This window comes from Lepidothrix coronata, unplaced genomic scaffold, assembly GCF_001604755.1.
Source record: "Lepidothrix coronata isolate B3197 unplaced genomic scaffold, Lepidothrix_coronata-1.0 Scaffold84, whole genome shotgun sequence".
Lineage (NCBI taxonomy): Eukaryota > Metazoa > Chordata > Aves > Passeriformes > Pipridae > Lepidothrix > Lepidothrix coronata.
The window spans coordinates 3,447,390-3,519,478 of NW_016690264.1; the positions used below are offsets into that span (position 1 = coordinate 3,447,390).

Here is a 72,089-nt window from a genome sequence, read left to right on the forward strand (position 1 = left end):
GTGTCAGCTCAATGGCAGAAAGGAATGTGGCTTTTCCTTAGCCATGTGCTATAAACATTTGCCTTATGTGCCTGCTGCAGTTCACCTCCTTGGCCAGCCTGTGCTTTCTTTGGCTTTCCAGTTACTTAAATGAGTGTGGTTTGGGGACCTTGTGCTGCCCCACGCCGGTTAATGTCATGGTGAATTACACTGTGCGCTACCAGTGACAGCTCTGAGAGCCATCCTGGAGGTGCTGTTTGTCAGATGCTGTGGTGATGTGTCTGAGGAAGGGGCTGGCACTTGACAGAACAGTTACCTCCATCTCTACCTCCAGTACAAATACTTTGGAGCTGCAGAGCTCTCCGCAGCAGACTGTGGCAGTGCCAGCTCCTGCCTGCTTCTGGGGATGTCTTTGCTACTGGAGTAAACACTTCTTCATAGCATTCCTTGTAAGGAATTCAGCTTTTTAGGGAAAAGACCCATTTTTTAGGTTCTTTGAATGATGAGTGCATTTCTTTGGTTATATCACACTGTTGCCTGCCTGCCTGCCTTCCATCCTTCCTTTCCTTTTTTTTTCCCCTTCCCCCCATCCCGGCCTTTTATCTTCACTCTAGCTAAAGAAGTTTAGTGAGAAATTCGTATCAACTGCATAATAATACTTACAAGCTGAGAGCATTAGAAAGCTCCTTCCCCTCTACTCACCCCAGTACTTTCACGAACCCCTGCACCCACAGTGCAGTGCTGCCTCTGAGCTATGGAAGAAGTGATCCAACCTTGACGTGCACAGTGTCAGCTTCTCCCCGCTCAGTCTCTGGGTGCAGCAGCCATTATGGTTTACTGGACACCATTATATGCAAAGCAACTTGAAGTGCTCCAGCTTTCCCTAGACTTGCAGTTTCGAGAGCAATCTTGAAAGTTCCTATGCAGTTTTGTTTGATCTTGGAGAGAGATGAATGCTGTTCGTACGGGTTTTCTTCCCCTAACGAATGGTTCATTGATCCATGCTGGAAACAGTCAGCCTTGTTGACTACAGGGAGCAGAGTACAGATGGGGAGCTGTGTTTCCTTTCCTCTGTAAGCTGAATGGCATTGATTGCCTTAGAACCAATACATTTTCATTAGGCTCATTTTATTTCTCAGATTTATTTCTCAGATTTTCATAGTTCACAGTGTTTATGAAAGGGAGAAATTAATGGCCCTTGTTAAATAGCGCAGAGAAGAACTGGGAAAGCTTCCCAGGGCTTTGGTCTGATCCTTACTTTCCTGAATCATATCCTTGGGCTTTTGCATGGCTTGTTGTAGCAAAGGCTGGTGTTGCTCATAGAGCCTGAGGGGCTGCTGCGCTCCCTCACTGTGTCATCCCCTGCTCCTGTGTGGGCTGGGGTGGGGAAGGTCTTCAGGGGACAGAAATACATGAATTGTCCCCTTCCAGGCACAGTTCAGACACTAACGATAAACATCCTGGGGGCACAAGGACGTGTGTGCTGTTGCCACAAAGTGGTCTTGGAGGGGATGCCAAGGCAGTGCTGCCCTTCCCTGCTCTGATGCCACACTCTGCAGTGCACGAGGCTGCCAGGCTTGAGATTAAAGGGTGCCAGTGCTCCCAGCTAGAGTGGAGGGGCTGCCTGGGTCCTGGCCTGTCATGTGTGGGGCACTGTACTGTCCTAAGGGGCAGGAGACTCTAAAGTTGCAGAGAGAGCAGGGGCTGGCCAGGGTCTGTCTATGGGGCTCTCTGAGAGCCTGACTTTGGTAAGGGTCTTGTGAGGATTGAAAGTTGGGGAAAACAAAACAAATCCAACAAGGTAATGCCAGTGTCCATGAGCAGGAGGCCCTGCCTGGCTGCTGCACACTGTGCTCAGGTGTGGCTGCTGCAGGGTGAGTGAGTCCTCAGTCCTCAGTCCTACCCCATGGCAACCCCTGCCTGCCTCAGTTTCTTTCCTGTTGCATTTCACTCACCATCTGTCAGCAGCAGTGTCCTCAGCAGCCCTTCACCATCCCACCTCTTGCACTCGGCAGCCCCAGAGGGAATCCAGCACCTCCTACGGCACCCAGGGAATGTGGCTGCTGCCATGGAGGGGTGCGATGTCAGTGAGCACTGCTTAGATCTTCCCCCTCTGCCCTCCAGCTTTGCAACCGAGCAGAGGCTTAAAACCAGAAAACAAAACAAAGCTGTCAGAAAACCTGGTATTTGTGTTGTTTCCCTGAAGGCAGAGTGCCATAGCAGGCAGCTGGGCAGCAGCAGTCGCTTTAGAGATCTGGATAGATGCTGTTTCTCTTGGAGGGGTCTGGATTTTATTATGTACTTCTTATTCTGCAGGTTTGCTAGTCTAGATATATTTACTACATGGTTTCTTGGCTAATTATTTCTAGCGTGGCACTGATTGAGCTGTTAATAAAGTGTGAAGGTGCCTCGCAGGCACTTTTTGAGTCTTAAAGAAATGATCTACATCTAAATTGCAAATAGTAAAATTTCCTTACCCACCAATATTAAGGTGATAGCATCTCCACTATTGTAAAATTAATCAAACTTCTCTTACTGACAGAAACGTTAATTTAAATTTTTCGTCACAATTACAGAGAGAGTTATTGCAGCCTCTGACTTGTAATTAATTTCTCTTTCTTTTCATCACTGTGTTACAGCCCTTTGTAATAGTGATAAATGGAGTATCTACCTGACCTTTTTTTTTATATATATAATATAAATTGCTTTTAGGTTTAAATAAAAATACTTCTGGTTAATCAGTGCTTTTCCATAAACAGGAGGATAGGAGAGAATGATTTGGGGTTGTTTCACATAAGCATCACTGCAGTTAAGATGATATGCAGCAAGGGACAAGAGGCAGGAGTAGCAGGGACCAAATACAATGCTAGACACTGTCCCTGTGTTGTGTGCTGTCCCAGTGCAACCACACGTGCAGGAAATGGACAATTAGGAGAGATTTGCTGCTGCCAAGGAAGGCTTTAAAATAGGATTGACAGAGAATAGTGGTGCATCAAGCCACTGGCACGAGCAAGAACTGGGAGAGGTTGAGGCATAATTGTCACAAGGAGAAAATTAATGGGACAGTCAGTCAAATGTTTAAGGTATGTCAGCACAAGGAATAAAAGGGAGGAACTTCATATCTCATTTGTAATCAATGTTATAATTTAAATGCCATAGCAGAGGCTTGGTAGAAAATGGCTGTGGCTGCAGTGCTGATAGAAGAGTGTACAGCTTGTTCAGGGAGGACTTGCCTATGGGGGAGAGGCCAATGCTCAGACTGAGGTCATGGTATGTCTACTGCGGGGATCCTGGATCCTGCTGTGGGTTGTTGGGAACAGGCAGTCTGTCAGAAACAGTCGGCTATGGATCACCAAAGAAATGGGGGTGAATGAGGCTTCTGCTGAGCATCTGACAGATTAGATCCGATCCCTGGTTGTGCAAGGTAGGATTTGGAAAGAAAGACACAGCAGGACATGATATACCATGCAGCTTCACAGCTGGCTGGGCAAGAACAGATTTGAAGAAACAGGGATATGGTGGCAGAATGGGAAAAGATGAAAAGCGATGCAGGTGACGGTTGTGAAAGGAAAGGTCACGATTCAAACCATGCTTTAGGATTGACATAAAAGGTCAATGGGACAGCAAGAAAGACCAGTAGTGCTGGGCCCCTGAGCTTGCCCAGAGCTGTGGGGAGAAAACATCTCCCCTTTGCTCTCTGAAGCAGCAGCAAACACTATAGATTTCCAAATTTCTGCAGCTTTTAGACCACTGGCGCAACCTGGATGTTCCCAGCTCTTGGAGCATTTTGAGAAGAGACCAGAGCAGTTTTCAGGGCCTATTAGCAGTTACCTTCAAGAATATGAGGAAGTCTGGGGAGGTTCTAGAAAAGATGCAGGTAGAACGTGCCTCTGAAAGAGAGGGAAAAGAAGAACTGGGCAAGCCTGGACTGGTCTGTTTGAATTCACTGTGGGGCAAATGATCCAGTGGTCTGTCCATATGCACTTGGAGCATCTCAGGTGATAAAGAACAGCCAGCACAATTGTCAGGGACACATCATGTCAGCTTCACCTAGTTTCCCTCTATGATAGCATGACAGGGCAGAAGGAGGGGTGTCAGACAGCTTGACTGGGGTACAGCTTTTTGTGACATCTTGTGTCTGTCGCCGGAGCAGTTGAAGGAAATGGATTCTCTAAGACAGGTTGTGAGTGACTGGCAAATTGTATGTGCAGGGAGAGGTTATCAGTGTTTTGCTGTAAAACTGGAGAGGGCTTTAGGTGAGGTACCTTATGGTGCCTATCAGAGGTCTGGAACTATTCACTTGTGACTTTGCCAGCGGAATTAAGAGTCTACAGGCAGGGCCTGGAGGTGACACCAACTTGAGAAAGGTGGCATCACCTTGGAGATCAGCATTAGAATTCAGTGGAACTGTGGAAAATTGGAGAAATTATTAGAAAGCAGTTCAGTAAAAAATAAAATTAAACATATATATATATATATATGTCTATACATATACCACACCTGGCTTTAAGTTTTCAGTAGCAGAGGCAGAAGCTGAAAATATTGGACTAAGAAGGGCAGGAAAGGATGTGAAGGCTTATCAGGGATCAGAAACTGAATGGGTGAACAACTGCATGTTCTTGTAGAAAAGCCAAACCAGATAACCCAAGGTGTTGTATGGGCGAGGGGCAGGTGCCTGTTGCTTGCCCACACTGGCAGAGCAGAGGTTTGAGCAGAGTGTCTTGTTTGGGGGGTGCTGTGGGGAAGATGAGGAGCTGGAGGGATCTGAAGGACAGCTGTAGGAGCTTCACAGGGTGGGTGGGCATTTCCATGTGGAAAGGCTGGGGGAGATGGACTTTTTAATTTGAGGTAGTGGGAATCAGAGTGGGATGAGGTGGAAGCTTGGAAACTCTTCAATTTATTGCAGCAAGAGAGAAAGTAAGTGAACTATTCCCAAATCCTGGTGCGCCTTGGAAAAGGGAGGTCGAATGTTCAAATGGTTTTGTTAGAGGCTTATCCAGGGATATGGTAAACTGTTTTAGTAAAATCACTTGGGTATCATATGTCACAAGTGGCTGTGTGTCCAGCAGTTGATAACATTAATCCCTAATTACAGGCTATCTTATCTGAATTACTTTATGACATTCAGTGATCTGTGTTACAGGAGAGAATAGAATAAATTATGAGAATACTGCCTCAGGCTGTACAATCTCACAGATCAGTAAATATCAAATTCTGTGTATAGCTTTGATAAGCATCCACTTTTTTTGATGCTTGTTTCCTTCTGGGTTAAGTTTCCCACCTGCAAAATTTGTGTGTCTGTGTTGTGGTCTTTGGGTTTCAACCAGACAAGTCTCCTGTTGGAGGCATTTGGACACCAACCAATTTGCCAGGCAAACTACATTTTTCACTCAAATGTAGTTAATGACCCAAACAAAATGAAATGCTTGTTACAGGTTGATTTAAACAATGTGGTCTAATGACAATGTTCTCTCCTTTCTGCCCACTCTCAATTACAATTCCACTTTATTTCAACTAGGCAAAAAGGAAACGAGCTTTTTAAACAAGGCTCAGAAACGTGTCTGTTGGCTGGAGGGAAGAGGAGGGGGACCCATTTAGCTGGAGATTTTTACTTTGAAATTTCCTGACAAAAATTAATTAGAAGAATCATGTAATTACAATAAATGTATCTCATTGGTCCCCAGTGGCTTGTTTCTAAACACTGAAGGATTATTTAGGCATTCGTGACAGCAACAAAAAGTAACAAATAAATGTAATGGGTTCTTTTTATATACAATAAAAATGACATAGAGTAGCTGCATGTTTTACTAATTTTGCTACAGGATCTTAAAGAGGTGGATATGGTTGTGCAATTTTAATTTTTGCTGTGGATGCAGAGGCTAGGACTGTGCTTGCAAGGGTGAGATGTTGACTGGTGTTCCTGCTTGTGTTCCACCAGATACCTGGGAAGAGAAATACCCCAGTACCCAGAAATGTGGCTATCTCCACTTGCTGTGTTGCCCAAATTGCATGTTCCTCCCATGAAATGGGAGATGTAAATATTCCTGAAAGCCAGAGAAAGGCTGGTAAATAACTTGAGGGGGTGTATGGAGCAGCCAGTGCCAGCTGAGGACAAAGTTCCATTGCCTGTGGTGGGACCACCCACCAAGAAGAGGTGGGTGCTTCTTTCACTGCCTGGTGTTCTGCACTGGCACAACTGCTCTGTTCCTCTGCTGTCTTTAAAGTGGCTTTCTGAGCATGCATTTGGGGTGCCTTAGGTTCTGCCATGGCACAGGTTTCTGCTCCCTCAAATCCAGTTAATGCCAAGACCTCTACCGGATCCTCCAGAGGAGGAATTGCAGATTGGAGGAAATGCTGTAAAAGCTGCTGTATATCCTTCCCCTTCCCACCAGTAGTGCAGCCAGGGCAGCATTTTGGGTGATGTAAGGCAGTGGTGTGTGTACAGCTGCCCCCCTGTCTTCCCTGGCCAGGCCCAGCTGGACTTGCCTCCACTGTGCCGAGAGCAGGACTGGAAAACCACAGTGGTGTGAAGGCAGAGAGGTTTCACTGCAACTGAAGCTGAGCTCAGTGGTGGTTGTGGAACATGGTGGCTTGATTTTCATCATGCCTGTGATGAACTCTGTTCCTGTGTCAAAAGGGTAAACCCTTCCTGGGGCACTTCTACCCCAAAGCTCAGTGAGGCAGGAGTAGTGCACATGTGGAGTTGGAGAAGGATTGGGATTGATCCACCTCCTCTGCTTCTCTCTGCTTGTTATAGGGCTTGCACCTGCACAAACCTGAGAATTGTGATGTGATTTCATCTCCTAAATGCCTCAAGTTCAGGTCTTTTCTTATTTCTGTTTCATTGTGTCTCCAGGGTAAGTGAAGCTTGAAGGGAGAATCTTGTTAATAATCATACAAATTGGTTAAACCAGTTATAAACATTTACATAAGGTGGACATGTGCCATCTTACTATGCTTACCAGTCCCCCTTCCCCTTCTAAATTATGTTGCTTACAGGGCAGAGGTCTCTCTAGCATGGAGTGAAGCTGGCTTACGTGTTTGATATGGCATGCTAGTTTTTTTTAATTATTATTATTTTGCCTAACTGTCCTGTTATACTGAACATAGCATAGTCAGATAAGTATGCAACTTAATTTTGGCTTGGATTCATCAAGTTGAGCTAGGTGGAAAGACTCATGATCTGAACATGCCTCTTTTTTTTTTGTTTTCTATAGAAAAGGAACCTATATAGCAAAGCTGGCCTGGCTTTGGGATGTTGGTAAGGTGAGCTGAATCCCACTCTGTGTTTGGATCTTAAAGGTTGTACGTAAGAGCCATTGGTGGAGACATATGAACACAGTAAATCTTTTTACCGCATGTACCAACCATAAAGAGAAGTGATCTTCAAATGACATCATCAACACAAAGGGCACTAGGAGAAGTTCCAATTTATGACACAATAAATCAGCAAGTAGTCTAGTAATGGACATTGAGCCTAGACAGTTTTGCAAAGTGAGTTCCCATATAAAATGGTATTGTGCATTGAAATGTGGGCTCCAAACCTGCTTAGCTAGTACCACTTAAGCTGCTTTAGTGAGACCATTTTGGATTTCCACAGTCGACCAATCTTCCCAAATTGCTCAGTGTCTAATGTAATCCCAGATGTATTTACCATACTTCATTGTATTTATAGAGGTGACTAGGCCATGAAGACATGGCTTATTTCCAGGGACAAGAAGTCCAGGTTCTTCAGTGCATTTCCTTCCCCTGAAGGCAATGCTGTGGTGCTCTCGGAGTTTGCGGTTGCACACATTTGTCTTTGCTCAGTGACGATGGTTGATCATTAGCAATATGTATTTCGGTATTTATGGTTACAGGCATATTGACCTTAATGCTCCATGCAGCAGTGATGGGATCACAGCCAGCCACCACGGGGGGAGGTGCACAGCTTTTCTGAGCAAAGAAAATGCCTCCAAGGCATGGCAGCTGTGAAGGGCAGTATGTAAAAGGAGTAAGTCCTTGGTTCAAGTATGATAAACTGGCTACTACAGCCTTGTTCCTTTTCCTTTCACTGGTTCTTGTCCTCATTTAGCACACAGGCACTGTTAAACCACATGCTTCTCTGGAGCTTTTCTGTAGAGCTGCCCTGCAGTAAAGGGATTACACTAATCGGTACCAGTGTGAGGATGTGGCCCACAGACATGTTTACTGGTGATGCTGCCAGAATTTGTGCTTCAGAGATGTTCTTCTCCAGCACAGTAGTGTCCAACTGTATGTAGTTTTGTCACTTCACTGCCAGTGTATGTACATTTGCAATGCATGTTGCTTTATTCTCAGAAGTGCCTAAAGTTAGGTTAGGTTTGCAAGACAAATGTATGATGTCCTGAAGCATAATTTATGTTTTGCTATAGGTTTAGTGTGATTTCTGGCAGCAGAAGGGTCTGATCAAAGCCAGGCAAAAGGCGTGTTTTTCTGTTGAGCAACATGACAGTCTTGTGACATAATGAATTACACACAGCTGGTTTTTCTCTGGCTTAGGAATTTTGTTTCATTATTACCGTAGCTGTGCAATTTCTTAATATTCTTGAATCTGGACTCTGCTTACAGGCATATCAGATTGTTTATATGCTAGAGTGAAATATGATATGGAGAAGAGCATAGAATGTGCTTTATTTGTGGGTAACTGCTTATGTAATGGTGTACAAAGACTCAGGAGCTGGTACTTAGCTGCAATGTCTCTTCTGCTTCCTCATTCATCACCAAGCTAATGTGTAGGGATCGTTTGTAAGCCTTCTCTCCTACACTGCTTCTCTTCTCCACCTCACCTTCCTAAGCTAGCAGCCTTTTAGACAGTTGACAGTGGTAATTAAATAAAATAGACTTCAAGGGGATGGCTGACATGCCTTGTGTTCAGCTCTGTAGTGTTAACAGGGCTGGGCCTTCGGGCTTGGAACTACGAACTCCTAGAGAATTTGTGGGACGTACTGCACCCCCATTGATTTCAGAAGAAATTGAGAAGGCATTTAGTATAGGAAAGGGCTGTGGGGACTGCTTCTCCTGGCCTGCACTGGGATGAAATGGAGGCTCTTGGGAGGGAAATCTCAGAGGACAGGAGCACCTGTACTTACTCCCCAAATGGGACACGGGAGTTAGGGGTATACAGGGGACAGATTTAAGATCTTACTCTATGCCTCAAGTTAAGGCCTCAGATATCAGTTTTTTACATGTGAGGCTGGGTTACTCATAAGTAGAATATTAGGCTTATGGAAAAAAGTCTGAGCGGAAAGTGTCACTTACCTATGGTGAAATTAGTATGTATGATTATGTATGGGTATGTATGATTATGTATATGTATGTGTTATGAAATACCTTGTCAGAAAGTGTAAGTTGGTCTGTTTTGTTAGTGTGTTAGTACTGATCACTTCTGACTCTCCACCTTCTTAATGAAGAGTGTGAGGAGCAATGACTTAACTCTTTGGGTTCTTCCACTGGTCAGTCACATTCCCTAATTGTATGTCTAATTGTATGAAATGCCAATTCCTAATTGCCAATTTTCTAAGTGTTCTTTTATTGATGCAATTGCATCTTGCTTTACCTTAAGATTTTACTGCATCTTCACGAAGAGTGATGAGAAACTCCCTTTTGTTAGTGCTTCTGTCCACCTCCTATAAGTGATGTATATCTTAATATATTAAAATACAGTGCAGTTTATTGCCAAATCCAATGTGCCTACAGATTTCCATTTAGGTAATCGGGTATGCCCAGCTTGGCTGCTTATAGGTGGAGCACTTGACTGTTCTTCTGCTATGAGCTCAGTCTGGGTTAGATTTCTCTGGAGAGCAGCTTTATGATTTAATAGCTGGTCTGCAGTTCCGTGAATTGCATCCAGGGAATTGTTCAAGATGGATGATAACACAAATGGGTTACTTGGGCTAACTCAAGCCATTCCCTTGAGCATACTAGGTCAATTTTCTAATGGATCAAAGTGGGTGTGTTTTGGAAAACTGCTGGCACACACGTACGTACACTCCCGTGCTGTATCATGTAGATTAAGACAATTCCAAATTCTGTTCTATTTAAGTCTGTTCATATTTCATACCTATTTGAGACTTTTGAAACTGAATGAAGTGTTGGAGATTGTGCTAAACAAAGTGACCTGGGACTGGTGAGTGAGTGGTCTAAATGTTCCCTTCCTATCTCTTCGATGTTGTGAAATTTAAATGCTGGGGATACCGGTGAAGCAGTTCTTAGGTTGAATTTGAAACCTTTGCTGCCCTCCAGCCTGGTTCATAACAAGCAATGAAAATGCATGCAGTCAGATATCTGGATATTTACCCTAATCTCTTCTTCTTTAGGATCCTTTTCCTCCACTTGATGAATCAAAGTTGGGGAAGAGCCATAGCGTGAATCCATAGTTTGCTATTAAATGAGGCTAAAGTAAAACTTCTCCTTATTGAATACTTTGGCAATTATTTCATGCCTACTAAGTGCATCTTGCTTGTGTAAGTTCAGATGTGTCCCTGAAACCTGTAGACACTGACATCTAGAGATGGAGCAGAGTCAAAACCTACGGAGGGACGTTAGTTTTACATGTTCATCCATTTAAGTGCACAAGAATCTGGTGGGTGTTGTGTGCCTAAATCTCTGTAGGTGAAAGGAAAGGGAGGCATTACCTGGAAAGGCATTAGCTGGAGCTTGCTCTTTGTGTATTAAGGCAGTGGTTCTGAAGTCAGTTCATCTGACAGTCCTCATCATCTGCTCTTCAGTAACCGGACATGTTATGCCTGATGTTCTGCTGGTACTCAGCAAAACAGCAGACCTGGCACATTGATCTGTTGTCATTGATATTGTACAATTGTGCAAGGAGTGTGTGGTTTCCTTGAAAGATACCAAGAGAGATTTTATCAGGATGCAGACTGTTGATGTAATGAAACTTTCCTGTGGTAGACACTCAGCGATTGCCTTTCCTGCGCAGTCAGTAGACATGACTGGATTTTATTGCATGGGAATAAAGTTGCTTTCCTTTTTTGTATCGTGTAATAGGAAAGCTGGAAGGGATAGACTCCACTTGGAACTTTATTTCTGATTAATTACAATGTAGGAGAAGGAGATGTAAAAAGTTGTTATTATGGCAACTCAGTTAAACCTAAATTCATAATTTTAATTTTTGTTTTGGCTTTTGGTACTGCATTTTCTCAATTTTTTTTTTTGCGAGGTTTTTTTTTAATATGAAAAACTTGTCAAATTAATGTGAGGGTTTTTGTTAGCAGTACTGGGATTTTTTTGTCAGGTGACACAGGGGCTTATTAATGAGTGTGATAAAAAGTTAAAGTTGCTTATGTTTGTCGCCAAATTCTGCAGTTTTACGTGTAAAGTTGTTTGTGAGAATAAGTGTGGGTCTTTAGCCAAGTATGCTGCTCTTCTGTCCAGGTTTGGATTGTCATGCAGACCCTTCACTTACCACTTGACATCAAAGACAGGATAAGCCATAAAAAGATACCCAGTCTCTGGCTATTTTGGTGTAAAGGGATGATACCTCTCAAAGTCTATTCCTCCTCAAGAAGCCAAGTATCAAAGGAGGTTGATAAAGTTGCTGGTGAACGCTTCCTAGTCTTTTGGTGTAATCATTGAGATGGGGGCAATAGAAAGGGGCACTTATGTTTCAAGTGAAGTCTGGGGATGGAAGAGTGTCCTGGGTTGATTTCTGTGTGACTTCAGGAGTGTTGAGTGGAGCTGGCTTATGTGTTTGATATGGCATGCTACTTTTTTTTTACTTATTATTATTTTGCATAACTAGTTTAGTTGACAGCCTACTGGTTTTGCTCCTTTGATCTCTGCTCACTTTGACTGTATTTTCAATAACTACTTAGTATAAAAATAAAATGTGCAGGCCACATCAAATAAACTAATTAAAGATTAGAATGAAAAAGTGTCAAAATCCGAGACCTCGCTGAGGCAGATTAGTCACTGCATACGAGACACGATCTAATAACTAATGGGTTGCTGTAGTAACGGGGGAATCGATACCCCTCGGCTGGTTGGGGAGCTGACAGTAATTTCTGCTGGGTCATAGATTCTGGAAAATGAAGTGCCTCCTACTACAGCACAAGTAATCTCTGTGGGCTTTTTGACAACAGAGCATCTTACAAAGTTTATATCAAAGAAAATATTAATCTCTCAAGTTTTCTTGTTTACCTCTGCAGGGGTTATCTGATACTGTAACAGCCACAGACAATTAAGTTTAGTCTCCTATGTGGACTCTTGATGGGTTAGCTCTGGAAAGAAGTCTTTGGTTTTGGTTCCTAACTGATGGGTTTGTAGGATGTGGCAGTACCAGGATGTCCAGTCTGCTGTGCCAAATCACCTCCTCTTACTTGAGGAACTCCTACTGAAGTCAAGAGGAGTTCAGCTTGAGTAGAGAGGAGGAGATACACTTGGGTACTTAAAAGAAAAAGGTTATTTGTAACTGAGCTGTAAATCCAGGCTTGCTGTACGCTGTGTGTGTTTGTGCCTCAGTACCCAGAATTTCCAAGAGAATCATTATCCTTCCTTGATTTCTCTGAACTGATTGCAAACTGTCTGGGATGGGATCACTCTTACCTGTCTGAGCAGCACCTAGAGCAGTGTCAGCTGTGTACCCTGACTGCTGATGGGTGGCAGAATGGGACTTGACTGTAGACTGGAACAGGCACCACAGCTCTTCATCCAGGACTGGGAACTACAACTACCCCATGCAGAAATTTGAGAAGGAAAGCAGCAAATGGAGGGGACTGCAGCACTTATTTCCCAGCTGCAGGCAGGGAGAGGAGAGCCCTGTGAAGCATAAGGAGTTAATGTTAGCAAAAGAGCTATGGGGAGGATAATAAGGACTTCTTCCAAACATTTCAGAGGTATGGTAGTGCTGGAGAGAAAGTAGGCCACTCCCTAATGAGGGGAGTGGTGGTGTTAATTGCATCTGGAAATTGCCTGAGATACTGAGCTCCTGAAATTCATCTTCAGAAAACCATCAGGAAAATAAGTTCAGGCAATTAGGAAATGGGGGGAGAAACCGTGTAAAAATAGCCTGGATAATTAAGAGCAGATAAGGGACCATCTAAGAACTGGCAAACAGTGCAAAGAGAGACTCGTGCTTTTGCTGAGCTCTGCTATGCCGATCTCCCAGGCCACTTGCTGGAACAGAGGATGCAAAAGGGCAGGTCCTCAGCCCACAGCTGCCTCTGCTGATGGCTCAGCTGTGTGAGGGCTGCTGGGTGGCAAGAGCATGTCTCATTCCTTGCACCACGCTCAGGGCAGTGTGGCTGACACCCACTGTGCTGCAAAATCCCTGGGAGATTGGGTAGGGCTGTTGGTGCAAGAGGGGGATTGACATGGAGCAATTACAGCCACAGACCTGTGAGAGTGGCAACCAGCCACAGGGTCAGTGGGGAGCAAATGCGGCTCTGAATCTTTTAGATGGGCTGTGTTGCTGAGAGGCACAGCTGTTTTCTACTCACAGCAGCGTCGTGCTGCGGTATTGGCTGTGACAGTGCATGTGTCCTGCTTGGCACAGGGAAGGAATGGGGAGCTACTCCCTCTGCAGCTTCTCCCCCATTTTATGGGATGGGTGTGTGGCAGGGAAAAGCCCAGTGCTAACTCTGGTGTTCAGCAACAGCTCTGCAGCTGCTGCTGGCATTTGTGGTGGTTAGTACATAATGTTGGTGAATAATAATACCTGACCTAGTAGAACAAGAACTCTTTTATCAAACACATTTAAAGAAAAATGACAGTCTGTGTAGCATGTAATGGAATGGATGATAAATCACAAAATGGGGAAAAACAATTGTTACTCCTGCTGGTATGAGTTCCTGTTCAGAAGGTCCATAAGTTATGTTTTTTGATGACATAAATTTAATGAAATTCTCTGGAAATGCTGACCAGAAGTCAATATACAACTCAGTCCCAAGAAGTTTCCTAATATCTTTGTTTGTTTTAGGTAATAGATCTGTTCATGTGTGTCCCTCCTATTAAGTGCTGTGATAGGATGCTATAATGAAATTACAATATGGAATGGTAGCTCAACTAAAACAGCATTATCAGAAATGTCACCCCCTAACAAATTAGCAGTTGTGATATTTGCCCTCTGGTTACAAAACCTAGTTCCTTTTGTCTTTTGCTATAACTTATAATAACAAAGCCTGTGATATAAATGTCTGCAGGGTATGTTTCCAGTAGTGAAGTGTGAAACATGTTTCAGTGGGGATATGGGGGAAAAAACACACTTTTTTTAAAATTCAAGACAAAAGATTTTTTGCCTTGGGCATTTCAGCTGCAGCTGATGTCAATATAGGGGAGATGGAACTGTTTTTCTAATATGTTTTCTTTTTTTTTTTCTTTTTTTAAAAAAAGGTTACCCACATATCTGGTTATGTAATCCACAATCTTTAAAGTGGACAAACAAAACAAAAAAATCCCTCCCAGAAAAGTAGTAACTAATTTCTCTGGAGATTGGTTTATGATGGAGAGATTGCAGATTTCAAATGAGTGAGGTGCAGTTTGTATTTACAATTTTAGAGCCTGGGGATCAAGCAGGAAAATGGAATGAGGTTTGGAGTTTTTTGTTTTTTTGTTTATAAGCTGAGAATAGATATTCACAGGTGTTATTCCAAAGCCAGTGCAAAGACCTCCATTGGGTCTTATGTTTTTCATTTAACAGGGCATAGGAAGAATTACAATTTTAAAAATAAATTTAGAAAAAAAACAGCCCTCAAAGCCATGACTAATCCCAGCCCTGCATGTGTTGGAGCAGGTCTAGGGGGACCTCCTGTCTCTGGCTCATCTGGGGAGGCAGATTGCTGAAAAGCTGTCCCAAAACTGCTGCCAGTGACGGCAGGACATGCAGTGTCTCGCTGGAAGGCCCACCTGGCTCTCCTGCCCTTGCTGGGCTGCTTTGTGCAGGTGGGAGAAGATCTTGATGGAAACCTCTCCTCCTTGTCCTTTGCCAGTGACAGTGGTCCCCAGAAGCGGTCAGTAAAGGGTCACAAGCCAGCCTGGGTGTGCAGGACTTTGGGAAGGGGCCTAGGGAGGCTGCAATCCACGCAGTACATGAGAGGGGATGAAACCTGGATATCCAGGAGCAGATGGGATAAAGAGACGATGGGTTTGGTTGGCATGATGAGCCACGATCAACACCTGCACGAGTTAGCATGTGCAGTTGTGCAAACCCACTGTGTGACAAGGGTCTGGAGCTGGTTTTCTGTGCCAGGGGCTTCTGTTTTACCAAACAAGCGCATTCATGGTTAATAATCTTTGCAGTCACCCTTTCTGGGAATCAAAGAATGAGCTAAGTTGTGCTGCTCAGGAGCGGTACCTGTCTTCATTTCAACAAAGGAGTCAGAGCCAGTCTTCAGTTGGATATAACTAAGTGTTGGTTATTATTTTTAAGATGCCACAGAGAAAACTCACAGAAGCTTAATCCATAATGGTGACACATCAGTTATCCAAGCAACTGGGAAATGCTTAAATACTGAAGCCTGTGGCTTAATTATTTACCTGTGGCTTAATTGGGTGTAATTTTACTGAAGAGTCTGTTTATTTTCCTATGGAGAGGCTCTAAGATGCCTCTAAATGAAAATGTTACTGGTCTCTACCTGTGTGCCACTTGACTTCAGTAGCACAGAGCTCATTTAAACCTGCAGAAACCTGTAAAAAACCATGTTTTCTCTGGTGCAATCAGCCTGTGGTTTCCTACCAGCTGGGAACGTGTACTGGGAGGTGAGAAAACACCTCCCGTATTTCTGCACACATTGCTCTGCTTTAACCTGGCTTAGCAGTGCTCAGCAGAGCAAGGCAACACAGGAGCTATTGCTGATGCTGTGCTGGGGGAAGAGAGTCTCCCCAGAGGGGAAAGAAAATACTGGAACCCCTGAGAGCTGTCTCTGGGGTGATCCCACAGTGACACCTTTCATCTGCGCACAAAAGTCTTGGGAGTAAGGGTCTAGATGGGCTTAGGGAGGCTTGTGCTCTTCTCCTGTTTGTTGGGACTTCATATGGTTTTCATCCTCTGCAAATTCTATGCTGGTAATTGTTTCTGTCCCAGAGATGGGAAGGATCATTTTTGCAGGATCAGATATTTAAAGTTATGCTCATATCACAGCGTGTCTGAGGGTATTTGCTGTTTATATTCCAGGCACAAATCCCTAGTGAATAAAGGCAGATTGAGGGCTGTACCCTGGCCAGTCATCCTTATTTAGATGACCCTTTTGACTTCAGGGTGTTATTCCTGCATACCTGAGATTAGTTTTCCTGTGTGAGAGGTTAGAGGATTGAATACCAAGGTTTTCCATTTGCATGCCCTGGTTAGAGGCTAAACTGGTGCTTGTATCCAAGTGTGAGGGAAATCTTTTCCTGCTGTTTTGCCACTGTAAAGTGCAATGAAAAGATTTTTATCTTGAATATACGTTTAATTCAAACCAAATGTGCTCGGATACATTCTGACTAAGTTTTCACTTCAGAAAGCTGATTTTTCTTCTCCCCATTCCCCCTCCTCCCCAGCACAGAGGCTCATACCAGGAACCTCCTTTTGAATGTCTGTAGGCAATTTCCCATTAGTACTTGGACCTCCAAGCTTCATTGGAGTTCTACAACAACAGAAGCCTTATATCATTGGTTTTTCACCCCAAAATGCTTAGTTTCTACTAACAACCTTACAAAAGGGCAGTGTATTACTACATGGTGATCCCAATGATAAATGAAGCACATTATATGTGAAGTAAAGGCTCTATTTATCCTTGCTCTTTTTTTTAAAGTCCCAGCAGGTTTAATGTGAGTAGCTCTCGATGACCTTCATAACAAATCAAGACTAAACCTCAGTGCATTTTCATGAAGGTGGGCAGCATTACAGACATTTTTTAATTGAAATAACTATAACAGCAACAAGCTCTATTAGTAGTATTTGATAATGCAAAAAAAGTTAATGTTCACTGAAAGCCAGGTGCCAGCACTATTTGATTGTTTACCAACACAGTCATAAAGAAACAGAGTTATTAAAGGATCTGAAATCACTCAGTAATTCAGCTGCTGACGTTGATGGATGGAACTTGGCTGTTCCTCTTTGCTAAAGCTGCTGACTGGATAAATGTTTTATTCATGAAGCCTAGGGCAGGAAGGGATGCCAAAGGTTTAAGAATATTTTAAGAAACTCTTTGAGATGTCAAGCAAGTTAGCAGGTGTTGTTAAGCAAAGGAGCTGAAGTACTACATTTAAACACAACTGAGCTCTCAACATATACAACAACAATACATCAAAAGGCAGGATGCGGTTCTTGTCTCACGCCATATATGGAATGATGAGTTGGGAATACGAGGCCTTTTATTTCCTGTACCTTTGTACCTTCAGCCATCTTGCAGCCTTGTCTCTTTGAGCATTGTTATACCCAAAGGCAATTTTCACACTTTACACTGTAAACTTAGGCTTAGAAACAAATAAATATTTAGATACTGAACCCTTCAGGGTCACATATTTATATCAAAGCCAAAATAAATTATATGATGAAAATGTTTGTGGAATCACAGCCAGGAACGAACAACTTGGATCAGAATAAGTGGATTTTGACTGACCGCTCAGTGGGAGAAGTTGTTCAAAATGGTAATTATTGAAAGAGGCTGTTATCAACACAGAATAATGAGGAATTTCCCTCTATCCTCTTCACCCTGCACCTGCCTTTTCTTTGTCTGAGGGTGATGTCTGCCAACAGCAAGCCTAGAGCTCCTCACCTATTTGATGCAGCTTTGTAGCAATGAAGGACCAGCTTGTAATTTAAGTTATTATTTAAAAAAATTTCTTGATTTTGTTCTATGAGAATTCAGATCTGGATCCTTTGTTGATTTTTTTTTTATTTTTATTTTTTTATTTTAAAGGAAAGATGTGTTTTGCATAAAGAATTTTAATGAAGAGATCCTTAGCCCCACAAGCTCCTACATGGACAAGTGTATTTAATAATCAATATTAATAACTTCTTTTAAGTTTCTGCAGTCTCATAAGAGCAGAACAAATGAGCTCTTGATGCAACTGAACTGTCAGTCTGAACACTGTGACATTAGAAAATAGCTCCTTTTCCAAGTCTAGCTGCATGAAATGTCCCTTCTTGCCAGGAGAGCAGCAAAGTATAGTTTAAATGTGCCTTATTATGACATCTCAAGAGTATAACAATTGGGAGGGGTATTAAAAATGAATAATTAAAACTGGAGACTGATAGAAAATGGCAAATAAAAAGCAGGTAAGTACGGCTCTCCCACTGCCCTTTTCATTTGCAGAGATTCAGTGCTAAAGACCAAAAGCATATTTCTCACAGGCCCCAGTTAAAATTCAAATCCAATAGACTGACAGTGAAAAATATTGTCAAAAAGACCCCTGTCAAGTTGGATCAAAATAAGTCACTATATTACCTCTCTTTATCTGTCAAAGGCATTGATTATTTTCAATAGAGGAGCCCTTGGACAGTTGTTGAAACTGAAGAATCCCGTGTTGAAACGTTTTGGTTGTCACATGTCACTATTTCTTAAACAGATAAGTCAAATATGCTATTTTTGACTCTCTCCGTAGGAGCATTTGTGTTTATGTAGTATTTTATGAAAGCTAAATAATGCAGAAGGAAAGGAACATCCATTAGCACTGCGTTTTCTCGGCTATTTGTATCAGTGGGTTTTTTGTTGCATCTTTAAAAAATGTTCTTTGCATAAAATCATGTGTTCCTTTGGTAGCTGTGATACATTGCAGAGATTTGCTAAGATACCCTGAAGTAATTCAGATAATCAGTGAACCATATTGGTGCTATTCTTGATTGCAGCTGTCATTTTACTGTTGACTACACCAAACTTCTGCTTTCCACCAGCCACACATCCATAGCAGTGATACAGACATTAATGCTCTGCCAAATGCCCGTTCATATTGCAGATGGACAAACCGAGAAGGGCAAAATAAGGACTACATCCTGGACTTGCTGCCAGTTTTTGGAGTGAAACTGGGGCCGAGCCTCTTTCCAAACTCTTTCTGTGACCATCAGTTTTCAGATGGTGGATTTGGACAACCCTGGTGTCTAGATGTTGGCTTTGCCATCCTGCAGGGCATCTTTGGCAGAGAGGAAAGTCTGTTTTTCAGCTCAGCCGTGTAGTGGTTGGAAGTAGGGGCTGAAACCCTAGCTGAAACCTTAGAAAACAAATAATGTTTGCAATATGCTCCCTTGGGAGGAGGTTAGTGAGTGGCAGAGCCATTGTGACTTGCTAACCCTATTAAGAAGGTGAGAACTGGCTCAAGCAGCAGCAGCAGTCAGAGACAGGTTAATACCCTTGTAGACAGTCTTTATTATTCATTAGCACATATTGTGCTTCCTCATAAATAAAATTCAGGCTACACTTGTATCACATTAAGATAACACTAAATCTTTCTGTAATTTGACGGAAATACTGCTTCCAGCTGTTGTTGCAGGAGTGAACTAAACAAAATCCAAAGAGGTGCTAAAGGAATAACTGTAAAATTCCCAACTGCATTTGGCATACATCTTCTTTGGTGCTGTTTATCACAGAATTGGTTGTGAGCAAACCTCTGTGTTTGTGAACATGATGACTCTGTGCTCCTGGCACTCACACCTTGGGAGAATTACTCTGCCAAAATGAAACAAGCATCTAAATCCCTCAGGTACTCAAGCACTTTGCTGCTTTGGGTGGAATTGGGTACCTCAGTGACTGATGAATTGGACAATCAAGATCCTGGAGCAGGTTGTCATGAGGGACCCAACAGTCCCTCTACTATTTTCACTACTGGTGAAAATAAGGTGCACAGAGCCTGAGAGCCTATACTTGAAAGACATCTCGGTGCCTAATTCTGTCTCAAAGTAACAGAAGTGGGGCCCTAGACTGCTGTGATGACCTGGACAATGCAGCATAGCTCTATCTACACTGAACTGACCTGAATCAAGTCCAGCATTTAAACAGCTTCTCTGTTGCAAGCTTTTCCTGAGGCTGTAAGCTCTTGTCATTTTGGTTTGCGTTTGTACAGCACTTAGTGGAGTAGGGTCCTTACCCATGTGGCTGCTCAGGAACTGTCAAGATGAATTAATATTAATGGTAACAATAATAAAAATAAACATGTGTAAATAGGGATAGCGACAGGCTCAGAGTTCTGACAGACCTGAAAAGCTTTGATCTTGCATTGGTAGAGATCAGGATGTGCTGCCTCCCCAGATGACAGGCTTGGATGGAGGAAAGAAGAAAGAGCTATAAACACCTCCTGTAAATTGTACCTCCATCGTCCCCCTCAGGCTCCCTCCCCCATTAGCTCTCATGATTTACTAAGAGAGTGTGTCTATGCACCAGCAAAAAAACAACTGAGAAATTAACACCAGCAAACTTAACAATCTCATACCTGACCCCAGAAGTGTGCAGTGTTGGTCATCCAAGTGGTAATGGCTCGGCGTAAAAGCAGAGGAAAAATGTGCCATTAAAAGGGGAGTGAGCTGCTGAGTGGTGACAGCCATTAAAAGATACAAACCAACACGGGTTTCTGACAGCATGTTATATTCAGGAGACAGAGAGGCAGAGAGAGGAAAAAGAAAAACAAATGGGGTTGCTCTGTACGTAGGGCCAAAAGGGAATTGCAGCATAATCCAGAAATTACGGTGTGTGGATGGGCTCCCTGTTGGGAAGAAAAGCACCAGCCTTTGGGGTCTGGGCCTGGCCAAAAGCCTCCTGGATAAAGGGAAAGTGCTGCAGGAGGTTTGGGGGAGCATCTGTCCAGCAGCAGGCCAGCAGGTGCATTGTTGGTGGGAATGAACTGAGGACAGGGAAGGAGCATGATTTAGGGGGAAGTGGAAGACTGTGATTTTTATCTAAGTGCAGATTTGGTTTCTTAGAAAATCAGATTTATGCTTCTTTCAAACAGTTTTGCTAATAAGCCAGTGACTCAGAGCCCGCAGCAGATTCTTAAGCTGAGGTAGAAACTATTGCTTTTGTCCTAAAAAGAAAGTAGCTATTTTTCTTTTCTAGAAAACCAATCTCTGGAAAATGTGATGATTTTTCCTTCTAGCAGAAACACAGCCTTTTCACCTAATACCCAGTAATGCTTCTGGACTCTTACCTAATATGCAGAAATTCTCATTAGAAATAAGTAACTAGTGACAGCTTAGTATGTCATATGCTGGGGAAAATATTCTTTTTAAATCAACTCCTATAATTAATAATATCCCAGAAGCCATTGCCAGCAACCACAGCACTAAACAGTGATTTGTGGTGAGCTCTTCAGCTATCTATATGGCAAAATGCCTCCTGTCCGTGGCTGTTGCCAAGAACTTGGGAATATTTCTCTCGTAGGAGCATAGCTTTCCATCTATCTCCATGTCTCTGGTCAATGGCTTGATACCCAAGTGGAAAGCAGTGACGAGTGGCATTCCTTGGGGGTTGATATTGAGACCACTACTGTTTAATATTCTTGTTGGCTGCATGGATCAAGGGATTGAGGGCACCCTCAGCAAGTTTGCCAATGACAGCAAGCTGTGTGATGTGGTCAACACAGTGGAGGGAAGGGATGCCATCCAGAGAGACTTGGACAGGCATGAGAGGCAGTCCTGTGCAAACCTCATGAAGTTCAACAAGGCCAAGTGCACAGTCCTCCACTTGGGTTGGGGCAATTCCAGGCAAAAGCATAGGCTGAGGGGAGAATGGATTGACAGCAGCCATGAGGAGAAGGACTTAGGGGTGTTGGTTGATGAGATGCTCAACATGACCTGGCAACGTGCACTTGCAGCCTGGAAAGCTAGCCATGTCCTGGGATGCAACTGCAGCAGCGTGGCCTGCAGGTTGAGGGAGGTGATTCTCCCACTCCACTCTTGTAAGACCCCACCTGCAGTGCTGCATCCACTTCTGGGGTCCTCAGCACAAGAAAGATACGGATCTGTTGGAGCGAGTCCAGAGGAGGCCACAAGGATGATCAGAGGGCTGGAACACCTCTCCTATGAAGACAGGTTGAGAAAGCTGGGGTTGTTCAGCGTGGAGAACAGAAGGTTTTGGGAAGATCTTACAGTCCCAAAAGGGACTTCAAGAGAGCTGGAGTGGGACTTTTTACAAAGATATGTAGTGGTAGCACAAGAGGGAATGGATTTAAACTGAGAGTAGGTTTGAATTAGATATTAGGAAGAAATTCTTTTGTGTGAGGGTGGTGAGGCACTGGCACAGATTTCCCAGAGAAGCTGTGGATGCCCCATCCCTGGAAGTGTTTAAGGCTTAGTTGGACAAGTGGAAGGTGTTTCTGCCCATGGCAGGGAGTTTGGAACTGGATGATTTTCAAGGTCCCTTCCAACCGAAATCCTTCTATGATTCTGTAAATAAATCCTTGGAAAGGGACATCTATCTAGATGTGAAACTGCTGAAGATTCCCTTCACCTCTTTTCTTCCCACTGTAGATGTTCAGAAACTTGATTCCCTCTAAAGTAATTCAATGCACTTTTTTTGGTGAGAGAAGCATTCACTCTAAAGGAAGTTTCTGAAGGATGGCAGTGAGCATGAATATATCATTAAAAAAAGACATTCTGAATTCAAAAACCTTATGTGGTCTGAATTTCACTGAGAGGGGTATTTCTCTTCCCAGGCTATAGAAGTGTGCGATACATAGGGTGATGAAGCCTTTCCTGACATTGTTTTGTTTAAAATCCCTTTGAAGGCTGTCATGTTCACCTTTCTTGAAAATTGTGTTACAGCAGCCGGAGGAGGTGGGTTTGTTTGGCTTGGTGATGTGCATGTGAATGCATCCTGGGAAGTGACAGAGGCCACTTCACTCCTTCCCTCTTGTAGACTTGTGGTGCAGGTGCAGAAAGCTGATGTTTGAGATTTGAAAATGCTTTAAAAAAAAATTAGGCTTTCATTTATGTTATGATACATGCATTTTTTGAAAATCATATCTCTGTGGAGTGCTTCAGTAATTATATATACAGACATTTGCATGGTAGGCACCCCTTGAGCTTGTACTCAGTATTTTATGATAATCTGAAAAAGACAGTAAGTAGCAAATTGCTGAAATTTGATGCTCCAAAATGTAATCAAATCTAAAAGTGATTAAGACTTTCCCTTGACTTTACCAAAGCTATATTAATCAAAATACTGATAGTAAAATGCAATGTGAGTAAAAGGAAGTTACTACTAATTGGATGCAGCAGCTGATTGTATAAGAGGTGAGCTTCAAAACAAAAAATATCTCAAAGAGCTCAATGGAAAACATCTGCTGAGGTCTGAGCAGTGATCAGGAAAACATAAATATGAAACGGCATGACATTAATTTGCTGAATAGAGGACAACACTGAAAATATGACAGTGTTGTTCTAGAGATGGTGATGTGGCCTCACCTTGAGAGGCATGTTTGGTTTGGTTACCCTAATTAAAAAATGATAGAGCAGGAAATAGAAGAGGTTCAGTGAAGGGCAACAAACCTAATCAGAAGCATAGAAAATACTTTACTGGAAAGATTTGCATGCAGCAGAGACTGAAAAGGTTAGGTCTGTTTATTTTAAGGAGGACAATACATGGGATGTGCCACTGAGAGACAGGCTGTGATGGATATAAATAAAACACCAATGTCATGACTTTTTCTTCTGTTGAATAAGAAAGAGAGACATAAAATTAAATTTGAAGTCAATGCATTGAGTAGCTTTAATAGGAAGCATTTTAACCTAAGTTTTAATTAGCCTGTGGTACTCATTGCCACAAGGTGGGATATTGAGACTGACAGATTGGCATCATTTGTATGATTAGCAATATCATCTGCAGTTAGGTGGGATGGAGTTTCATCCTTTGTACTTCCGGCCACATGCTAAACACAGCTTATCCCTCAGGCATGTTGTGTATAATTCTCCATTATGGGATTTTACGGGGCCTTTTGAAGCAGCTGGCACAGGTTGGTCTCTAGGCCATTGCTTAACTCCAGCACTTTGAATTCTGTGTCGGTGGCAAGGGCTGGGCAATAATTCCTGGATAAATAAATGCAGAAGTTTGGATTGTTGTGCTTTTCCCCTGCCCCGCCTTTATGGACTTCCCTGTGAGTTGACGGTGAGTACATCAGCTTGGAGGAGAGGTTTTGGCTTCCCGTGGAGGGCGTCCATTTACCCATCCTGGACAGATTTGTTTTACTTTCTTTGTCCTCTTAATAGCTTGCATCCTTTACGGTCTTTAATTATTGCAAATTTTGGTCTTTTTCACTCCAAACCAGCTGCCATCAATAAACTGGTCCAGTAATTATTTCTCTGGCTTCAGAAGATGGCTCTTGTGAAGTCAGAGGCAGTAGGAACAGGTGGACTGCAGAATGCCTGTTTGATTTGGTAAACAGCATTAAAAAATTGGCACTTTGACTTAGTCCCTGTAACAGACTAGTTCTACAGCTTTTGTTAATAACATGATGCATGTTTTCCAATGTCACAGCATACGTTCTTTGTCACTGCAAGATATTAATTACTTTTCTTTTTCTTTTGAAAACATAGAAAGTTAAAAACACCTATGGAATACCCACACGATGGAAATCCTTCCAAAATGTATGGTGGTGTCTGGTTGGGGAGAGCCCTTTGGGAAAAGGGGAAGGTACAGATGGATGGGCAAAGTCAGAGCAGGCTGAGCTCGGGGTACAGCGCCGGCACAGATGCTCTGCTTTGTGCAGTTCCTACTCTGTGCCCAAAAACTGTGCTCTGAGGCACTTTATGCTTGTAGGGCAGTTTAGTCTAATGCAGAGCTGGTAACTTGGCGTGCAGGAGTCCTGCGATCTGTGCTTGGCTCTGCTCAGACCTCCTGGCTGAGCTTGGGGAAGTCACTGTAGAAACCTCAGTTCTCTGCAAAATGGGGACTGTGAACCTCCAGCCCCACATACGGGCTCTGTGAGCTGCTGGGGAACAGCATTACTAACTGGGGGGTGAGGTGTTACTGCCCCTCTTGAGGATGGGGCTGGGCATGGGGCTGGGTCGAGGTGCAGTCACCCCCCAGCAGCACCCCAGCACTGTCAGCTGCTGGATCTCCCACCCCTCACGGCATCATAATGCAGCTTCAGTACCAAATAACACATCTGGGTTTCTCTGTTCATTTGTTCTTGTAGTCTCAGGTCTTATCCCATGTTCCCCTCAACATTTGCTGACATTTGGAAGTGCTGTGTTCCACTGAGGCGCTCTCTGTAACTAGGTCCTGCAGGAAGGGCTTTGTGAAGCAGGCAGGAGCTCAGATGAGGCCATGACTAATGAGAGAAACAGTCCTGCCCCTTACACCTCCCCCAGGATAAACAGTGCCAAAAAAGATTTAGGGAACTTGAGTTCCCTTGCTGAACTCTCCACATTGCCTGGAGAGCAAACTTCATCCCTTTGGGAGAGGAGACACCAGCTGCTCCTCCTGAGAGCACTGTGCAAAATTCATTCTCTATTGCAGGTCACAAAGGAGCAAGTAAATAGATTCTTCTCTTATTCCCTCATCTCCACCCCCCCTGGGGGGTGGTCGAAAAGTGGTGACAATGGATTTCTTCTCCCTGCCACTGCTTAGCATTACAGCACATATGTGGGGGCCCTGTGCCATGAAGGATAAAGTAGGGGAGAGACAAACTGCTGGGGGGCTAAGGGGGTTCCTCCTGCCCCGCAAATAAGAGATTTGCTTCTTCATGTTAGTAGCTCTTCCTAGTACAGCAATCTGGTGATTCTTCATCTTAAGGGCAAGTGACAAAAGTGGGCTGATACCAGCTTTGTATGAAACCTGGTGGATTTAGAACAGGAGAGAACAGTGTCCCTGCACACACACTGACATCTAAGAAGCCTGTTGTTCTGCTCCTTGTGCTAGCAGTGCAGCTGTTAAAGCTCTGGAACATTTTTGGACAAAGAGTACAATGTTCCTGTGAGACTTTAAAAATGAATTAATAGAACATTGATTTAACTTAATGGCTTTTTGCAATGCCTTTGATTCCAGGCAGTAAAAGTCTGCTTGCCAGTTGTCCAGCCAGAAGCCAGTATCTATAAAAACCTGCCCCAGGCAGTTTGTGAAGGGCCTTAGTTAATTATGATATGCATTATCATCTCTGGTTTGGGCTTCTTGTGAGAGAATGTAAAAAGCACAACTAGACAACTGTCTTTTCCTCCTGTTTTGAGACTCATTCTTGATCCCACTGTGATTGCCAGCAGCAGACAAGGAACAGAGCCAGAAGAGTGAAAATTAATAGTGGTGGCATCTGAAATCTCCATCCGTGAGCTTAAAAACATGCCTGCTTTAGATTGGGACTTTTATTTCCAGGGGGGAACAACTCATTCCCCTGGTCTGAGTGCTGGAAAATTTAAAAATAGAGTGTAAAGACCCCTGCTGCCATTCTGCACAAGGCTTCAGACAGCACATGGACTTCTTTGTGATCAAAAGGGATATGTCCTGTTGTCTGTGTAACTGTGTCTATTCAAGCATATACATTTTACAAAGTGGCTGTGTTCTTAATAGTCAAGGGTACAATGATATCCTGAGGAGTTTCTCCTCAAATGAGGAGTGTCAAGAATCAAGTGTTTGATTCTTGACATACAGTTTTAGTGAATGAGAAAGCAGCAGTGCTTTGTCCTCAGAGTCTCCATCTTCCCCTTTGCCACCTTCCTTTTTGCACAGGAATTCTGTTTCCCTCCCTCTGGCTAATTTCCCACAGGGACTTTCCCTGACTGCATACCTCTCCTGCTGCCTGCCCAAAAGCAGAGAGCGCCCAGGAAAGCCCCAATGTGCAAGTTTTACATTTTTCATAAATGTTGCAAAAGTACCGGGAACACCCTGGCCTGGGAACACAGCAAGCTCCAGGCTTCTGCACGTCAGGTGAGCTCTGTGACAATGTCAGGAAGACATCAGGAAATGTCCCTTCTTGGATATGGGCATGTTGTTGCAGTAAGGTGCCCACTACCTCTTGCCTAGACCATCAAAAGCTTATCTGGTTTCTTCAGCCTGCTATGGTTGAGTTGCATTTGACCTAAAAGGAGGTGGGGGAGGCCTCTGGAAGCAGGCAGCAACTTCTAGAGCCAGCTATTCCCCAAGGAGGAAGGAAAGCTCCTAAGCCCTAGATAAAACACTCATCATTTAGACAAATGTGCAGAGATCCTCAAATCCTCCCTAGAAATAAGGGATTGCAATATTAAACATAATTATGAAATGTCTATAGAGCTGCAGCTACAGATGGAGCTTTACGACTGGTTTGAAGTAATGCTACACCAGCATCAATTATCCCCAGCAACTGCACAAAGATATTTTTAGGGTGATATTTTCATTTTACAGCAGCATTTGGTCACTTATAGCCACCACCCAGGTGCCATCTCCCCATTTGCACCCCAAGCATGCAGCGATCTCTCAGCAATGCATGGCCTGGCCTGTCCTCTTGCCTCTATAATCAACAGCTCAGATGAACATTTTACCCTGTCTTGGTACCTCTGCTGTCAAAATTGCTGTGAATGAGGGAGCCTGCCTCTCTGCTCCTGCAGCTGTGAATATTAGCTGCAGAGTAGCACTAAATCTTGTTTAAGCTACAGTAATTCCACCCAGTGATGAATGTCACTACCTGAATAATTTGGGTAATTTCCTGCAGCTCTAGTGTACTAGCAAAGAAATGAATGTTAATTTACTGCTAATTTAGTATACTAACCCTTAATTAGCAATGAGGAAGCTCTGAAATATTGGATTCTGAAAGCCCATCAAACTTTTACCAAAAAAAAAAAAAAAATTGCCCCTCCCAGATGAACTCTTCACTCTATTTGAGGTTATTAGCAAAATGCTATGGGAGTGTCATTCATTGCCTCTCACTAGGATGTATGTAGCTGGAAACACCCTCATTTTCCACTCTTGCTGCAGAAATCCATTAAGAAGATTCTTGCTCTTATGGAATATATTCAGCTGTTGTGCGGAATTGCAATCTGCAGATATGCTGTAGCTTTAGTGACAGGCAGGATTAATCATAGAATCATTTAGGTTGGAAAAGACCTTTAAGATCATTGAGTCCAACCATAAGCCTAACACTAATTGCACAGATTATCAATGACTGGTGTCTAAAAAGGTGAAAGAAAGGCTGTGTCTAATGGGCTGGGTTGTTGCTACAGGAGGCAGCACATGGCTGTGTAGGAAAGCTGGATGTGACATGACAAGATCATCTCCCACTTTATTCTCTGGGCTGTTTTGCTCTTTTCCAGTCAGGTCTAGTGTATCTTGCTCAATAGTTCTATTGATTTTTATTTTATTGTTTTTGGGTGGTAACTTGCAGAGTAAGGCACAACACAGCCTGAACAGGGGCCTGTGTGACCTGAGTGGGGGATCACATGCAGCCCTGCTTGTGAATGGAGAGTGGTGATGGAAAGCTGCAGGGCAGGAGGGGAAGGGACTCTGGGGAAATGGAGGGCTCAGGAAAGGAAATCAAAGAGAGATGTGTGTGTCAGCTGAACTGCTGAAGCCAAACCAAGCACTAAGCTGGGCAATGGGCCAGTGCATGACTTATCCATGCCTCTGTGTTGGTACTGGAGTATTTTTGCAGAGAAAAGAGCAAACAGTCAGATGAAACTTCATACTGTTGGAGATGAAGTTAAACGAAGTCCCGTAATTCTGGGGTGCTCTGCTAACTGTTCAGCAGCAATTTCCCCTGCTGTGCAAGATTATTTAGGTGTCATGTGGCCCAACAGCTCAGTGATGAGTAGAAGAGCTTTCAATGATTAAGAAAGACTATGAATGCCTTTCCTGTCCCCAAGAAAGACAGAACTGCCTCAGAGAGGAGAGAGGGTGGGAACTGCTCATAGTGTGTGGTCATGCCCTGACTGGGAACAGGTTACCCAGCGCCCATCACTGCAACTACATCAAAAAATGGGCTTTCCTGTTTTGATCTATGCAGACTTATCCTTCCTAAGTGCACTTTGAGTGTGAGCTGCTTTTCTGTTTCTGTCTGGGACTCCTGTATTTACCTGATATCTGTCAGTCCCCCTTATTCTACTTTCCCTTCTGCCTCTTAAGCTCTTTTTCTGGCCTCCCGTCGGTCATGCAGTTGAGTGACAAGACTCAATTGCTAGTGCTAGAGATTACCAAAAAGGTACTTCGTAATACAGGTTTCACTGAACAGCTTCAGCCAAATCTTTCAAAAAGTTAATTGAAAGGTCTTTTTCTGGAAATAACCAATGCTGTACATTCAGAGAAGTGGCCATTGCAGATAAGCTCCAATGTGTCCAGGCTTGCTAGCTGTGAGGTTGTGTGAGTGCAAATTGAAGCCTGTCCAGCTGTGCCAGGACTGCTAGAGCCCCAGATGGGCCAAAGACACCAAACTATAGTGTTTCACAGCCTTGTCCCACTGCCAGTGCCTGGACAGCCCCTGGCAGCACACAGCTCCTTGTCCTGCATCCATATTGCCATGTTCTGTGTTTTCCCTACTGCCATGAGACTAGCTCCAGCTTTAGAGAGGTTCCTCAAGAGGATTTCACAGTCAGACAAGTGGAAGAGAGCTGTGCTGAGAAAAGAGTCCTTTCTAAGGTGAGTGAAACAGTAGGACAACAAGCTGATTTAAAATGTAGTCCATCCCTCTACTGACCACATTGTTTTCCCTTTTCTCCCTCTGTTCCCCACTGTGTCTGTTGTCCCTCCTCAGGTCTCACCAAATTCTCTGCAGCTGATGAACAACAGAGTAGAAACTCCAATACTTTTTTTCCTTATGTAAATGCCCCTTTTCAGTGCCAAACCTGGCACTAGTGCATGGAGGACTCTCTCTCTCAGTCCTACATGGAAGTGTACGTTCAGGGGCTGAGACATGCAAATTCTACCTCTTTCTTATAGCAGCTTTTACCAGTTTCTCTGCAGCTTCTGTAGCGTGCCTGGCAGGGTAAGAAACCAGATGCCTGGTGTAGTCTGTCAGCATGGCAGGCAGGCTGCAGCACAGCTCTTCCTTTTGATTTTTCTGAGAAGTTCTCTGTTTTTAGTAGATCAGCATTCCTTCATTAGTTGTCCCTCTGCTCCTGCTGCCAGGAGGAGTGGGCAGGATTTGCACATTAGAAAAAAACAGATGAAAAATGGCTGTGTGTGCTTTCCATTCGGCTTTCTCTTTAGAACTTTTTGAAGATTTGTTGAGCTCTTCTTCCATGGAACATAGTTTTCTTGAGGAAAGTTTTGTCATTGCTAAATGAGCCATTCCACAAAATAAAGAAGTACTGCTAGACTGTAATCTTCTTCTGCCCTTCTAGGCAGAAAGTGACTGTGATCTCCACCCACATTTTGTGGTGCTGACCATGTTGGAGAAGGGAACAGCCTCTTCTTGGGAGGTCAGATTCCACCCAACTATTTTTCACAAGTGTTGAGCTGAGAACTTACTCCCTCTTGTCTTGTCGCACACATGTAAGAGCAGAATCTAACATCAAAATTAGCACTTAAAATCCATTATTTAAAGAAGTATGCACTTCCATATTTATGTGATGGGTGTTCTACTACTGGAGCACTTTAATAAGGTCATGCATATTATGCTATATTTATCTGCAGTGTACTATTTAGACTCAGAGGGTAAGATTCACCTAACCTGATGTAGATGTGTTCATCTTAGTTTGGACACATGCAGCTTTTACTACAGTCAGTGAAAGGAAACTGGTACTTTACAAATGTCATTCATTGATCAAAAAATATATGTGTAAGAGAAGTGGGATGAAATGAAACCTAAAAGCAGCCTTTTCTCCCTGTTGATCACAAAGGACATTTTGGGAGGGTCAAGCCTGCACTAAGGGGAGTTCTATTCCACAGCAAAGTCTTCTGCAGAGCTCCAGGAAAGAAAGAGTTCTGGTGAATGCAGAAAAAGAAAACTGAATTTCAGTATGTGAAAATGTGTGTTGTGTGTGTTGTGTGTGTGCTTTCTTAGTTGCTGTTTCATGTAACAGGTAACTTTAGGATCTGTTTTATTACAGACAAACAGGGATCAGTAGTCAGGTCTACATAGTGAGAATTGCTAACCTTGGAAATAGTGATTAAAGTAAGACTTGGAGCACAGTTTGGATAATCTATATGATGGGAGAAAGTCTAATGCTATGTTGTGGTCAGAAGTTATAGACCAGATAATTGTGTATATTAACAGTACTCTCAGGAAGATGCTACTGCTCTAATATCTGCCACTGGGTGCAACTACTGGGTCCTGAGCTTGAGAAGGATACCAAGAACTGGAATAGCCTCAGAGGACCATGAGAAAGCTCATGGCCTGTTTCATTCCCATTTAATTGAGAAAGTCTGGAAGATCACAGCCCTGGTAATGAAAACTCAGTCACCATCTGTAAGTGCTTGTACAGGGAGCAAGGGCTTGCCAAATTGCCCTTCATCCTAGCAGAAGGGAAGGCCAGCAGTGGGCGGAGAATGGAACGGAACAAATTGGTGGTGGAAAGGAGCAGGGGTTTCGGTGGGACCTGGCCCCTGGTACAGCACACCACGGTGACACTGGCTTCTGCTTCACTGCCAATTCTATGATCAGAATGGGGTGTTTTTCTAACAGAGCTGCTGTAGTTCAAAGAGGGATTAATTCAGGGAAGTTTGTGCTGTGCAGTAGGTCAATATAGCTGATCACAACAGACTCTATGGGAAAAAAGACTGTCTCTCCATAAATCAAGGCTGTGGTTTTGTCCAAATGGTTTGGAAGCAGGCTCTTGTTTACTAATCTGTAAAGTCTTTAAGCCGAAATTTAAATTTTCTTTCTGGAAGCTCTTTAAAATTGATTCCCACAGTAAACCCAGCTTCAGGAAATCCAGGACAATGCCAGTTAATTAATTAAGGCGATTAACAAGTAAACTGGTGCTTCCTTTCACTGTGGGCGAGCAGTTGGCATTTTAGCAAACTTTGCCTCATAATAATAGTAGTACTTCTTGGGGCTGTCACACTGTCCTCCCCCACCTCCTCCCTTACCCAATTATAATTCTCTTCTTTTGATCTTGGAAATGTTTTTTTTTATTTTTTTTAATCTAAAATATACTGCTTGGAGATGACATTTTATGAAATGTTCATTTTAATTATACAGGGATGGTTATCACTGCAGGGATGTTGGCACTGGCTTTCAATGCAAAATCCTTCTTTTCTGCTGATTATATCGAGAAAATCTCTCTGAGCCTTAGGCACCTGAAAATTGTAATGCATCATTGTTCACTGCTGTGAGCGGCAGGGAACAGAAATTAAAGCTGAAGTGGGAGGGCAATGTGGTGGCATCTAAACCAGCAGTCTGTGAGGACAGTGGGGAAGCTGGCATGCAGGTGTGCTGCTCCTGGCCCCAGCCAGGGACCGGGACTGCACCCTGTGTGCATACAGGGAGATGGTAGTGCCCATCCCCATGGAGGCCAGAGCCACGTGTCCCTCTTGCTTTGTTGGCTGCTAAAAGTGACAGAGGAGTGGAGTCATGAAGGTTTTCCAGCTGGAGGAGCATGGACACTGGCCAGAGCTCATGGCTGTTGATGGCACGGGTCTTTTTGGATGGCCAAGCCTTCAGTGTGGGGTCTTCCAAAGCCTTTGTGTGTGGCACCAGGTCCCCACACAGCTGCAGGGCAATGCAGGACTCTGACCTCTGCTTGGTGCTGACACCAGCCCCACTAACATGCCTTTGCAGAGATTTGCCTTGCCAGCAGCAGGCTGGTGCAAGCCAGAGCTGATGCTGGCTAATGGAGTCACTCTCTCAGGTCCAGCAGTAAAGGGTTTACTCTTCAAAAGATGCACTTGTGACAGTGATGTTTACTCTGGGCCAGGCTCCTCTGTCCTGTGTCTTGAAGTTTTTATCTGTCTCACTGGGACTGCTGAATAGCAAAGTGCTCCTTGATATAGGTAGGGGTGATGTAATCTAAGGACACAGTAATAACGCTCCATGATTTAATGAGGAGATATGAAAAACCTGTTAACAAATGAGCCTGGAGCTGTTTTTCATGTATTGTGCCCAGGGCAGATGTGTGAGACCTGCCCCAAGACACGGCCAGGCAGCTGCAGCTTCCACCTGTCCCACTGGATGCAAAACGTGAACTGTGGTCACTCCTTGGCATAACTTTACAACAACCTTATTGCAGCTCTGAGAGATTCCCTGTGTCTGCAAATGAACTTTCTTGGTGTCATTCCCTGGGTTTAGATTTGGCCCAGGGTACCCACATTAGCATTTTTGCTTTAGTGTACAGCCTGTCTAATAAATCCTGCAGCCACAGGGCGTTGTCCTTACACACATTGCAATACGGTCTCACAGTGAACTTTATGCTGAACAAACATGTGACTAATGGCAGGTCCTTCCCTCAGGACCTTACATTAAATAGATTCCTCTTCAGATTATTAAAACTTCTGGTTTGTGGCTTAGGTGAAGATGGAGCTGAGTAAATTGTGAATGTTTGGAATTTGTAGTAAAAATGAAAAATTGGCTAGGTGGAATGAGCAGTCATAGTTTAGTGGCCAAAAAGAAATACTCTGTACTCTGAAAAAGTACTTAGTTTAGTTCTTGGTGCTTTAATTTTTAAAACTGTCCTGTCTTTTAAAAACCTAGCTCAATATTTAATTTTAAAATGGCATTTTAAAAATTAATGGTGCTGACAGTTTGTTTCCTTTTTGGGCCTAGACGAAAGGGAAAGGGATTGACAGAAACAACGGTTTACAAGTCTTTTGTCCTTTTATTTCTGCTTTCCAAGAAATTTCATATTCAGAAAAATTAATAGATCTCCACTGAAATAATAACATAAAATGAGGCCTGTCTGTCTAATGCCATCTCACTGTTTTACTACCATGGAAAAGAAATAATGAATTTCATTCATAAATGCAAGAAGTGAATGTAAGTGCTGGGTACAAGCTGCTGCTTTTGCATCAGGCAACACAGGCAAGCTCAGCTATTAACTGAGCTGAAACTGCACCAAAGGAAGGGATCATTAGAAGATTAGCTGAGACTGTTTTATTATTAATGAAAACTAGTTCTAAGTGTTAAAAGACTCCAAATATCTTCAAAAAATGGAGCAATACCACTTTGAGAAGAAAGCCCAGAAGCGAAAAGATCAACTTCGAAACCTTTTTGTTGCAACACAAAAGAACCCTCAATTTCTTGTGCAATAGGATGTTTGGTTAATTGACATATTCAAAGGGCAGGAGGGAAGTGGGTAGTGAGGAAACTGCCTCTGGACCTGAAAGAAGTGAGTGAGGAGCTCTTGGGGCTGCTGCAGGTGGGAGCTGCCCCAGGCAGAGTGTGGAGCTGTGCCATGGCACACGGCCTTCTGGGTCCCACCCGGCAGCTCCTGACTCCTTCCCCATCCCACCACAGTTTGTCGGGCTCACAGGAGAAACAGGTTTGCAAAAAGGTCTGGTGTGGCAGAGTGCAACTCCACAGGTCTGAGCGTGAAGGGCAGCGGGGGAGGATGCTGCTGCCCTGAGCAGGGGATTACAGGATCCTTTTATGCCTTCAGGGCAGCATAAGGGGCTTGCGTGGGAAGAAGAGCTGGTGCAGTTCAGGGCCTCATCCCAAAGCCCTCTGCTGTCAGTGGGAGCCTGCAGAAGAGGGGCATAGCTGCCTGTCAGCCTTTTCCACATGCAGTGTGCCCTTTCCTGCAGCTCAACAGCTACTACAACTCTGGTTTGTTAGAAAACTGAAAAGAACTCTTAGCTAACTACCTAGAAAACTAATTAATCTATTGTGGCACAAATCCTGGCTTTACTGTTAATCTCATTCAAGGAGTCCTTCTGTCCTGGTTTGGCCTGGAGCTTAACACGAAGAGCAGCATAAGCTGGAAGTGTTCAGCCCCTTTGAAAAAGAGACCACATGCAGGTAGCCTGCATTAAAGGATCCTGGAAAATAATCCCCTGGCACATTAGCTCATGGATGTGTATGTTGGCAGAGATCAAGTCAGTGGTTCATGCTGAGCAGCTGAATTCACAACAAAACCCAAGTTCTGTAAAATAATGCTGGCTTTTTTTAATCCATATTTATTTCCTGCTTTCAGGCGCTTACGTAGGTATTGATCTGATCAATGTGAGTAACTTTTTGGACAAACAGGCTTCTTAAAATGCCTTAAAAGCTTCATTATTAGGATAATGGAACCAAAGTTAAAAACAAATCAAACAATGCACATGTAAAAGGTTTCCCCCAGACAGCCTGAAAATAAATTGAAAACAAATTCAATTAAAATAACAATCAACCTTTTTGTTCCTTCAGCGGTATGATTTCTCTGAGGCAGGTACACAATGATAAGAGATTTCTTTGAAATGCTTGAGATAGCACACCCATAGGCAGTGCTATGACAGATCAAAGCAGTATTTTTGCTAAAGAACAGCCTACTACTATTAAATTTCCACTTTAAGGTCTGAAATGTTTCTCTTTTTTTTCCCCCCCCCTTTTTTTTTTAAACTTTTCAGTCCCAGATGCTTTTGCATCTGTTACTGCTCTTTCCTCGTGCCTTTTACCTCACTAAGCCAGGCCCTAGATCTTGACCCAAAGGAAATGTCTTATCAAAACTTGTTTTTACGTGTAGCATTGTACTTTCCCTGCTCTATATAACTGGTAGTTTTCTGTTTCTCTGCTTACTCTGATACCCTTAGCCTGAAATTTCTTTATGCCATTAATCTTTTACACCCCAGCTGTAATGGAAATGGGGCCGTGCTTGGAGCAGCATGGGGAAGCAGCACGGTGAGAGCCTGGTCTGCCCAACAGGGACTGGTCCTGCCTGGCCAAGGAGCAGTGTGCCAGCAGCACTGGGGCACTGAAACAAGCTGCCAGCTGCTGTCATGGTCCCCTTGAGGATGTTTTGTTGTTGCAAATAGAATTACAAATGGGTTGAGGATTTTGGTTCTCTGTCATTTGGCATTGTGCTGGCGACCCCACATCTGCAGCATTGTGTGCAAAGGTAAAAGTAATGAAGGCAGCTACTGATGAGCTGTTTTTTGCAAATGATTGTGCTGTATTTGCTCATAGCAGTAAGGACATCGTTACTTACTGTTTTGTATGTGCTACAAAGCACTTTGGCCTTGCGGCTACTCTGAAAAAAGACACATTTCTGTTTTAACCAAGACCCGGCACTTCAAGAACTATCCTTCTATTATCCATTGATGAGGTGCCCCCTGGGGTTGCTCGTGTAGTGCGTCCTTGTGAAATAGGAGCCTCTCAACCAGGCTGGTGATGCTTTGGGTAAATTACAGTGCTATCTGTGGAGAGCCCATGATGCTGTTTGCAGAAGAAACTTGCTGGTTTGGTTCACGCTTTTTGTTGCAAATTTGTTTGATGGCTACTCTTCTCTGCCAAACTACCTTTTAGTCGTGAAGAAGGTGATGGGCTTTCTGTTTTGAAGATCCACTAAAATGAGGTATGAAATACTCCTCTGTCATCTGTTGTGTGTTGGGACATTGTGTTCCCAGTGCTGTAACTGGGAGGTTACAGCATGAGGTGAGTGTTCAGTTCCCTGTATTGTCAGTGCATTGGTAGGAGAGTATGGACCTATTATGCTGCTTTAGCAGAAGCAAACAAAGGATTAGGGGGACTGAGGGCCATATCCTCATCTCCTTGTTCGTGCAGGATGATAACATGCTCCAAGAGCACTGTGTCAGATGTTGCCAGGAGAGTGCTATTTGGGAAGTCTTGGATGTTAAGGCAGAGCTCTGATAGTTTCCTGAAAGCCAGGCAAGGAGTTGCTGTTGCAACACTGATTTCAGCATGCATTTTTGCTTCTTCAGGAATGGTGTTTCACCTGGTGGATCCATAGTGGCTGTGTTCGGAGCTACCTCTTGTTTGGCTTAAAACGACAGTGTGGTGGTCAAAGGAAAAATCTGTTTTGTTCTGAAAGCAAAGTATATGCCTTGTTATTCCAGGCACAGTCACTTCCATAATCACAGATTGTCTTTTGAGTCATCAGAATTGATTTTCATGCCCACTAATTATTGTCATATCTGTGCCTTGGAAACCATGAGCAGTGAAGGTGCAGTTCATGGGCATTGAGCTAGTACAGTTTATTCTGAGCTGAGTTAATATCTGGAAGAATATCTGATGTTAAATAGCTGGAGAGGTCTTGCAATGTTGCTTGCTGCTTTGGAAAATAATATGGTTGCAGTTACCATTCTGCTGTTTCTTTCCTCTTCGTTACATGATCCAATCAAACTACAAATCAGCTGGCACCATTTTATACAAGCTCTGTGATTTATTAGTTTTATTGAGGACTCCCAATAAAATGGTATTTTTGGGATAATTTTGGAAGATGTTTCCTTTCTGTCAGTTATTGTCATTATCCTTGTCAGAATAAGAATATGAGTTTGGGCTGGTGATGGATTTGGAGCTATGCTTGGATATATCGAAGAAGAGCCAGAATATGGCACTGGCAGGGGTAAAATAGGTCAATATGCTGCCTTCTGTAAAAGCAACCATGTCTGCAGGATATTCTAAGCTGGGAGTAACTGGCTACCAGAATAAGTTTTGATGATAAGAAGATCTTGGTAATTAAACTGGTTGCACTGGGTGAGAATCCAGTGGGGATATTGTATGGGTAAGATACATGGTGTTAATATCTGTTTCATAGCAGCAAAGCAAAGGGAAGAAAGACAGTTCTTGTGTTTATTTCTTTCAAACAAATACGATTTTTCCTAAGACTTTATTTCCACAACTTTTGGAACATTATGCTACTTTCAGCAATTATCAGGCCTTGCTTTTTGAACATGCAGAACACAGGTTTATATGAATTTGATGGGAGTTACAGGTTTGAGCACTTGTGATTAAGAGATAAACCCAGGCAAGCCAGCTCTTAAAAGGATCTTCTCTTTGGATAACCCAAATCTTTGGACAGGTTTGAAAGCTGAACCTGAATCTGAATTTCACAAATAACCCTTACTTTTTCAAGTGCCAGAACCAATGTTTCAGGTCCTGCAAGCATTGGCTCTGAATATCATAGTTTGACCCCATCTATGATGATAGAAAAGAATCAGTTTATCTTTCTACAGGGTCATTCCTGGGTGAAATGGCTGGAAGCTCTTTTTAGTAACATAAAGCACAATTTTAGGTAGGAGAACAAATTATTTCACAGCCTACTCTGAAAGTAATTAACAGAAACAGGGTGTAAATACCATCTTCTGTGTTCTCTGAAGTAAACAAAATAAGAATTTATGCTATTGACCTTGTTAAGTAACTAACATTTTTCCTACTCTGCATTAGCTTTTGCTTTCTCCCACAGTTAACCCCCCCCCCGAGCCTGAGGCCGCATGCTACACCAAAATGTTCAATCTCACATTTGAATAAGCTGAATAAATCCAGCCATACTGCTAAACATATGGTAAGTAATAGCATCATTAACAATAGCATAGTGCACATTTGACAACTGAAGGGATTTGGCTGCTTCATGCCAGAGGAGTGACAGCAGAGAAGCAGGCCTGGCTGCTCCTGCCATCCTGTCCTGTCTTTCACCCTCCCACTGCCCCTGCCTTGACCACCTTGAAAATTTGAAAGGCTGCCCACCTTCCTGCCTGTGACTTGGGCTCTTATCTTATGCTGTCAGTTCTGCAAGGCTCCATTTCACCTTTAAATGTTGCTGTTTATTCTGCTTGGGGCAACTGCAAAGGTGGGGATGAGAGTGTAGAGAGGAACAAATGCCCTCAGCATCTGTCCAGATCGCTCCAGGGTATGCCTTCATCCTGACCCTGTCCATCCATGGCTGAACACTTGTGGCATTTAAAGCAGACACGCGAGGGATGCCAGAAAGTCCCAGTTACTGCAGCGTGGTCAGGAGCACAGAGAACTGGCACATGATGTGTTCACCACTCTGAAACTAGGAGACCAGCAGCCTGGGGCACACAGAAGGAATTGTTGGAGTGGTATATATTAGTTTTGAACTTGTTCAGAGAAAATCTCATCACTCTCTCTCCACACCCTCCCTGACCTAATCCTGAAGGCAAAGGGGCTCTTACAACAGTCGAGCCCCAGAGGATGTGCACAAGATCCTGCCTCTCCTCTGCCAAAAGTGCTCCTTCTGGCAGCACTGGGATTCAAACTGCGGCTTCACAGACAGAAGGGACTGCACACAAACCCTCCTTACACACATCATTGTTCACAACTCCTGNTCTTGAAGTTTTTATCTGTCTCACTGGGACTGCTGAATAGCAAAGTGCTCCTTGATATAGGTAGGGGTGATGTAATCTAAGGACACAGTAATAACGCTCCATGATTTAATGAGGAGATATGAAAAACCTGTTAACAAATGAGCCTGGAGCTGTTTTTCATGTATTGTGCCCAGGGCAGATGTGTGAGACCTGCCCCAAGACACGGCCAGGCAGCTGCAGCTTCCACCTGTCCCACTGGATGCAAAACGTGAACTGTGGTCACTCCTTGGCATAACTTTACAACAACCTTATTGCAGCTCTGAGAGATTCCCTGTGTCTGCAAATGAACTTTCTTGGTGTCATTCCCTGGGTTTAGATTTGGCCCAGGGTACCCACATTAGCATTTTTGCTTTAGTGTACAGCCTGTCTAATAAATCCTGCAGCCACAGGGCGTTGTCCTTACACACATTGCAATACGGTCTCACAGTGAACTTTATGCTGAACAAACATGTGACTAATGGCAGGTCCTTCCCTCAGGACCTTACATTAAATAGATTCCTCTTCAGATTATTAAAACTTCTGGTTTGTGGCTTAGGTGAAGATGGAGCTGAGTAAATTGTGAATGTTTGGAATTTGTAGTAAAAATGAAAAATTGGCTAGGTGGAATGAGCAGTCATAGTTTAGTGGCCAAAAAGAAATACTCTGTACTCTGAAAAAGTACTTAGTTTAGTTCTTGGTGCTTTAATTTTTAAAACTGTCCTGTCTTTTAAAAACCTAGCTCAATATTTAATTTTAAAATGGCATTTTAAAAATTAATGGTGCTGACAGTTTGTTTCCTTTTTGGGCCTAGACGAAAGGGAAAGGGATTGACAGAAACAACGGTTTACAAGTCTTTTGTCCTTTTATTTCTGCTTTCCAAGAAATTTCATATTCAGAAAAATTAATAGATCTCCACTGAAATAATAACATAAAATGAGGCCTGTCTGTCTAATGCCATCTCACTGTTTTACTACCATGGAAAAGAAATAATGAATTTCATTCATAAATGCAAGAAGTGAATGTAAGTGCTGGGTACAAGCTGCTGCTTTTGCATCAGGCAACACAGGCAAGCTCAGCTATTAACTGAGCTGAAACTGCACCAAAGGAAGGGATCATTAGAAGATTAGCTGAGACTGTTTTATTATTAATGAAAACTAGTTCTAAGTGTTAAAAGACTCCAAATATCTTCAAAAAATGGAGCAATACCACTTTGAGAAGAAAGCCCAGAAGCGAAAAGATCAACTTCGAAACCTTTTTGTCGCAACACAAAAGAACCCTCAATTTCTTGTGCAATAGGATGTTTGGTTAATTGACATATTCAAAGGGCAGGAGGGAAGTGGGTAGTGAGGAAACTGCCTCTGGACCTGAAAGAAGTGAGTGAGGAGCTCTTGGGGCTGCTGCAGGTGGGAGCTGCCCCAGGCAGAGTGTGGAGCTGTGCCATGGCACACGGCCTTCTGGGTCCCACCCGGCAGCTCCTGACTCCTTCCCCATCCCACCACAGTTTGTCGGGCTCACAGGAGAAACAGGTTTGCAAAAAGGTCTGGTGTGGCAGAGTGCAACTCCACAGGTCTGAGCGTGAAGGGCAGCGGGGGAGGATGCTGCTGCCCTGAGCAGGGGATTACAGGATCCTTTTATGCCTTCAGGGCAGCATAAGGGGCTTGCGTGGGAAGAAGAGCTGGTGCAGTTCAGGGCCTCATCCCAAAGCCCTCTGCTGTCAGTGGGAGCCTGCAGAAGAGGGGCATAGCTGCCTGTCAGCCTTTTCCACATGCAGTGTGCCCTTTCCTGCAGCTCAACAGCTACTACAACTCTGGTTTGTTAGAAAACTGAAAAGAACTCTTAGCTAACTACCTAGAAAACTAATTAATCTATTGTGGCACAAATCCTGGCTTTACTGTTAATCTCATTCAAGGAGTCCTTCTGTCCTGGTTTGGCCTGGAGCTTAACACGAAGAGCAGCATAAGCTGGAAGTGTTCAGCCCCTTTGAAAAAGAGACCACATGCAGGTAGCCTGCATTAAAGGATCCTGGAAAATAATCCCCTGGCACATTAGCTCATGGATGTGTATGTTGGCAGAGATCAAGTCAGTGGTTCATGCTGAGCAGCTGAATTCACAACAAAACCCAAGTTCTGTAAAATAATGCTGGCTTTTTTTAATCCATATTTATTTCCTGCTTTCAGGCGCTTACGTAGGTATTGATCTGATCAATGTGAGTAACTTTTTGGACAAACAGGCTTCTTAAAATGCCTTAAAAGCTTCATTATTAGGATAATGGAACCAAAGTTAAAAACAAATCAAACAATGCACGTGTAAAAGGTTTCCCCCAGACAGCCTGAAAATAAATTGAAAACAAATTCAATTAAAATAACAATCAACCTTTTTGTTCCTTCAGCGGTATGATTTCTCTGAGGCAGGTACACAATGATAAGAGATTTCTTTGAAATGCTTGAGATAGCACACCCATAGGCAGTGCTATGACAGATCAAAGCAGTATTTTTGCTAAAGAACAGCCTACTACTATTAAATTTCCACTTTAAGGTCTGAAATGTTTCTCTTTTTTTTCCCCCCCCCTTTTTTTTTTAAACTTTTCAGTCCCAGATGCTTTTGCATCTGTTACTGCTCTTTCCTCGTGCCTTTTACCTCACTAAGCCAGGCCCTAGATCTTGACCCAAAGGAAATGTCTTATCAAAACTTGTTTTTACGTGTAGCATTGTACTTTCCCTGCTCTATATAACTGGTAGTTTTCTGTTTCTCTACTTACTCTGATACCCTTAGCCTGAAATTTCTTTATGCCATTAATCTTTTACACCCCAGCTGTAATGGAAATGGGGCCGTGCTTGGAGCAGCATGGGGAAGCAGCACGGTGAGAGCCTGGTCTGCCCAACAGGGACTGGTCCTGCCTGGCCAAGGAGCAGTGTGCCAGCAGCACTGGGGCACTGAAACAAGCTGCCAGCTGCTGTCATGGTCCCCTTGAGGATGTTTTGTTGTTGCAAATAGAATTACAAATGGGTTGAGGATTTTGGTTCTCTGTCATTTGGCATTGTGCTGGCGACCCCACATCTGCAGCATTGTGTGCAAAGGTAAAAGTAATGAAGGCAGCTACTGATGAGCTGTTTTTTGCAAATGATTGTGCTGTATTTGCTCATAGCAGTAAGGACATCGTTACTTACTGTTTTGTATGTGCTACAAAGCACTTTGGCCTTGCGGCTACTCTGAAAAAAGACACATTTCTGTTTTAACCAAGACCCGGCACTTCAAGAACTATCCTTCTATTATCCATTGATGAGGTGCCCCCTGGGGTTGCTCGTGTAGTGCGTCCTTGTGAAATAGGAGCCTCTCAACCAGGCTGGTGATGCTTTGGGTAAATTACAGTGCTATCTGTGGAGAGCCCATGATGCTGTTTGCAGAAGAAACTTGCTGGTTTGGTTCACGCTTTTTGTTGCAAATTTGTTTGATGGCTACTCTTCTCTGCCAAACTACCTTTTAGTCGTGAAGAAGGTGATGGGCTTTCTGTTTTGAAGATCCACTAAAATGAGGTATGAAATACTCCTCTGTCATCTGTTGTGTGTTGGGACATTGTGTTCCCAGTGCTGTAACTGGGAGGTTACAGCATGAGGTGAGTGTTCAGTTCCCTGTATTGTCAGTGCATTGGTAGGAGAGTATGGACCTATTATGCTGCTTTAGCAGAAGCAAACAAAGGATTAGGGGGACTGAGGGCCATATCCTCATCTCCTTGTTCGTGCAGGATGATAACATGCTCCAAGAGCACTGTGTCAGATGTTGCCAGGAGAGTGCTATTTGGGAAGTCTTGGATGTTAAGGCAGAGCTCTGATAGTTTCCTGAAAGCCAGGCAAGGAGTTGCTGTTGCAACACTGATTTCAGCATGCATTTTTGCTTCTTCAGGAATGGTGTTTCACCTGGTGGATCCATAGTGGCTGTGTTCGGAGCTACCTCTTGTTTGGCTTAAAACGACAGTGTGGTGGTCAAAGGAAAAATCTGTTTTGTTCTGAAAGCAAAGTATATGCCTTGTTATTCCAGGCACAGTCACTTCCATAATCACAGATTGTCTTTTGAGTCATCAGAATTGATTTTCATGCCCACTAATTATTGTCATATCTGTGCCTTGGAAACCATGAGCAGTGAAGGTGCAGTTCATGGGCATTGAGCTAGTACAGTTTATTCTGAGCTGAGTTAATATCTGGAAGAATATCTGATGTTAAATAGCTGGAGAGGTCTTGCAATGTTGCTTGCTGCTTTGGAAAATAATATGGTTGCAGTTACCATTCTGCTGTTTCTTTCCTCTTCGTTACATGATCCAATCAAACTACAAATCAGCTGGCACCATTTTATACAAGCTCTGTGATTTATTAGTTTTATTGAGGACTCCCAATAAAATGGTATTTTTGGGATAATTTTGGAAGATGTTTCCTTTCTGTCAGTTATTGTCATTATCCTTGTCAGAATAAGAATATGAGTTTGGGCTGGTGATGGATTTGGAGCTATGCTTGGATATATCGAAGAAGAGCCAGAATATGGCACTGGCAGGGGTAAAATAGGTCAATATGCTGCCTTCTGTAAAAGCAACCATGTCTGCAGGATATTCTAAGCTGGGAGTAACTGGCTACCAGAATAAGTTTTGATGATAAGAAGATCTTGGTAATTAAACTGGTTGCACTGGGTGAGAATCCAGTGGGGATATTGTATGGGTAAGATACATGGTGTTAATATCTGTTTCATAGCAGCAAAGCAAAGGGAAGAAAGACAGTTCTTGTGTTTATTTCTTTCAAACAAATACGATTTTTCCTAAGACTTTATTTCCACAACTTTTGGAACATTATGCTACTTTCAGCAATTATCAGGCCTTGCTTTTTGAACATGCAGAACACAGGTTTATATGAATTTGATGGGAGTTACAGGTTTGAGCACTTGTGATTAAGAGATAAACCCAGGCAAGCCAGCTCTTAAAAGGATCTTCTCTTTGGATAACCCAAATCTTTGGACAGGTTTGAAAGCTGAACCTGAATCTGAATTTCACAAATAACCCTTACTTTTTCAAGTGCCAGAACCAATGTTTCAGGTCCTGCAAGCATTGGCTCTGAATATCATAGTTTGACCCCATCTATGATGATAGAAAAGAATCAGTTTATCTTTCTACAGGGTCATTCCTGGGTGAAATGGCTGGAAGCTCTTTTTAGTAACATAAAGCACAATTTTAGGTAGGAGAACAAATTATTTCACAGCCTACTCTGAAAGTAATTAACAGAAACAGGGTGTAAATACCATCTTCTGTGTTCTCTGAAGTAAACAAAATAAGAATTTATGCTATTGACCTTGTTAAGTAACTAACATTTTTCCTACTCTGCATTAGCTTTTGCTTTCTCCCACAGTTAACCCCCCCCCCGAGCCTGAGGCCGCATGCTACACCAAAATGTTCAATCTCACATTTGAATAAGCTGAATAAATCCAGCCATACTGCTAAACATATGGTAAGTAATAGCATCATTAACAATAGCATAGTGCACATTTGACAACTGAAGGGATTTGGCTGCTTCATGCCAGAGGAGTGACAGCAGAGAAGCAGGCCTGGCTGCTCCTGCCATCCTGTCCTGTCTTTCACCCTCCCACTGCCCCTGCCTTGACCACCTTGAAAATTTGAAAGGCTGCCCACCTTCCTGCCTGTGACTTGGGCTCTTATCTTATGCTGTCAGTTCTGCAAGGCTCCATTTCACCTTTAAATGTTGCTGTTTATTCTGCTTGGGGCAACTGCAAAGGTGGGGATGAGAGTGTAGAGAGGAACAAATGCCCTCAGCATCTGTCCAGATCGCTCCAGGGTATGCCTTCATCCTGACCCTGTCCATCCATGGCTGAACACTTGTGGCATTTAAAGCAGACACGCGAGGGATGCCAGAAAGTCCCAGTTACTGCAGCGTGGTCAGGAGCACAGAGAACTGGCACATGATGTGTTCAGCACTCTGAAACTAGGAGACCAGCAGCCTGGGGCACACAGAAGGAATTGTTGGAGTGGTATATATTAGTTTTGAACTTGTTCAGAGAAAATCTCATCACTCTCTCTCCACACCCTCCCTGACCTAATCCTGAAGGCAAAGGGGCTCTTACAACAGTCGAGCCCCAGAGGATGTGCACAAGATCCTGCCTCTCCTCTGCCAAAAGTGCTCCTTCTGGCAGCACTGGGATTCAAACTGTGGCTTCACAGACAGAAGGGACTGCACACAAACCCTCCTTACACACATCATTGTTCACAACTCCTGTCCAAGTGCACACACCTCTGCTGACGCTCCCAAAGTGCAGTCAGGGCTCCCTTGCTCCCTGAAAATCACAACCCTTCTGCAACAAGCCATGTTCCAACTGTACCATGCTGCTGCAGGATGCAGCCTTGCTGAAGGGTTTTTGGAGTGCCTTGGCCCCCAGCACCTCGTTCCTCAGATGTCACTAGGGGTTGGTAGCCACTCTTTGGTTGTATTCTTGCTGCTCCTGCTGCAGTCACTGGCAGAACCTCTTAACCTCTATCCCTTGCCTTCCCTGCTGCTCTTCTTTCCTGCCCTGCTCCATCTTTGCTTCCCCTCCAAGCTCTCCTTGACTTGCCATCTCTCATGTCCCTCTCTCTCCTTACCAGATTTGAAATCCATAAATGCATCAATCCCAACCCCCACCCATCTGAGAGCCAGAGACACTAGGATTTACCCCAGTTCTCCCAGAAAGACCAGACTCTTGCCTTCTGCACCTCAAAGGGCTGCTGGCATGGACAAATGTCATTCCCCATCACCCTGGGGCCTCAGTAGCAGGGTGCCTTGTGCATTTGTTTCTGAAATGGTTTTATTATGTATCTTTGTGTTGTTGCTGGTCTGGTGCCTCATGAAAACACCGACAGCCATTTAAAACTTTTCTGGTTTTGATATTCAGCTTTTCTAATTCTTTTAGACTCCTACCCATGGAAACAGCAGATGGCTTCTGACCAAAAAGTCACTCCATCAATATAATGCTTAATGCTGGGGGATAAGTGTTAAGACTGCTGCTTTACTATGCATCCTGGATACATAAAAACAGTTCACTTCATCATCTCTGAGCTCCCTTCACTTGCCACCTGTTATTCTCCTCCTGTGGATCAGTGCACTCCCAGATAATCTCTGTTTCCCGGTGCTGTGATGGGCAGTGCTTGCTGCTCACCCACAGCCTGAGCTGGCTTAAGGTGAGCAGCAGAGGCTTCTGCAAATGCTTCCTACAGCAAGAGGTTCTCCCCAGAAATTTGTCTGGCAATATTCATGTCCCAAACTTCTGGATTTAAAACCATCCATGACTGTTACAGATGTGTCTCCAGGTCACACTGCCCCTCTGTTTTGATACTGTTCTTAAACTCTGCTAGCTGCTGGGTTTATAAAAACACCTCCATAAATGACATTCTTTCACTTCTTTATTTTCAGTAGGAATGTTTTTTACATAAATGAACATCCCACTGCAGCATTTGCAATCCAGATGTTAGTGCTTCATGTTAATGAAAAAGGACCCTGAAGTGAATTGACTATAAGGTGATGATATGTTAAAAAGTATAAACAAAGCCAGGAAGTCAGTTCCTGATTTTTACACTGGCTGAGCTCTTAGAAATGCAAGAAGAGAATAAATAATAAAAAGAGAAGTTAAATGCAAATGTGTAATGGGTTTTTTTTGCTTGAATCATTGCATATGCTTTGAATAATAATCAAGACCATGACTTTTTCTTATTTTTTTTTAAGTTAGAGGTTTTAAACAGATTGTTTCAATGCAAACCCACGTCATGTTGCTGGGGAAAGACACTATTTTATTCATCTAACTCACACTTGTTTTTAAAGGAGTATGAGTGTGTAAGGAGCAGGGAGACATACCACCCACCTACCTTGGGAAAACCAAGCACTGGAAGATGTGTTTGGATGTGCCTCAGGTCTGTTTTGACTATGCAATCTGCCCTGACTATGTATGAGAAGCCAGAGAAGAGAGCAGGTAGTGGAAGAAAATTATATAGCAGCTAAGAAGTATTGATGCTGTGGGCTGAAAATAAAAACAAGATTTATCTGGCGACAAGAAACAATGCTTTAACCAAAGGGGACAGTTGGAACATGGCTTGTTGCAGAAGGGTTGTGATTTTCAGGGAGTGAGGGAGCCCTGACTGCACTTCGGGAGCATCAGCAGAGGTGTGTGCACTTGGACAGGAGTTGTGAACAATGATGTGTGTAAGGAGGGTTTGTGTGCAGTCCCTTCTGTCTGTGAAGCCGCAGTTTGAATCCCAGTGCTGCCAGAAGGACAGCGCTTGTTTTAGGAAGACACACCACTCGCTCCCTGCGCATGGCTTTGGCTGACTTGATGAATTTAATGCCCGAGTGCCAGGCGTCAGTACGCCTCGAATTTATCGCTCACACTGAATGTTCTTCAGCCCTCACCCTGCCCTTGTCCCTTGTGCGGGAGCCCAGCAGATGGAGCAGTGTTCCTGTTCACAGGGATGCTGGCAGGGGGGTGGGTGTGTGTTTCAGTGCCGGGGGAGCGGGGCCGGATCCGGAGCAGCGCCGTGAAAGTCAATGGAGTTGAGCCGATCGGCCTCTGTGCATCTATAAAATACAGAATAAAAGCTTCAGTGCAAATAATATATGTGAGATTCCCATTTTCCATGAGGGGAGTGCTCTGTAATGTATATGTCTGATTAACTGAACAGTTTATATAGAAATACATTATATTTTCCAAACTTTATGTGCTCTACAGTAGATTGTTTTTACCCGAGCTCTAATTTACAGTTAAAACTGAGAGAAGAGCATAACAGAATAATCCTTTTGATCACATTGCTATTTTATGATAACTATATACTTTATTATTTTTAATAAAACACTAGTAGCTGCTGTTAGCAGTATTCCCACAGCAGCAGCCATGAGTGATGGCACAAACAAGAACAGAGAACCCTTTTCCATCTCTTTTTTTTCTTAATAAATAATTGAAGGAGAAAACGAGAAAAATATGGTGTAGGATCCAAACAATAAACAAAAATCAGGGTCATAAAGCAGGGCACATGCTTTCTTCTCCTTTAAACCTAGCTACCCATATTTTTTTCTTGCTGTGACAGAAAAATGTACTCAACTCTTTTTGTAGTGAATTGTATCTTCGAAAAACAGTTTTATATATGGCAGTGCTGAGCGAAGTAACATGTTTAATGGCATATTTTCATCTGTATTACTAAGACAGCTCGCCTGCCATGCAAAGCACAGCCCTGCTCCAATTATGTACTCTTGGCTGTGTCTGCCCTGAACTACCTGCTGCTCATCGGAATGGTTGTTGCACCCAGGTAAGTTTGGAATAAAAGAGATAAGCATTTGGCCCCTGCAAACTAAGGGGAATCTATCCCTTTGTAGGTTTTTTTCTCTCTCTCTTAGCTTCAGTGATGGGGCAATAGCATCATCTTCCAGCTGACTCTGGACACTGTGCCTGTATCTGTGCATCTTCTCACTTCGCAGGCTTCCTCTTTCTGATATGTGTCCTTTGGACATCTCCTAATTTTCCCCTCTGCACTGCTGTGATCTCCCTCTACAGCATCTTGCTGTCAGTTTGTCTGTCTCTGGGTACAAGACACCCCGTGTTCAGAAATCAGCACAGCTGGATTTCAAAAGCATTAGAGGTTTTTAACTGCAAAGCAGACCTAACAGGAATGTAAATTGCTTCCCCTGAACACAGGTATTTTACATTAGCGAGGCATGTCTGTTTGGCAGGCTTCCCTCCATTTCAGGAGGACTAAATTTGGCTTCTGTTCAACCATCCTACCTCGTTACACAAGGTAAGCAGTAGAAGTGAGCTTTGGGTTGTTGTGTTAACCATCCTGTGTGCATTTCATTCACCTGGTGTCTATATTTCTAGTTTTGTGCCTGGAGCAGGTAAAAACCGTGGCCACTATCACATCATTTCAACTCTATTTAAAAACTAATGGGAACTGCTACAAAATCTTAGCTAACAAATAGATTTAAACTTCAGTTTGACCTCCTTAGCCAAGAAAAACAAAAGCTGAAAAGGGATTAGTTTTCTTTCTGTGAGCACATCAAGGGGCAAAAGCCCAAGAGAGTGGGGAAGAGCTGTTTCAGCTGAGGATAATCTTAGCAGGAGAACAAAGAGATCTAGATTAGTCATGAATTAATTTAGGATGTCAGAAGCTTCTTCATGTCTGGTCAGGGCAATTCTGGGACAAGGGTGCAGTAGGAGCATTAGGCAAAACCCAAAGTTGGCTTTTTAAAGGAGCATCCTCAGGGTGTGAAAGGGATTATGGGGGTGAGTCCTGCAGGAGCCTGGACTTGCTGCCCAAGGAGTCCTTCACAGTCCACTCCTGCTTATGTCTGTGTTAAAACCATTTAATGCTCCAGTTGGAATTTCTCTGAGGTGTAGAAAAAAAGCATTTCTTGTGGTTGCATTGCTTGGGAAGAGCTACTGCTGAGCTGGGAGGAGTAACTCCCAGGCTCTCTGCCTGTCACTGTTTCAAGGCTCTTGGCAGCTGGGTTGAGCTGATGTCTCTGCTGCATCTGGTTCCACCCACTGCCTGCTCTGAACCCTTTTTTCATCAGGCCTATGTTCCTGATTTTGAAAGGCACTTTGTACTCTGTGCTAGCCTCTCTCTATGGAAACCTTACCCCATATCCTTCTGCTACTCCAGTCCCTTAGCCCCATCCACACACCCAGCTGCCATTCACCTTCCCAGGAACATCTGTACCTGTAATCTCCAGGTATCTCATTTGGACCCAGAGCTCCATTCTTTAATAGCTGCTCCTCTTCAGAGTCTCACCTGAGTCTGAGCACACACCACATAGCTGGAGTGACTCAGGTTGCCTTCCTCCTTGCTCTGTGCCCCAGTCTCTGCATCTCCTTTCCCACTACTCGGACATCATACACCTGCTCTCAGCAGGATTTTGTGGAGGTTAGAGCCAAACTTCCAAATGTGCCTGGTGGAGTGTAGGATTTTGACATGGTTTACCACTTGGGTCACTGGTGGTGGCACTTGCTCAGGACCGCTTTGCTGAGTACAGCTGTACTCCATTTTAGTATTAAGTGCTCTATTTAAAGTTGAGTGCAGGGAAGAAACTTAAATTAGTGGGATTCTGGGTGTGATGGATGTATTTTGTGGGAAAGATGGTCCAATTAGAGTATCAGATGTTTATCTGAGTATCTGTCTTGGATATTTTATCTACTTTGTCAGCAGTTGGAAGCCATGAGAGCAGATGAGGCTTTGTTCAGAGCAGTTCTCTGTAGTGTGCTGTGGGTTGGAGTTCGGTGCTCAGGTGGAAGTGACACTTACTGATTCCCTGTAACTGGGCCAGTGTGGCTCACTGCAGAGAGAGGCTGTCGTGCCTGTCGGGGTGAACATATCTGTGAAAGTCTGTGGGTCTGTGGTACCCTGGGACACATCCTCACCAGCCCAGGGAGCAGTGATGGCACCGTGCAGGGCAAACGGGGGCTGTTGTGCTGTGAGTCATGCAGCAGTTCAGCATGTATTGTGGCTGTGTATTCCAGCTTTGTGCTCCTAAATGGGGGGCTGATCTATCTGATCCATGTGCTGTCAAATTAAAGTCCAAAGCTGCCTTTTGGATTCAAGTCTTTCACAAGGAGCAGCCTGAGTGACAGCTAGAGGAAAGAATACAGAGATGTGAATTTCCTGCACTGTAACTCTTAAAGACTAAAATAGTTGGTATTCATAGTTCAGTTCAGCTTTTGGCAGGACACTGAAATCAAAAGTTGCACAAAGGAGAAACCATGTGTGCTCAGATACACTAGATCTTTTTTTGTTGTTACTGTATTAACTCTTCATTTCTAAGTAGCTCCATGCCAGATGCATGCCATTTCCCATCCTACCTTACAACAGAATTTTAAATTATGACAACACTTTTTGTCTGAACCTTGGCTAAAGAACATCTAAAACTCTGTGAATATTCTGGTCTCCCAGAAACATAGTCAATAAACTTCTGGCACTTTGCAAGTACCACAAGATAATATTTTACTTGATTATGAAGTTTGTGCACCTTGAATTAGTAGTACTAATACCTCAGAGGAAAAAAAGAACATTTTTAGCATTTCATTTACATAATGGCTGAAGTGAGAATTTGTTTCTTGTTGAATAGGTACCCTGAGGGTCCTTTGATTTGCTGTGGAGCTCTGTATGGCAAGGAAATAGCACAGGAATGAGTAGCACCAGTGGAACTTGGTTACTTTCTGGCTTGTCAGTGTCTTGCTACTCAAACCCCATTGACTTGGCGCCTGCAGATTAGGTGGCCTCATGAGTTTGCTTGTAGTGTTGCTGATTAGCCAACCATGAAGCACAGAGAGAAACCCATGACTTCAAGGTGAGTTTAAAGGAAGGCTGTGGACAACAGTGCATTTGGGAGAAGGGTGCTGTGAGCCCTGGTGCATCCTGCCTCTGCCAGGAGCAGAGGGGGACAGCTGGCATGACCTGCCCTGTGTTGGTGTGGGGATGCTCTGAGTGTGCCCAGGCTTCCGCCATCCTCTGGGCACCACTGAAATATCCTGAGCCCACAAATTGGGTGGACACTGAGCAGGTGAAAATAAGTGGTTTCTGACCCTGTCTTAGAGCACAGGGGGGGAGTTTCTCTACCATACAAGGCAGCACAGCAAGCCAGTGAGCCCTGGAGACAGAAGCTGTTTAGCACAGCAGCTGTTGGTGCAAGATCCCAGCGAGGTTGATGTTGATGGCCTGGGCATGTTCCTCAGCTATCACATACCCACTGGGGCTGTCCAGTATGGCAGAGGGAGCTTTTGCTGGAAATGTGAATCTCAAAACGCTGTCTTCTACTGCTTGGTGCAATAAGCTAATCACAAAGCCATCCTTACCCTACAACTTGCATCAACAACTACTTCCACCATGGAAACAGTGGGCCCAATTTGTTAACCCGTGTGCATAGAAACATTCCCATAAATTTATTCAAGAATTTTTACCATGTAAAGGAATGCAATATCTGAATAATTAATTTTTAGTATTGCACTCGCAGTTTGTCACTTGCAAGCCTAAAAAAGGGGGAACATGTGTTGTGGTGACATAAAAGGTAGGTAATGAAAATTGGATAGATACATACATTTCAAGAGAGTTTGTTAAACTGCATTTAACCTAAGTGTGAACAATCATTCAGAACTAGCAAACTCTTCATTTGCTATAATTTACTTTGAAAGTGGATTAAGGTAAATTGAATTAAGGCCTCTTTAATTTTAAATAGAAGCATCTACATGGTGATGCAATTAAACTAATACATTCTGAGAGTTAATTTGAATAACATATCCGAACCGAAGAAAAGGGCTATAGGGCAGTTGGTTAATTTGAGGAATCCTCTTAAGGTGGGCACTGGAAAGTATTAGCTCATTTCAGAGGTGCAGGAAAATGTTCTTGGAACAGCTTCCCCCTGTCCTGAGCCATGCAAGGGCTCTCAGACACCATCTGCAAAACCTTTCCAAGCAACTCATGCTCCTCCAGCTATGGATCTCCGCAGATTTCTGAGCTGCTTGGCTCTGTGATCCTTTCCTTAGTGAGGACTAATGCACCAGCTGCAGTTAGTTCATGGGGCTCTAACTTGAAAAGCAGATAGAAACTCAGAGAAAATGGCTGGTAAGAGTTATTTAAAACCTCCACCAAATTTTGAATGACTGAAAATGTCAGGTGATTATCATTAACCCTCTCTGGTTCCAGAGCACAGAGTAAATGTTTGCTTTTTTTAGTTAAAACTTTCTGTGTATTCCAGCCCAAGAAGGAACATACAGGTGCAGTGTCTGTACTGCTGTAGACTGGTATATTCTTCCCTCCCCCTCCCCAAAGACTACACTTGTCTTAATTTCCTCTCAATTACACTCAGGCATTAACTAATACAGACTAACTACGGCCCGAAATAATTATTGCTATCTGTTCCCTTTGTAAATATAACTCCAGCATCGAGTTAGAAGAATAATGGCATATTTACAGAAGGCAGCTAATTAAATCGAGCTTCAATTGCTTTCAGTTTGCCAGAAGGAGCCATTTTCACAGCAAAAAATGTGTGCAAGCCTGCATGCTTACCAGGAACAACTTGGTATAACATAATTCAGAGTTCCCAAGACAAAAATTCAGTTCAAGACAAATTTACACTGGCAATAAAAATCTCATTAAGGAAGATATGAAGATGTCTCTACTACACCACGACAGTTAAAAGAGGTTATCATTTTTTCAGTTTATTTAAGGAACAGTATATATTTCATTCTTCCAGAGCAGCTGTAATTGCAAGTGTCTTTCAAACACTGCTTGCAGTGATGCATTTGTCTTATGACTGTAACTTCAGAACCAGCCTGTTGATGCATCTTCATTAGGACAGAAGACGCTGAAGTTTCAAAACTCTTCAATGCTCCAGTTCAGTTTTCCCCTATTTTTCCAACTCTAAGTCCTGGGAAGTCTGTGTCCCCACTATTATTCAGCCACCTGCAGGAACTTACTATGGTCACAACTTGTCTCCAAGTGTTTCCAGCCTCTTTTGTTCCTTTGAGATGTTTAGCTAAAACCATTCATGATAATTACAGAGCAGCAGTCCTTCAGCAAATCAGCTTTAAAGAGCCGTTCTTGTTGAAGCCAGTTGTTACCAGTCCCCAGGGCCTTTTCTGTTCCCCAAAAACAAAAACAAGGGAATTGTTTCAGAGTGGTTTTTTCCTTCCTAACAAAGAATGTGTCTGTCTTGTCCCAGTGTTCAGATAGAGAAGCCTGGCCTGCTGATTGTTATTTACAGTTTTCCTTGCAATAATTCAGTGCGTTACAGGATGGAAAGCTAATTTTCTTCTCCTGTCTGCATATCATTCCTGAATTTGTTTTTATCTGTTGGAAGTAATGATTTGGCAGACATCAGCACTTTTCCATGTTTAATTAATTCATTTAATTTTGTGGTAAATGAGAATAATGGGGCTTAATTTTGCTATTTATGTATTGATTGGTAATTATGGAGATAGCAGGAGATTTGGCTTTACAAACCAAAATTAAGTGACCTCTCCATGAGGATGACTTGGCACATCTCCTTCCCTCGTTGTATGAAAGTGGAGATGGCACGGAAGCAAATGCTGCTGAGCTATGTTTAGGTCACAGGAAGGTAAAATGTGGAAATTTGTAATGTAAAACTGTATTATATGAATATAAACTAGTACCAAGAGTGAAACACAACCTGCTATGCAAAGACTGCTCTGGCCAGCTCCTCTTCTGATACAATGGTGCTTTATTTAATAGGAGCTGGGTAGTGTCAAGCCTCAAAGGGCTGAGGAACGTGAGTGAATTCAGATAAATGTATTATAGGGAGTGTCTAAGCTTGAAGTTGGGGCTGAGGATGCCTGGCTTTACTTTCTGTTTCTGACACAGAAGACTTCTGTGCACTTTAGCAAGGTTCTTTTTGTTGCATTTGTAATATTTTTGGTCTACCTTGCCTAGTTTGAGTGCCAATGATTTGTGAAAGGATTTATCGTTGAAAGGGTGTAACAAGGCAGGTCTGGCTCCTGTTGGAGCTTCTGAAACAGAGATGGCAAATAACACCACCAGATGTGCACCAGCAGCTGGGGCTCATGGTTGTCTCTGGTGATCCAGGACCTGGTGGGGCAGTGATGCTGAGGGTGAACTCTCCCCATCCTGGCCTTGCTGGTGAGTTGGCTTTGAAGAAATCTGGACTGATTGAGCAAACATGGGCTGCACTGCACCTTCCTCTTGCAGCGGTTCTGCTATTACTGCTGTGAGTTTGCAGTGCTGGTTTCGCCTCCCCTGGCTGATGCTGGTGTGAGTCCCCCAGACAAACATTTGGTTGGGTGCTTTCAGTTGGGCCAGGGCCCTGGGATGAGACACAGTGGGCTAAATCCAGCAAGATAGAAGAGCTTTTGTTACCCTCTGTCAGAAGCCCTTCATGTATTTCCAGGGAGTGGGACAAGCTACACCAACTTGTTTGAATTTAGCCTGAAAATCTAATTTCAAAGACAACTGCTTGCAAATTTCCAACTGTCTTTTAGTCTTAGTGTTGAAAGCCCCTTGCATTCCCCCAGTGGCAATGCTCAGCAGCCCTTGAAATTATTTCCAGCATGTATTTTAAGTTTCCAAAGAAGAAAGCACAAGGAAAAAAAAAATAAAATCTAGATTCTCCTCAGTGATGTTGCATCAATACTTGGCTGATCTGTATAATGCGAAGCACAGCGGAGCAGAGCTGAGCTACCAGTTGCTAGCTAACAAGAGGATTAGATTCGCCTGCAGATGGGCTGGCATAACTTAAGCAAGAGGGCAAATGTGTAGTAAAGTCAAACTTGGACTCTGGGTGAAGGTGGTACAGCTTTTCCCCCAAAGAGCATCTGCCTCACAAACAGTGGGCAGGAAAGCAAAGCGAAAGCAGTTGGTTGGCCGGGCCTGAGGAGCGTGTTGCAGTGAGTCAGTGCAGTTTACTTGGTGTTTGTTACTACTATAATTGTATTTATGTTCCTGGCCAGTCCAAGTGCTCTGAGGTTTAAATGTGATAAACAAATCAAATCAAAATATAATCACAAACTCTCAAGTAGGATCTGTTTAACAAATAGCATCCTCCAAGGTGGGCTGGAGAACAGGGAAACCAAACAAATTGACTGCAAAGAGTTTCTGAAGCCAAGAAATAGCGTAGCGGTGCCTTTTGCTGTTGATGTGGGGAGGGGTAGGGATGAGAATCCAGCCTGTGGGTGTAGGGAGGTAAGTGCTGTGGTCACCCTGGGAAACCTACTCACTACTGGGGTGGTCCTGAATTTCTTGAGGTTCCTTGGAGGCTTTCTCATTGAATAAAGATGATTTGAAAAGAATGTACCTGTTTCAGGGAGATCTTTGTCAATGCTTTTGATAGTCTGGAGAACAAATTATCCAATCATACTTTTAAATGTTTACATTTAATGGCCGTTTAAAGTCTGTTACTGTTGGAATAGAAAGTGTTGGCATGTCGCTGTAAAAGATTAACAAATTTTCCATCATTTTAAATACAGAACAGAAATGTTTGCTGTTTATTTCTGTGTTTCCTGCAAGATGTCTGACAATTTTTCCATCCTCATCTATTATGAAATTTGCAACCTGGCTAGGATTTATTATCGTGTTATTATATTTAATTTCCATATTTTTATTATTCTACAAGCCTTAAAATTTACATTGATACCTTTAAATTCCTTTTTCATATTGTCTGCTCTTCCTTGCTGCTGATATATGTTCTTGATATCATAGGATATGATAGAATGACTTTTCTATTTGTGATTGAATTTTAAAATTATTTTAACATCTCTCCTTTGAATTGGATATTTTTCCTTTTTAACTAAAGAAACATTCTTTCATGGTTGAAGGGGATTTTGTTTGTTTGTTTGTTTTTGTTATCTCCTGATTATTATTCACTGACATTTTATTTTCCTCAAAATCATTTTGAATTTCTGTTTTGGCTTGATGGTTTTCCACAGAACCAGCAGTCAGCATTAATGGTCAAGCTTGTATCTGCAGAGGAGAATGAAATGTGGTCATGATTACTAGTGGTGAATCCATCATGAATATTTAGGTTGGTGATTCGTTCTCTTGATCTATTTTTTCATCCAGGGAGATTGGCTGCTGAATCACCTCAATGCAACTGGTATATTTTTTTTCTGTTAGAAAAATATCAGTTTCTAAAGTATTTCCTGAAGTTGAGCCCCTGTGGTAATGTAACTTCTCCCACATATCATGGTAGATGTATTTCAGTAGGTCTGGAGGGGTCTCAGAGTGACAGCTCTTAATGCACCGTGGTAGCATCCCATACTAACTGGGTCTTAAATTTAGAGAAGAGCCTCTAATTCTGTTTTCTTTATGTTTAGGAAGCAAATACAGCAGTTTGAGTCAGGACAGAGCAGGAATTACAGCCACGGGTGGTGCAAGTTCAGTAAAGGACCAGTGAAAGCTGCTGACTTGGGAAGGGCCAGCTCTAAAGGCACACAAAGGTACTTGAGCTAATTTCTGCTGTGTGGGCAAATCACCCTCATGGGTTGGCAGGTGGAAGATGGACATCTCAGAGACCATCAGCCCTCCCAGAGGAACGAGCAGAGGTTGAAGCTTCAATACCCAAACATAGTAAGCTGAGACTAAGGATGTTGCCACTTGGTAGGGTCAGATTTTGGCTGTGGGGAGCACAGGGGCAGGTCACTGCTGCTGTCTTGCAACACTTGTGATTTAAGGAGCTGCCTCCTGGAGCTGTGTAAACTGGATTAAACAGGGGAGGGATTGGTCAACTGTAAGAGCTCATGGTGGTAGAAATGAGAGAGGAAATCATAATTGCAAATAGCAGGTGAAAGCAGTTGAAATTAATTAGTACTGCATTGTGAGGTGAAGTTGCAGAAAGCTGCACACAGTGCTGTGTGCACTGATTATCACCTGCTGATAATGTCTGTATTTGTCCACGATTCCTTGAGGCAAATTGTAGCACCTTCACTTGAGGAGTTGGAGGAACAATTGGATTTTGGCCTCAGAGGGAAATCCTTGTTACTTGAGCAAGTTAAACATCCATGCTGCTTATTCTATGGTTTTCATGTACTTATTGGCTGTTAGTTTAGCATTTTACAAGTGAGACCAAGAAGATATGACATTATTTTTTCTTTTCACATTTTTTTCTATAAATTTATTCTTCATGTCCCTGCAGAAACCAAGTTTCCCCCCTATTGTTCTTGTTATTGGCATTATACATAGATAAAGCAATTTAAGAGAGTATTTCTCCTAGTTAGGCAGAGCAGACATACAATATACCATAGGCACATCTGTCAACATGATGCCCCTGCCTGTCTTTATTTTCTCAGTTTGCTTGTGGTCCATTTAAAATTAGATTACGACTGATTGGTTCCTGCATTCAAACGACTTTGCACAATGCTCCATCCATGGGCATATAAAACAAAGCTGAGGCGACTGGAAAGCCTGAGGGATCAATTCCAAATATCACTCTGTAATAAAAACTGTATTTCCTTAATTTTTTTATCGATTCAGCACTCATTCTCCTGTAATGCTGCTGTGGTAATATTAAAACTCAGTGACTGATGGTGGCATCCCATAGAAGTAATTTAAATAGCAGTACCAGGGAAGAGGGAAGGTTTTGCTTTTGCAACAATTTTCCTCAAACTGGCCCAGAGGAACTCCCTTGCAGGGAATAGACTGTGCACCTTTTCCCCTTTGAAATATATCATCTGTATTCCTCTCAGTCCTGTACCATGCCTGCTGTTGGCACTGCTGGGTGCAGCCTTTAAAAGCAAGCAGGAATATTTGGGTTGTAGGTGGGAACAGGTTATTTGTGTGAGCACAGAACTGATGTTTGTTCTAATGCAAACCCCAGACTATTCTTCATGGAATCCATGATACAAAACAAATGAAAAGAGCATTCCTGTGAAATTGAAGACATTTGGCTAATTAGTAGTCACAAAATGTGTGCCTCTTGCAGGTGGAAATTTCAAAGGACCTTCTGAGGTTTACATTCACAGAGCCAGTCAGTGAAGTGGGAACTGGGCATGTGAGTCCCAGAAAATGCCAGGGAGTCCTTGCTTGCCCATGGAAACAGGACAGAGATTTTGCTACATGCTGTGAACCTCCAAGGTCTGCAACACTGTGCTAATGAGAGGTGTTTCTCGGTCTCTGCCATGGTTGGGGAAGCAGGGTATTCACAGTACTCCAGCTTGGGTTTCTGCTTCCTGCTGGCACTCACAAATAAAGGAGAATTCTAAAAATGAAATGAAACTTGAAAATAGATATATGGGAGCTCCAGAGGTTGCTGGATGGTTTCTGTGTCAAGAGAGGTTAGTTCCCAATCTGCTCTCATAAGCATCCCAGAGCCATAAAAAAGACATACCCAGAGGCTATTTCTGGACTGGGGAAATTTTCATGGAAATAGTCTCCTGTAGGAGTTCCCCAGGCTCTGGCAGAGACAGTATTTCATGTTGGGATAGGCATAATCTCCAAGATGTTTGTGGCCCAAAACTCAGAATCAAAAAAACGGTGAAAGTATGATCAAAACCATCCCAGTTGAGATGTGCTAACCAGAATGATTCACAGAAGCAAAACTGATTAATGGGCATGTTTGAAGCAATGTAAAACTGGTGACTATTTGTGAAAGAGGACTGTGGCAAAGCTTTTGTGGGACTGGGTGCTAGGAGCAAAGCCAAAGGCCTTCTCCCTTGGCTCAGCTGGATTAAAAAGCAAATTAAACCTACCCCTGAACAAAGAAGAGGTTTGAGATCTGGTCCAAAACCAGCATCTCTGCACCCAAGAGGTTAAGTGACACCCACTTTGGCACTAAGCGGTTGTTTCATTGCTCTGCAAACTCCGTGCTTGTTGTTGATATCAGATTCTAATTACGAGAGTGGAAAAAAGGTGGCTCAGACCTTGACTGAGTGGCATGAACGTCCCCTTGAGCTGTGGAGAAACACAGGCATCTTTGCCTTGATGCAGGGTGGGTGGGAGTGAGCAGTGCCACAGGCTCAGCCAGGAGCAGCAGCTGGAGGGGAGCACAGCTCGCTCCACCTTCTGTCACACCAGGGAAGTCTCTCACCCTGGGCCCAGTGAGGGATGGCCTGTCCCATCACTGCTTCCCAAAGTGGAGGGCTGTTTCCTCTGGACTTGTTTTCTGTTGACTGAAGTCAGGCAGTGGTTTTGTTTGGGTGTGATGCTGAATGAATATTGAGTGTGCCTCTAAGATAAAGTCATTATTTAGGAGCTCATTAAAGTACTGGCCTTGAAAAAATTTCCCACTGCTAATATCCTCTTCCATCACTGTGTCAGAGATTGGAGCTGCTTTAGAGAAAGGGCTGTGTGCTCCACAGCCATCTTCCCCCTCTTACCTGGGGGGCCACTGGGACTAGGGCTGGGATAAAACTTTTTTAAGCCTAGAGCTAAGAAAGGACCAGATGTTAACACGAGGTTAAATTGCTAAGTAACCCCCCAACACCTTAATTTTAGAAAAGATCCTGAGGCTATTTTCTCTCTACTCCTCCCTTTAGTGAGCTTGGGTATTGCTCCCTGCTGTGAAAGCACACTTCTCCCTCTTTCTTTTCTCCCCACTTTCTCTCCTCATGCTCCTGTTTGCCTGTTGCTGTGCCTGCAGGTTTTGCAATGGGAAAGGGTTAAAGCAGCACTGCCATTCCCACACATTGCTATCCTGTGTGTTGGGAGAGAGCTGGAGGCCCAGGAGACACCGTGGACCCCTGTCCATGGGGTCACGTCTGAGCCTGCAGCTTGGGAAGCAGATGGGGCTGCCTGCTTTCTACAGCTTGAAGGTAACTTCAGGAAGGTCAAAAGCGAGTTGCTAGACTTCCCCATCAAGAAATCCTTCCTTGTAGTCCTGTTGTGGTTTTCTAGGTGAACCCTGTCAGCAGTAGTTCTATGTTGGTAGATCCTAACTTGCTGCAGTGGGATTCAGGACAGCAAGTGTCTGTGGTGGAGAGTCTGCCCACAGCCCACCTTTCCTTCAGACGGTGTGCAAAGGCCTGCTGGAGCTTAAATAAATACTAATTTGCAGTAATGACATTTAATCCTCTTCAAACCATAATTTACAGTATCAGATTATTATCATAATATCTTATCTACAGTTCTTAATGCTTTATTGTTATCCCATTACAGGGAGTTCTGCTGCCACTGCATATTGTCTACTTCTCTTACAAATGTTCTACAGAAACCTTATTAATTATTAGTCTCATAAAACACCTGTTAATGTTACCATTTTAATAAATCTCCTCCTTAATTAAATTAGGTCATTCTGATAGTAATCCTCTAATGTCCACTGCCTTTCTGTTCTCATCACAGTCTGATTGTAGAGTGGGAAGCAGCGTTCAATTATAATTGATGTAGGCCATAATTCAGAACCAAATTATAACATATAAAGCCATATGATCATTGAGGAATATAATAGATCTCTACACTAAAGTGTCATTTGGATTGATTAGTGCTGTTTCTAGAGCCTTGTTAGAGGTGACAAAAGGCTTAATTCAAACGGATTTTTTTTTTTTTGCTTTTCTTTTTCTCTTTTTTTTGTCTTGAATTCATGTACTCTATTTTCTCCTCAATAAGCAGCATCTACTCCAGCTACTTTGGTACAGTGTTCACAACAACTGCTTTCCCACTCTTTCCTACTGGTGTTTCAGTGGGAAACTGGCCCTTTTAAAATTATTTTGTAAAGACAGACTACATGATGATTTTATTTAATGATTTAATAAAACCTTTCCTCCTGAGATAGATGCAAGAAATCTTGCTGATCTATTACTACTGCTACCCAAGCACAGAAGTGCAGTTATGTATGATACAGCAATGCTAAAGCTATACACAAAAAATTAATAGTATATCAGAACGAAGATCTTACCCTAGCTGGAAAGCTGATTAGGCACCAGGAAGGTTTCCCATACTGGGGCAAACATGCTGCTCACTTGGGTCCAGGTCAGTTCCTCTCTGCTGGAGAATGTCTCAGGAGAAACCTGTCCTGGACCTTGCTGGTGCTCACCCATGTCCTGTTTGCATGTATTTGCACTCTCAGCCTTGACTGCTTCTTTTCAGTTTTCTGAAAGAAGTAGAGATAGACATGTTTTATGGGATTAGTGTTGATCTCTCCTCTTGCAGGAAACCCTAGAGCAAAAAGCAGAACTTTCCCAGGACCATAGTGAGAACCTGACACAGCTCTCCAGATCTTTTCTGCTGCTGTTTTACATGGCTTCACTGCTTGCCTCCCCTCCCATCATACTCATTTGCTTTCTCATGACTGCTACAGTCATTTATTGCCCTAGAAAGCAATGTAGTAAAATGTTATCTGTGGTTTTAATTGATTTAAATATAATTTAGAGGCTCATGTTGCAACAGTTCCTTTTCAGGGTCTCCCCCTTGCCCTGTGCATGCCTGCTTCCTCCCTGCCAGTCCTCCTGCTCTTCTATGGGCATTGGTATCCAGTCCCTGTGGATACCACTGAATGCCCTTCTCAGTAGGATATTGGCTTCTCCTTGCCCTGTTTCATGAGGTGGATTCCGTCTCTCTCCAGTAATCCTCATTTTTCAAAAAAGATCCCAGGGCTGTAATTTCTGAATCATTTGTGAATCACCCAAAGGATGCTGTAGCTACTTTGTATGTGATCTGACCCTTAAAAAAATTTTGCATTCTTACTTTTAAAACTGAATTACATACCCAAAAGGTTTTGGAGAGAAAAAGCTGCAAGCTTTATTTGGATGATATTGTAATGAAGTATTTTGACTTTTTAAAAATGAAACATTTTGGTCTGTTTGGATTATTTGCCTCATGTTTCCCAACAGTGGAAGTATTTTATGAATTTTTTTCCACACATTTGCTCATAACTTGCTGGAATTGTGTTATTTTGATGCCTTCTGCATTATTAATTGTGGTCGCTCATTTGCTCATTTCCAGATCCATCAGTTTTGGGGTTTCCATTTCTGCCCCATGTGTTATCCACACTATTTTTGATATGGATACAGAGAATGAGCACTGCAATCTCAAGCCATTTAAAACAAAAAGTAAGTGGGAGTCTGTGGAAGGGAGCTGTGGAATTTGGACTCTTAAGTGGTAGGTGCGACACAAATAACTTGCAAATGATTGAAAAGCCCCGTGAACGAAATAAGGTGCTGGTTTGGTGCCTCTGACTGAATTGCAAGTCATCCTCTAGCCTTTTTCTACCTCCTAAACTGCAACTGTTGTTTGTTGTAGGCCTACAGGAATTTTTAAGGAGCAGATTCTGCAGCTTGAAATGAGGCATTGGCTCCTGGTGCCCACGGTGGATCTTCCTGTGGGAAAGATGATGCCTGTTCCTCTGTCCCCTCCGGGGCACCCAGGCGGAAGATGCCCCATTCACTTGTGCACAATGGGATAATTGAGAGGGAGTTTCCTGAAGCTGAATGGTGCCTGCCCAGGGTCAGCAGCTGCTCTTCCATCTTGCCTTCCTCTGACGTCCCATATGAACTCCTGGCATCGGATGTTCGAGGGAGTCCTCCAAGATGATGAGCCTTTTTGTTGCTAAGAGATGACTTCTGGAGGAGCAAAAGTCATTAATTTGTTGGGAGTGGATAAGGGACTGTGAGTTAAGGTAGTTTGAAAATATTTCTACTTTTTTACATTAGATACAAGCAGAGGGAAATTATCCTGAAATCTGGGGTATGCTGGTTATCCTTGGATCTTGGTTGTTCCAATGGATTGCTTGGATGTTTCACTACAACTGTGCATAAGTACTGCTGTCCTCTCTCTCTCTTTTGGGGTGCATTTAACCCATGCAAAGTGTGGCAGAGCCCAGCATCTGCTCAGTGCTGTCCCTGCTCTCCGCTCGTCACACAGACACGCAGAGACTATTAACTGGGTCAGTGTGGTGATGCTCAGAAGCAGTGTGTGGCCCAGCCTTACTGAACTGTGGTAGATGAAGCGTGTCTGTTGAGTTATAGTCCTACTTGAGAGAGATTCATTGCTCCTACTAGGAGATAATGTGTTTCAGGGTATTTTTTTGGAATGTCACAGATCTCTGCTGGGAAAGGGGAGGGAAGGCATGGAGTCACTCGTCCCAAGCGCACTGCACTTTACAACTCACCCTCCCCAGAGAATTCTTTGCACCATTTAACATCAAAAAAATCAAACTGTGGGTCCTTTGCTAAAGACAGGATGGGATTTGTGCTTTGTGGGGCCTGATCATATCCAGGAACACCTTCCTAGCCAGTAGGAAGCCCCTTGGTCAGTGCAGCTTGTTCTCTCTGCCTTTATCCCCGGGGTGTTTAGCAGTTGACTCAGCTTCCCATTGCTGCTTTGAAGGTTTGGGGGGGTGGGGGGGTGGAGCTGTCTCCAAATTGCCAGGGGGGCAGCATTAACGTCCTCTCTGCCCTGGCCCAGGGCAGCACACAACACAGCTGTGCTGTGCAGGGAAGCGCCTTTCCTTCGTCCTGCACACAGACAGTCACTTACTGCACATTAGCAGGGTCCAGTGGAAAATTTATGTGTGATTTCTCTGCATTCAGATTGAACAGAAATACCATTCTGTGAGAGAAGTGGGCCTCACCAGAGCTGAATGGCTCAAAGAATGGGTCCTATCAAGGCTGATAATCTTCTCTAGCGATAACACAGTGGATTATACAGCGATTGGATGTTGAGAGTACACTGACCTTAATCTCCCTTAACTTTGGTTTTCTTTCCCATCTGATAATAATGGAGAAAGTACATCATGTGCCATGGAAGATTACACACATCCTGCCACACTTTGCAGATGGCTGATACAAAAATCAGAGACAATGCTAAAATAATTAAAATGCCCACAAAAAAAATAAACCAGTGTATTCAGCTCCCTTTGTGAGGCTGTGGCTAAGAAAACAGAGCCAGCCAGCCTGAAATGCACAATATAAATGTAAGTAGATCTTATTAAGATTCTGTGTGGCTGTTAAAGCATCCTCAGCCATTTCTTCAAGCTTAACATCACTGCTAATGGTGAGGAGAGGGAGAGATTAGTTTAGGCTACTTTGAGACACCACAGATATAGGTGGGAGGCATCCTCCGTTGCTTGAACTTGTATTTCACTGACCAGCTATGTGACTAGTGAAGTGCCAAAAATACAGAAGAGCTGGAACATAAAATCCATGTCTACTCTATCTACTCTGTCAAGGCTAGAAAAAAAAGTCCTGAATGAGCGTTGGAGAGTCAACAAATCACTAAAACAGCAGCTAAAAGAGGAAGTTCAGCACGAGTTCAAGTCATTTAAATTCCCTCTAATGTATGCTCTCGCAGACCAGTGGGCTGACCGTGATCCTGGCGAGCGGAAGGATGCGTGTGGACTTGTGTGCAAGTAGAAAATAAACAAGGTTGATGTTACTGAGCTTCAGCGACAAGGCCTGACCGTTCCTGTCATTCGAGATGGCTGTGTGGGAAGAAAAGGTCAGTGGTGCAACTCTGAGCTGGAGATGGTGAGAAATCAGCTTTTGCACAGCTTTCTTGGGCAAATCCCCACCTGTGTGCAGAGCAGTGGGGAATATTTATGCCTAGACTTTTGCTGGTAGTAGCATGAGGTCTCAAAGGGGAAGGCAGCTGTGGTGTGGTGTGGCTGTGGTGGAGTGTAGACAGAGATTGTTCATTGATGTTCCTAATGCTAATACTTGGCTAAAGAACAGACACAACCTATGAACTGTGAATAGGTTCTTTTTAGGTTCTTCCACACAAGCAGTGTAGGAAAAAGGGATACTTAAACCTGCATTGTCCATGTTACCCACATTTCTCATTGGCTCCAATGGGAGTTTTGTTCAGGAAGTGCAAAGCAGACCTGGTAAATATATTTCCATTCATTCAGTAGTTCTGAGATTGAAAACGATAGAGGCTGGGCAAAAGAAATACCAAGGGCATCTCATATCCATGTGTCGCTTCATTAAACATCTGAAAATGGCAATGAAAAAGCAGAGATTGCAGAATGAGATTCCCAGACAGAAGGATGATGATAACATAAAAGCCTCTGTCCTCTGCTTGTACAATACACATGTGGTTGGAAAAATAAAGGCAGCAAACTATCTTACTATATAATAGACAAGGATTTTCATAGCTGTTATTTGGGATGCATGGGAAGTAGAAAATGGCTTTACACAAGAGAGTCACTTGTTAACTTTGGATATGTGATATGTGAATGTATAACTGAGATAAAAAATCATCTGGTTTCATCCTTCATCCTGTCAGGCAATAGTTGCATTCAAAAGTTCCAGAAGTAACACTGAGTAGCTAAGGAATATATGACAAAATATTATAAGCTGACATTGTGCGCAAGAAAATTAGTTTCCTTTTATTGCTCTTTTAAATAGAAGAGATTTGATCAGTCTTGGCCCCCTCAATAGAGGAAAAGTGACTAGACCACAAATTCTTGCAATGCTGCCTGAAGGCATGACAGCTGCTGAAGAAAGGGTCACTCTTTCATACTTGCACAGGTGTCAGGTAGCTCATCTCTGCCACAGGAGAACGATGTGCAAACAGCAGTATGTTGGGACCTTGCTGTAAGAACTGAGGTGTAAACCAGCTGCCTTCATCCTTGCCATTCCAGTGCTGGCATCATCCCTGGAGCATGAATCCATATCCATAACCTTCACCCTGGGCAGCTCCCTGCCATGGCTTGTCCTCCTGCCTCTCGCTGGCAAACTCCCATGAAGCTCTGAAAGCTGCATCACCTCTTGAGAGTGGAGGTAAGAGCAAGTGTTGGACCATGGGGAGCAGGCTGGGGTGTAAGGGACATCCAAGCCCTGCCTATGTGTGGATGACTTGTCCTCTGGCTTAGCTCAACCTCCCAGCCCCCAGCACTGCCCTGATTGTTCCTAAGCCAGCCCTGCTGCAGTGGAGATGCTGACATGTCTGACATGGGAAAATTTGTAACAGAAATTCCTACTTGATCACCACAGTTATTTTTTTTTTAGATTTGTCCATTTTTTAAGAACAAAGGGATATATACTTCGGCTTGTACTTGTTTGTGCTGTTTGGTCCTGAGGCAGGCAATGAAAGCTGTAATTCCAGCTGTGCCCACATCCAGCAGGCCAGCTGCTGGATGCCTGCCTGGTGGCCCTTCATCCTGCTGTGATCTGCTGCCATCCATGCACCTCACCACCCCGGTACTAAATCTCCTGAGGCAAATCACATCCTTAACCAAATTCAAGTCCAGCTCACTCACTGGGGAAGGGCTGACCCTGAGCTCCTGCCACCCTTTTGCATCCCTCTTGAGTGGCTGAGCTGCCAAACCAAAGGGAGCAGATGGGTCAGGAGGAGCCCAGCCAGCACTGGGATATCAGGCTTTTGGTCACCTAAGTCTCACCTGCTGTCCAGGTGGACTGCTACTACTGTTGGGGCTTGTCCTCATTAGTTCCCATGTGCTCTCCAGTAGTTGTCATCAAGGGCTTTGCCTTTTCATTTTGCCTTTTTAAAGGGCCTTTTTAATTAGGTTTTTGATGCATTTCTGTCTGTTCAGCACTTCACAAGTTATGTGGCTCCCTGCACACCTTTGGGTTTTTTTGACTGTAGTTACAGTGATGGAGAGGAATTCCCCAGGAGCTGCCAATGTGTCCCTGCTGGTGGCAGCAGGCTGTGAGTTCTGGGCACATGATGTCACGGGGTGAGAGCAGGAAGATGAACATCTCAATCCTTGCACCAGCATCCACCCTAAAAGCCCACTGGCAAGCAGCACATATTCCAATGACAGTGAAGCCTACAGCCTCTGGAGTCTGGATGCATTAGAGCCTAAAAAGAGCCGAGCTCCCTAATGGACACATGCCGTGTTTTTGAGCATCTGTGCATCTTTTCCTGATTGTCTGCTCTCGAGCCCTCGTTTCAAGCAGTGCTGGGCTTTCCATTGCACACCAGCAATGGGTTTTCCAAACTTCCTTGATTGTGTCTGTGCCTGTTGCTCGGTGCTTGAGTGATGAAATGGAAGGCAGCAAGAGTGACAAAGATTAAATGAGCAGCGAGAGGAACATGAGCTGAATTTTGGGAGGGTAATTAGCGGTGCCAGTGGCTCCAAGCAGAGTGAGGGTGTTTGCTTTCTACTATTATCTGTGTGGCACTGGGGAAACGCCAGGCAACTCCCTCTTGATTCTTCTTCTCTAATTAAAAGGTTTTTCTGTGTAAGGACTGGAATATATGAGGAAGTGATAAATTAAACGCCATGAGTTCCCCACTCTGTGGTTGTGCTGCAGCAGGAAATAGATTCTGCATCTCAGAGCGAGCCCAGCGGAGAAACTACTCCTTTCCCGTTGCTAACAGGCCTTGCAGCACTTCCAGCAGCAGCCGGGGTCCCTCAGCAGGTGTGGAGTCAGCCTGCCGGGTTTTCCATGCCTAGTGACAGTGCCCAGCATCAGCAAACTGGCCATGGGACACAGGAGCCATCCCCTGAGCAAAGGCAGAATAAATGCTCTGAGCATGGTAGAGCTCTACTGGCATGAATCCAGGACAGGAAAGCAAAGGAATTGTCTTCTTCCAGCAGTGAAAAAGCAATAGTAGAGCTGCTAAAAGCAGTTGCTGCAGCCCCTGGGCTGCACTGGCTCTTTCCCAGGACAAAGGGTAGAAAATGCAGCCGAACTGCAGCAGCTCTGGATTCCTCCTGATGGCTTATCCTGCGTATCCCTCATGGCAGGCTGGGGAGCAGGGAGGAGACTGACAGCCCAGAAGGGTGAAGCAGGAAGAAACTGCATCCATCAGCCCCCTGAGGTACAACAGCCCTGATGGGACAGCTACAGGAGATCATCCAGGGGCTATGACCAGGAGATACCACACTCTGCTCCCAGCTGACCTCCTGAGCACTGGGAAACCGATGCAGTAAAGCAAATCACACACAGACAAAAAAAGGAAATGGTTCAAGTTGATCCTAAGGAATTTTTTGGAAGTTTTCTCTAAAACATTGATTTCTTTTTTTTTTAAGGCTTGGTTAGATTGAAAGGGAAAAGGGAGGTTGTTTTCCTGTGGCCTGGTGTCAGAGTCTAAAAAATGTAGTTGTAAGTGAAAAATAATTTCAAAATAAAATTGTAATCTGCTCCTCAATGACAAAAGAATGCTAAAGTGGAATTTTTTAGGTTTAAATATCAGGTTTTCAACCTGACCAGAACAACTCAACTGCTCAGTAGCATATGGAAGTACTTGAGGGAATCCAAATCTATATGTTACAGAGAAAAAGCCTTCTTTCCAAAAAAATTCAGTAAGCTCTCCATAGGCATAACCTCCTGGTCTGTCCATGCACTAGAAGAGATGGTTTGTTACTATCCTTCTGAAAAATTGTTTTCTTTCAATAGGTAAAACTCATGCATAGTGTAAACACACCAAAAAGCACACACCCTATTGAATTTTCAGAGATAAGTATTTTAAATCCAGCCTTTTCCAAAACTCCACGCATGCATTATTTACACTGGAGAATAATAATGTAACAAAACTGTATTACATTAAAATTGTTCCATAAAATATTATGATTATCATTTTTTGTAGCTTGACTTAAGGTGCACAATTTATATAAAAATGTGAATTATTTTGTTACAAAAAATTATTCAGTGTGGGCTCTGTGTATTACAGTTATTAATCTTTCTATTTAAATGCAAATTTTTCCTTTCAACTGAGAGCTAAAGATACTTTTTATACAACTAATAAAACACAAGTCTGATCTTCTGATCCCTCATCAGGGAGATGGCTTTCTGAGTTGTGTTTGGGATGTCTCTGCTGGAACACAGTGTTACTTTACAGCAAGGATGGTCTCTTCATAAATACATTGAGAATTATCTCCTGGTAAAAATGAAATATTCATTTGTACAGCAAGGTGTGACTTGAGCAATCCTTAGCTGCTTTGTTTTTGTAATAAGAGAAGAGAGCTTAGAAGGGCAGTGTCCTTTGTGTGGCTGTGTGTGGGGCCTGCAATGTAGGAGGGTCGTTTATCCTTGGAAAATCTTGATTTGCATCCTAGTGGGTTTGCTACCATGAGAAACTTTAAATTGAGATATTTCTTTGAGCAGGCTGGTGTCAGCTCAGGTGGGAGCTGGTAGGGAGACTCTGTGAGGGGAGTTGGATGGCATGGTCAGAAGTGTTTCATCCCACTGTGAAGCAATTGTTGAAGATATGCCAGGCTTTACAATCACCACAGTGTCTGTCCTGTTAAGAAATTTCAGAAAGCTTCATGTTGTCCCTAGAATGCCAAATACTCCCAATATCACCAGAAACTCCAGGGTCATGGGAGCTATTTGCTCTGCATAAGCCTCAGAGACTCTGTCTGAAGACTCACTCTTCCCATATGCAGAAGGGAGTGGAAGTTGGCCTGCTGGACTAGAAGACTTCCAGTGTCTGATCCCTGGGAGCTGCCATCAGCTGGTGTTTTTGCTGGTCTTGCCATATATGCAAGAATGTGACAAGGAGAGGGGTAACTCCTCCTTATCTGGCAGCTTGTGTCCTCGTGAAACGGAAATCAAAGCTGTTTATGTGATTTCAGGCTAATTTCTGCCAATTTTTGTTCTGAAAAAGCGCTACTATTACCCTGAGCAACTCCAAGGACAGCTTCCATAATAATGTTTATAGTGTTGAACTTCTTACCAGCATTAGCAAAGGAAGTTGAAAACCACCCTGCAAATCCATCTTTCGTGGTTGCACGATTACAAACTTCCACCTTCCCATGACTGCTGCCTCCTCCTGATGGTTTTCCAGGTCCTGCATGGTCTGGCAGAGCGTGTTGTCCTCTGGCCACCCTTTGGTCTCCCTTGTTAGTGGTGCTCTGACTAACCCTGGGTGGGAACTTGGCTGTTTCAGTGGTGGAAACACGGGTAATTGGAAAGGCTAAAGTAGTGAGTGGTGTTATAATTAACTGGCTGTATTAGGCATTTTACAATTTTGACACCTCGCAAGAGTGGAAGTTTAATGAGAATGGAGAGAGGCTCCAAAGCAATCCATTTTCCCAGTAAAGATTGTAATGAAGGTGTGAAATGATGCACAGCTAACTAAACCTGTCTGTAATAGCCTCTCTGTTATAATGTAGTGATCTGACAGACTTTAGAAAAACAATACAGTGCACATGAGTGTGTATATATATATATATATCTTTCCTTGCAGTGCTAATGTAATGTATAGTGCAGCTTGACTGGATGTGCCATGTGTAGGTCAGGTGCCAAAATTGTTGAAAGGAAATGCCCCTTTGCAATGTAAAGATTAGTGCGTGCCAAGGAATGTCCCAAAAAAGTGTCCCAGAGAGGACATTCAAGTGGAGGATGAGGGGCTGTGAACACCCACGCCAGGGCCAGCTGTGACACAGCACAAAGTAATTCTGCAACCCAGCTGCATCAGCACGGCCTTCTCACTATGGTCCTGTGATGAATTCCTTGCGGATCTGCTGGGGAGGGGCAGAAAGTTAGCTTAAAGGCATCTTCTTCCTGTTGCTTCAGAAGAGGATCAGTCTCTTATTATTAATTTAAAATCCAGCAGCAGCAGCTGTAAACAGAGTGCACTTTCCACAGTGAAACCCTGTAGTCTTTCACTGCCATTGCAGCTCTGTCTTCATTTGCAAGGAATGGGTCAGATTAGGGTGGGTGTGAAGGGGTCTGGAATGAGGGTGGCACATACCACGTGGGCTTCTGCTGGCACTTGGGAGTGAGTGGTCCTCTGAGGATATTTTTGAAAATGGATACTTTCCTGTGGGATCTTGTATTCCCTGATTTCATAGGTTTTTTATCTCCCATTCCTGCAGGGTTTTACTCTCAGCTGGCGAGGAGTTGGGTTGCTGTTGAACCCCATGTCCCTCAGGAGCATGTACACTGTGCCCCTCTGCAGCACCCAGACAGTGTGTTGTGTGGTCAGGAGGTTGTTTCTGACGACGAAATGTCCCAGAGCTGTCCCCAGCATGGAGCACTGAGGGCTTCTCCAGATGTCTTGCACTCACAGGGCAGGTTTTGTTTTGAGTGGGTAAGTTTGTCTCCCTGGGAGCCCTTTGCCACCTGTTGTCACCTTTGCTTTGAGGCAGGAGCCCACTCTCAGCTATCATTCTCACCTGGTGGGAATAGGAGGCTGCTGCCACCTCTGAGTTTCCAGCCAGGCTGAGGAGGGGTTGAGGGCCAGACCTCTGGGTGCTCAGAGGTCTGATGTTTCCCATGCTGGGGCCTAAATGCATCAGTGTGGTTTATGGCAGACAGGCAGGAAGGACAGTTTCCATTCTGTGCAGCTCTTGTTCCAGTTTGATCCCAAAGAGAGCTTTTCCCAACTGACCTGAATTACCTGAATTACCTTTTCCTTTTCTGACTGATATAAATATCAAGCACATAGATGAAGACTGAAAATGGAGATAAACACGTTGTTAATAGTAATCTTTATGTAAGTACCTGAGCCCATGAATTTCAACTCACATAATTAGTTTTACAGTTTCCTTTACTTGTCAGGACTTGCATGAATATGGCTGAGGTTTCTCATAGCTGCTCACAGGATAGAGCCTTGATTGCTAAACTACATGTGTTTTGTGTGTGGCATATGGCGAGGGCTCATGAAACATAATTGCAGAGCATTAATGTTCAGCTCTCCTGCGGGGAGTATCACATCCCGAGGGGTGACTTCTTTCAGTAACATCAAGATCCTATAGGAAGGGAGCTTCTTTTAAAGATCTCAGC

General features: G+C 43.5%; 1 long non-coding RNA gene across 1 annotated transcript; it reads left to right on the forward strand.

Moving 5' to 3' along the window:
• The first annotated feature begins 3,292 nt into the window (after positions 1 to 3,292).
• LOC108500045 lies at positions 3,293 to 58,531 on the forward strand. The gene is made up of 4 exons (XR_001875746.1): positions 3,293 to 3,403; positions 7,197 to 7,245; positions 56,838 to 56,960; positions 58,442 to 58,531. It is a non-coding gene; the product is annotated as an uncharacterized LOC108500045 (long non-coding RNA).
• Positions 58,532 to 72,089: the final 13,558 nt, after the last annotated feature.